This window comes from Cuculus canorus, chromosome 4, assembly GCF_017976375.1.
Source record: "Cuculus canorus isolate bCucCan1 chromosome 4, bCucCan1.pri, whole genome shotgun sequence".
In the NCBI taxonomy this organism is placed as follows: Eukaryota; Metazoa; Chordata; class Aves; order Cuculiformes; family Cuculidae; genus Cuculus; species Cuculus canorus.
Genome location: NC_071404.1, coordinates 4194992 through 4267080, shown reverse-complemented (window position 1 = coordinate 4267080; position 72089 = coordinate 4194992). Strand labels below are relative to the sequence as shown.

Sequence of the window (72089 nt, the reverse complement as noted above, 5' to 3'; positions counted from 1 at the left end):
GGAGACCAGCACACCAGCACAACACTACTGAGGTAAAGATAGTCCATACCCATCAACAGTTCCATGCCATCTCCTTCCTAAATTAATAGTAGAACTCATCATAAGCCAAAAAGTATCTGTAGGCCAAAGTTACCAGGGTTTCCATGCTAAAATACATCTTAGTCATCATTAGACAACCTTCCCATTGTCTCTCTTGAGTCTTCTTTTAGTTAGTAACCAAATCAAAACAGTAATAAGAACTAATAAGAATACCTTAAATCCTGAAAAAATCTTAGAAGAGGAAAAAAATTATTACTTTCTACTAGATTTACAGCAATATTTATTCTATGCACTTTAAAAATGTTATGACATATTATAGTAGTTTAAGCGAGAAAAGAAGTTGCTATGAATTCGACTGATTTTTCACCTACTTACAACCTGGTGCATTCCCATCTCTGCAGGGCAGTTTCCTTTTCCACAGCAGTATAAATGCCTAACAAATGTTCCCTTTACGCCTGCCGTGGCCCCAGTTCTCCTCTGCTGGCTGCTGCCATTCATCCACTCTTGTAGCCCACAGCTGTTTACTCCTTCTTAGGGCTAGAATTTTAGATTTGGCCTTATTGAATTGGAATTTATTTCTCCTAAACCATTTTTCCAATCTGTCAAGACAATTTGGGATTCCGGTCTTGTTCCTCTGCTTGTTGCTATGGATTGAAAATGCCATCAGTCTGTAGAATCTCAAAGTCATTAATAAAAAATGTTGACTATACCTGTCCTACAATAGACTTAGGCTTTTATTTCTTAACACATCATTCTGGTCTGATACTTCTCTGTGAATAGTTATCAATGCTTTGCCATTTACCGGTACAATTTCAGTACAATAAATAGTAGCATTATCTAGTCATTGTTTCCTAAAATTGCTAGGAGACTATCTGGCGAAATAATGTCCAGACCTTAAACCACAATATTTGACATCTATGATTTCTTTCCCATTCTCCAAGCCTATTGCTATGTCAAAGAAAAAAAAAAAGAAATTAAATCTCTTCGACAGAGGTTGTTATTTGAAAAAAAAAAAATGTTTTGGCTGTTATTCATCCCTCTGTTGTCTTCTTTACGCTTACAGACAGTATTTCTTTCAACATTACTGTGAAATGATGTTCACTTATCATCCCATCCTTCTTTCCAGAGACTGGCACTGTGTTAGTCCTTCCCCACATCAGCCCCCACTCTGTGTTCTCAAAGGTCATCACCACGTCTCTATGCTTTTTTCAAGCTATGTTTTAGAACACACATATGTGAATGTTATCAAGTCCAAATTACTTGAAACACCTACCTGAGATATATTTTTTTCTCCAATTATAGCCTGACTTCTCCTTTCTTTTCAGCAATGTTAGTTGTGCCAAATACCTAATCACTTTTGATTTTGAGACAGTGTTATTTTTTATGTCTTTTGCTGACACTTTCCTCTCCCTTGAGATGAGGAACAGCTATGTCATAGATATTCATCTCATCTTTTTACACCCATCAGACACAATTTGGTTGGTCTTTATCTATCTGATTTTTGTCCCTGTATATTTGTGCATGTCTAATAAACTCGTCCATAGTGTTTTGATGAAGTCTCTGCGTTCTGTATGTTTTTCTGCCTGTCTCTGAGATCTCTAAATGTGTGTTTGGCCAATTAAGATTCTTACAGTATTCATGCTGAGATAGCCTGCATGCCTTCCTTTAGCAGAAATTACTTAAGGCATTGCCAGTTCTCCACAATTTTTCTCTTTAAAATAGTTCCCTCCTGGATCATAATTACTTCCATCTGAGGAAATGCATTTTTCTGAAGAATATTATCAATATCGTGCCTTCTTTTCACAAGACGCACTCATACTGTTTCAGTCTCATCCAAGCTGTTCTCTGTCTTCATGTTCTCAGTCCGTTTCTATCTACTCTGTTAGAAATCAGAACTTCTCCTTTTCTTTTTGGCTGTAATTTTTTTTGTTGCCCATCTAAAGTTAATGTTTATTAACGCCATTGCTGTGACTAATTCTGTTAATTTTCCATAAATGGATTCAAAGCTGTAAAGTGCATCTTTCACACTGAGATTTGGAAGATGGTTGTGGCACGTGACAAAGATATAATTAGTGTTTCACAAAGGAGTGAATTGTTGCTACACAAGAGACCTTTCTACAAGTGTATTAGTTCTGGTATCTCTCATAAACACTAAAATCAAATCAAACATCAAATAAAGCCAGCTGGTGCACACAGCAGGAAAAACTGCTTTCCACAGCACTAAGTCATTGCTGGAGTGTCTGTTGGAGTCATCCTCATCCTAGCTTTATAGGGAACCCAAGGACAGTTCCAACTCCAGACATGAACACTGATTGTGGTTCTTGGGTGCACAGTTTTACGTGGACTGTGGCCAAGGTCCAAAGCCTTTTCCAAGTTTATTGGCTGGTTTGTTTATATTCCTTGTGGTTTATTTGTCTGCTTAATTAGTGCTTGAATGTCTTTGCACTGTATTTCCTCTAGAAGCTGATACTGGGGTATTTTAATATCCTCTAGGAAATTCCTAATGCTTCAATTAGAAGCTTTCTCACACATAGCTTATTTTAATTTAGGGCTCTGTGTTCAACTGACAGACGAACAATAAAAGGAAAATTGGTTGGGTCCTGCTATTTTGGTAGGTTTAAAAGGTAAACATTTCTGGTTACATGAGTTATCTCTCTGGTTTCTTTTCCTATTCTGCATGCTCATCTATATTAAGCTCATCACCATTGTGTCTAGGCACTTCTGGGTAATGCGTCAAGTTGCATGACTTAAAGCATAATATTTATCTGGTTATTACTGTTCTTGTCTTTCCCTTTCCACTGTGTGAATGGAGTCTTTTCCTGTTGTTGGTCTTTACTTATTTACTAAATACACTATTTGTATTAGACATGTTGCTATGTACTGATGCTCAGGATCAAGGAAAAGAAAGATGGTGGTCCTTAGCTCAAGGGCCTCACTGACAGGTTTTTGCTATGAACCACAGGAGCTTTATCTAATTAGAAGAAGTGGAATCATTAGAATCAGAAGAGCGAAAACATTAGCTGGAATTTTCCTTTGAAACATTTTGTTGTTCTTCTACATGTTTCAGCTCCAACCTTCCTTCATCTCAGAATCCAATTGGTAGGTACCTTTTGTATGGTGTAACTAACCATAAATGTAAACCTTCTTTTGAAGCTTCCAGTTTGCATCTTGTTAGGCAAACTGTTACTGCCTGTGAATTTTGTTAAAATTTTGCCACTTTGGGAGTTTTCTGGGTCAGCCACGTTCATCTCTTCTCCTTGATTGGAATGCATTCATCTGAAAAAAAGTCCTTTGAGTGGGGTACCTCTGATGATTTGTGCCTGTGATTGCCAAGAGTTAGAAGCAAGCACACAATGCAAATGTACAAAAGAAAACAGTGAGTACTGGGCTGGTCACCTTGTTTAACATCATTTCAATAAATGTCCCAGAAACCTGAATATGTATCACGCCCTGCACAAGCCTTGCCCGACATGCCCTGATTTGGCTCCGCATCTCAATTAAATGACCATCACTGTGATTTGCTGCTGCGGAGTTGACCTAGTTTCTGGAGAGAAGCTCCAATTAAGCAAATATCTCAGCTGTGCAGTTTTTCTTAATAAGAACATGTTGCTTTGAGTACATTGTTTTGGAGGACATAGCATTGCTTTGGGAAAGTCAGCACTGCAAAGAATCCACTCAAGCTGTCCAACAGATACTTAGGAATTAAGTATATCATATGAGAAGGAAACAACACATTTTCTGGTCTTTGCCAACCACATGGAGATTTATCTCCCTTGTGTTTCATGTCCTTAGATGATGACCACAATAAGAATTGACTTAAATCCCACAGACCTTGTTTTTGCTTGAAAATTGGCTTAAGCTCATCTCCTGATCAGGTAGTTGAACCACTTATGTTTCTTGGCTAGATTCCAATTTGAGTTCATCTCTTATGAAATCATTCCCGTTCATTAACCAGTCTGGTGATCCTGAACCAATCGTTGTAGGAAAATACAACACTTACAGTCAGAAAAAGGAAGTTGGCTGAGGCAGATTCCAGATAAAAGGTTTAGACCCTTTGTCTTAATCTTCTGACAGATCTTGAAGACCACTTCCCAACAGTGTCTCAGATCCTCCCCACTTCCTTCAGCTGAGCACCCACTGAGATATCATGAGCAGTACCAGCATGATGGTAGATCCATCTCCCTTCCTGCCTGTGCTGCCCCCCACAGCCTTGGTGCAGTGAGCCCCTCACTCTTGCCCTAGACTCTTCTTTGGGGTAGATCAGGGGATGTGTGGGGCAGCACAGGTTAGTGAAGCACATCAGCCCTAACAGGGCACTGATGAGGGTAAAAATGTGGTTCTCCAGTGTGGCAGAGAGGCATCAAAGGTTTGGTTTTGTTGCTGATATTCCTGGAACTGGCTTTAAAGTTGTCAGTCTTGTAAAGAGTCAGGGAGAGTCAGAATACCGCACGAAAACATGACACCTTCCTTGTGCGTCCCCCCTGTCCACCATTGCTTTCAGCCCAGAAGATTTCCTGAATCCGATGCAATTTTCTCATTTACTGATCTATTTTCTCAAATACTTGTGCAAACTCTCCCACGATTCCTATAAACTTCCTATGTTACAACATCCTTCGGCAAGGAAGCCTGTTGCATAAATGGCCACCTCCTCTCGTCTTTTTTAATCTGACATGTACCATGACATATAATGGCTCCTGGTTCTTACTTTGGGAGAGACCAGGAATAATTTGTTCTTCACCACCACTTCCATTCTCCCAGATTTTTTAACCTCACCTTTAAGCATCTCTCTCTCAGACTGAGGAATCCTAACCTACTTAATTACACCGCGTAGAAAAACTGTTGCTAACAGCTGCATGGATTTGTTGCTCCCCTCTACGGTCCTCCTATATCTCCTTTGAGATAAAGGTGCCAATCTTACACATTGTATTCAGAATGTGGGAAAATCCAGATATTAAGGATTTATGCGGTGTCATAACATTGTGTTTTCTTTTCCACTGCTACCTTTTGAGACATCTTTTGTTTTACTCTACTCAGCTTTATGTTGTTTTATCGAAATCCTAGGTATTTGTGGAAGTATCCATCATAATCCCAAGGGTTCACTGCATTTTTAGGTATCTAGTGTGAAATGAGAGAATTCCTGTATCTGACACCTGAATGCACTTCTTCAGCTGAATGCATCACACTATTCTCCAGCTTCAGGTCCTCCAGCATGCTGTAAAACTCCAAAAATTAGTTTTGCCTCCATGAAGCCAAGGTTATTTTCTTACTATGAACCCAGTTAGTTACTTTTAAAGAATTAGACAATGCCCACAGAAATAATCAAAATGCAATTACATGGACTATGAACACAAAGGCATTTTTTACACTAAATTATGCCATTGGCTCCCATCTTTCTCAGTTTCATATGTTCTGAGTTTGTTTGCATCAATACAATAAAAAGAAGATGAAGTCTGTGGGAAACTCAGGAGACCAAAAGTCTGTTCAAAGTGTTACCAGTGTCCTGCTGCCTGGCTTGTGGCAAGCTGTTGTATCTCTGGCTTCTCTCCAATTATTTCTTGGTTGTGTTTTCATGGGAAATCCTTGAGGGAAGAGGTTAGCATATCTCCTTATACAGTGTCTTTACTCCTCTTTTGCCAGTATAAACACGAAGAGCAGTCTTGCTGGGAGAAGAAAAAGGTCTAGAGTTTTCCTCTGGCAGTAGGAAGCTGCCTAGGAAAAAGCAAAACAGCAGAACAGGTAGGGAGTAATAAACCAATACACCTATGTACTGTCTAGACCAGATAGATGTATCACTCATCCTCCAACCAGAGACAGACAGAGGTGGTATCTCTGTGTTTGATAGCCGTAACAGTCCTTTTCCCCTGCTATAGCTGATTTCTTGTCATTTTGCTTTAACAGCTAATCTGCAGCCAAAAAGATATCCACCCTCAGATAATCATAACCCGGCAGGTTTACCAAAGTCATTGCTGTCAAGGCGTAGCCATTGTGCAAGGAAAATCCAGAATTTCTCACTAGTACAGTACTGCACCCAGTACTTCCCCTATCTAACAGTGTTGCAATGTAACTTTTACACCAAAGACATCTTTTGGGATTTTATGGATGTTTCCTTATTCAAATGCTGCAGAGCAAACAGTAAATTCTGCTTCCTTCCTGTAACAAAGCTGGAGAAAGCCTGCATAGGAGTTCCTATTTTTTATTAATGTGACCTTTCTTTCTGCCTCCATTTCCAGTTGATGCCTCTAACCCATACCATTTTCTCCCACTGTCAAGTTGCTCACAACACACGCTTTTCTAGAAGTGTATTTTTCTTCATTTCCTCTTTATATATTTATATTCTAGTCCCTACTAAAAATAATGATGATAGTTTCAATAATGACTGATCTTCCTTGACCTGATTCAGATTTTTAATCTAGCTGATGCAAGAAGATTATTCATTGTCTTCTCCGAAGCAATTTCCATGAGTCTTTGGGAGTCATGTCTTCTGTCTGATTGACTCATTAGATTTCAAGATCCCTAATAACCAAGATCAGGAAGATTGATTTGGATAGTACCTTCTGGGAGTTTGTCCCTGACTTGCATGTCAGGCCTGGATTTCTCTGGAGAGGTCATACAGGCCCTGTGGATTTAACACCAGAAGAAAGCATGAGCCTACCAAGTGCCCCGAGATACTTATTTTGACACTTGGCATGTTGTTGGAACGTTGTATGACAGCCACCCTCTACCAGTGTCCCCACAGTAAGGACTCTCTGACTTAAGGAATCATAGAATGGTTTGGGTTAGAAGGGATGATGAAGCACATCCAGTTCAATCCCCCTGCAGTCAGCAGAAACATCTTCCACCAGATAGGTTACCCCATCCAACCTGACTTTGAATGTTTCCACCTCCCACCTCTCTGGGCAACCTGGGCCAGTGTTTTACCACCCTCAGCATAAAAAATGTCTTCCTAATATCTAGTCTAAATCTCTCCTCTTTTAGTTTAAAACCGTTATCCCCTGTCCTATTGCTACAGGTCCTGCTAAAAAGTTTTTTCCCATCTTTCTTATAAGCCTCCTTTAGATGTTGAAAGGCTGCAATAAGGTCTCCAAGGCAATGTTCAAAAAAGAAAAAGTGGGGAGGCGCATGGGCTAGACCCAAACAGTTTCTGTAAAACCGTGGCTGTCTGCACTTTGAATGTTGCCAGGATATCCTCGGACTGAAGTTCAGCTCTCCCAGCTTTTGCAACCTGCAGCCTCGTGGTGTAACTGAGCCCAGATCACCAGGGATCGTGGTGATCCAGGAAAAACAGGAGTGGAGAGAAAACATTTGGCTCCCTTCCCTGAGGGATGCTGCTTAATACCTTTGTTTCTTTGTTTTTAACTATGGGATAATATGTAAAATATTTTTGAAATTTATCTCTAACCCCTTTCTTCCAACTGCGATGTACAATTTGAGAGATGTACTCAGTAAATAAGTTTAAATTTTCACCACTGAGAACAGAGATCTGATCCCATGTCTGGGCTTTGGATGTCCCACCCTTTTCCCTGAGAAATCAGAAAATAGGGTCTATGCTATGGTTAAAAGATGGTTTCTTGAAAAGTTTCAACATCAGAAATACACCAGTAAAAATTTCACCCAACAGTGAACCTAAAGCACCTTAGAGCAGCGCAGAGGAAGAGGAGATAAGATGACTGCCTCCTCTTCTCTGCAGCAGCCAGGTGTCACAGCCACTAGCAAGGCTGCTGAACAACCGTGGGGTTAGGGAACCACATGGAAGAGTTTCCAAACCACACTGGAAGTTCATTTGCTGAAACAGGATTCATACTAAGACGCAAAGCCACCAGGGAAGAAATATGGGAACAGCAGCTCCATACCACTTCACATCTAAAGAGACATCCTTACAGTGGACACCAGGGAAGTCTGATTCAAGGCATCTCTTTTAAGTCTTGCGAGGGTAACGAGTTACATCCTTGGATGGACGTTCACCTGGTAAACACATCTGCATACGGTCATTGGCTCCCAAAGCATCTGCTATTTCAAGCCGTGGTGTTCCAGGCGTGTGTTTATCTATTGCTGCCCGCTCTCTACCCTGGCTCTGCTTGCTAACAGAAAGTCCTGCTCTGAAAGCCCAAGTTCACGGACTGCAGTGACAAAGCAGCACAGAATCACTTGGGAACAACTAATAAGAAACCACTGCTGCCATCCAAATAGCTTAACCATTGCCGAAAGGTCGCTCCTTTAGCAAAAACTATCTTAACGAGGCTACTCCGACTTAGTTCACCTCTGAACCAGAGAGCTCAGCAAAGTTTTCTCCCTTTTACTAGCCCAGATGAAGCCAATGTTCCCTCCTGGCCTCTAAATCAGGTTGCAATCACATTAGAGCCAGGGGGGCAGAGAACAAGCCTATTCCACGAGTGTCATGCTAAAAGCAAACATCTGGCGAATGCTCTTACATTCCCATTCCCACGTCTGTTGCTAAATTCATTACCACTTTTAACTCCGTAGGTCGCATCAGGTTGCAATATTTGAACCGGCAGCTAGAGATACAATTTTCCTTCTCTTTCGATAACTTTGGATATCTATATATATGCAACCTCTTTACTGGAAATAATATTCCCAGACTAGGAAACTATTGGGTTAGCATCACTCATTGGGGCACTCTTTGTTGGTTCAGTGTTGGGATTGGCAGGAGCAGAGCTGGACCATATGAGGGATCAAGCAAAAAGCCCCAGAAATGCATTTCTTACCTTTCATGGGGAGGTCAGGGTAGGCTGAGCTGATCCATAACAAGTTGAGGCTCTGGAGCGTGTCCAGAGAAGAGCAACAAAGCTGGTGAGGGGCTGGAGAACAAGTCTGACGAGGAGCGGCTGAGAGAGCTGGGGTTGTTTAGCCTGGAGAAGAGAAGGCTGAGGGGAGACCTTATTGCTCTCTACAACTACCTGAAAGGAGGTTGTGGAGAGGAGGGAGCTGGGCTCTTCTCCCAAGTGACTGAGGACAGGACAAGCAGGAATGGCCTCAAGCTCTGCCAGGGGAGGTTCAGGCTTGACATCAGGAAAAAATTTTTCACGGAAAGGGTCATTGGGCACTGGCAGAGGCTGCCCAGGAAAGTGGTTGAGTCACCTTCCCTGGAGGTTTTTAAAGGACAGGTGGATGAGGTGCTGAGAGGCATCATTTAAGGATTGATAGGAATGGTTGGACTCGATGATCCAGTGGGTCCTTTCCAACCTGGTGATTCTATGATTCTACAATTCTATGAAACTCTAGTAAGGAGATCTCCTCCTCCTGCTCTCAGTACTGCCATAGGCTTCCATTTTGTGATGGATTACTTTTTGGCAGAAGGAAAAAAAGAGGCATACAGAAGAGATTTAACTCGCTCAGACCCTAATTAACCATCATATGGACCCAAAAAGGCCTTTAAGCTTTTCAAGCACAGAGGGGGCTGAGGTCAGTCCAGCCTTTGCACACTCCCCTGTAACACACAAATTCCTGTAACAGCCACATTTGGAGCACAAGCATCATGAGTAAGTAAGCAAAGCCTGGGATGGCTGGTATTGCATGTCATCAGAACTGGCAAGATAAACCTCTGCCAAGAGGTAATTTCAGTTGGGATGGATGAAGGAGAAAGTCAGCTGGAGAGCATCTTGGTATATTGGGCCAGTTTGCTCAGAAAACATAAAACAGGATGGCACCATTGTTCCTGTGGGGGAAAAGGTATCAAAATTTGTTCCTGGAGGGGTGGTAAATGCTCCTGTTTGTACTGAGAGAGACTACATGAACAAACCTTCATTAGACATTGCCAGTCACTGTTGGCCTTAAAAGCAAGAAAAAGAATGATGCATTGGGTTCTTTTTTTTTCCCCCGCATTCTCTTTGCTTTGCCAACATTTCACAGAGACAAGACACTCATGTGCCTTTATCATAGAATCACAGAATGGTTTGAGTTGGAAGGGACCTCAAAGCCCATCCAGTTCCAACCCCCTGCCATAAGCAGGGACACCTCCCACTGGATCAGACTGCTCCAAGCCCCATCCAACCTGGCCTTGAACACCTCCAGGGATGGGGCAGCCACACCTTCTCTGAGCAACTTGTGCCAGTGCCTCACCACCCTCACAGTACAAAATTTCTTCCTGATATGTAACCCAAATCTTCCCTCTTCCAACTTAACCTAAGCACAAGCTCAATTTCTACTGTTTAATATTTGGTCTCTGTAATACACACAGCATTAAACTGAAAAGGAAACAGAAGAAACACCATTAGCAAGCAGGAGACAACCAAAGCTGGTGACTGAAGTTATTAATGCAAGAGAGATTTTCTTCTAGGTGAGATTTTCACAGCGAGCCACCCTCAGGCCGTGGCTGTACCTATGCCATGTGGTTTTGCCCACCAGATAGCCGGCTTCAAGCATATATTTTATTGAATCCTACGTCAAGGTGGGCATGAGGTGAGGAAGCCAGTCGGGGGTAAACTTGCTCAACGCCACAGAAATAAATGAGCCTAACATTTATTCCTCATCCTCTAATACATTAGTTGGTTTATCAGAAAACCAAACCCCATACTCATTGAACCCATTTTTTTCTTCCCTGTCATGAGGTAGCTGCCAAAGTGCCTCCGGTTATTTCTAAGTGAAGGCAAAGTTAAGGAACAGTACTCAGTCTGCAGTGTTTAATTTTAGTCTGAGCCTATGCCACTCATTTTCATGCCATGTATTTATGTTTGTATTTACTTGGGCTAAATTAGAGGGTGGAAGCTTGGCAAGTTCCTGTGCTTACTTAAGAAAGCAAACAAGATACTGGGAGAAATTATAATGTAATTCAATGTAACTTGAATTTATAGAAATAGTGTATGTTTATGTTTGTGTCAGTGCATCGTGCAAACTGTGTTGCCAAAAGGTTTTAGCCTGTTGGGCTTTATTGAATTCAAGACCATTGATTTTCTCCCAAAGCACTCTCCTGGACTGGACTAACACACATAGGTCAACTTACCCTCTCACTTCAGCTCTGACAAGACAGAAACCTCAAGGTCATCCAGTGCCACCCTCCACCCTGTGTTCTTCTCTCCATGTGGCCACTCAACTTTCCCCTTCCTCCTTACCTGCTGTTCCCTTTGCCCATATTCTTCCATGTCCTCGTGTCCAGGATGACACGCGGGCAGTTCTGCAGCAGGACAAAGCTTGGAGGTGCCTTCACACGCATGCACCACACCAGACACCATTTGGTCTCCAAGTCCAAAGGCCCTCATGCCCTTAAAGTGTCCTCTGCTCCTAATTGCTACAGGGAAATCCTGAAGCCAAGGATCCTCTTTGCTAACTCTCCACTCCTCCGAGTGCTCCTGGCATCTCCATTTCTCTGCCCAGCTCTTATACCCCCTGTTCATTTAAACAGCAGCTGTTGGGACAGGGACTTTCTCAGGTTTTATGGTCATTTTATGATTGCTGGGATGGAACAACATTGACAACTTCTTTATGTGGACCAATTCCTAGTTTGGCCTCCTTTTCCAGAAGATATTTTTCAGGATTTTTATTTATAATCAAAAAAGTCATCCATGAGAGGCAAACCTTCACAAATCAGAGGGGCTTTGGTTCAGGGCTCTATCCGTACTTGTCATCTGAGGCAGCTGGTGGGCTGAATTTCTAACTGGTAGGGAAAAAAATACAGTAACAGCAAATAAATGTCAATGCTTGGGGGAGGTGAAATTTCAAAAAGAAACAAATCTGCCAAGAAAAACATTTTTCTGTGATAATGGAGAAACCCTTCATTGCAATTTTGACCTTTTGTAGCTTTTTATTTAAATATTTAGTTACGCTGTGATTTATGCTTTTTGCTATCATTTATTTTATTCTATATATCTGTGGCTGTTTTTTACATCATTAGCGGTTGTTCTGCTAATTGTTAGTTCTGTTAGTAATTTCTGAAGCAATTGCCCATATGTTTTTCTCACTCTCCCTCAAAAAAATAGCATTTTGAAATGCGGATCTAAAATGTTTAGTTTGGTATTCAAGTATTTCATTATATGGCTCTGAACAGAGCAAAAGACAAAAAAAGAACATCCCTGAGGAATGCTTCATTTCGAACACATCAACATTCCCACTGAAATAACAAACATGCCCAACCAGCCCTATAAACCACTCTTATCTGTTTGTTCTATCTACCCATCCCACCTGTCTCGGCTGCCCAGATATCAGCATGACACACAGAGTTGTTCTCCTTGCTCACAAAATATCTGGCCTCTTTCTCTGGCTCCTGTCCGCTGCATTAGGCTCTGTCTGAGATTTGGGAAGAGGTTTGCTCCTCCTGAACTGCCCCTACCCCCTGCACGTCAACAGGCACTGATTGCCAACAGCCTGACAGAAGCTTTACCACCTCATTTCACGCCACCCTTCATTTGTAGACTTTGGGGCAGCTTCTCTAAGCTTCTGCTTCTCTTCACCACTTGCTGTATCAGCTCTTGAACCTAGAAAGCCAAAATAATTTCTACTCCTGTGAGTTTTCACTGTTAATCACAGCCAGGCTCTTTAAAAGCGCCTCTAATTTACTAAGTGTGATCAGAAATAAGGAGTTATCATGCTTGGTGACCCTTTTCTTTTCCTTCTTTTTTTGAAATTTTCCTCTTTATTTTGCTTTTTCCTATTCAGTTGCCCCCAAATTAAATTAAAACCCGTAAGAGGGAAGGTAATAAATGACTTTCCACATAAGCAGCAGCAAAACCATGAAATAAGAGCAAAGTTTTGGCTTGATCAGGGAAGACTTTCAAATCAACAGCATAGGGAGGAATTAGAGTCCACTGCCAGAGCAGAAAGTCCCCATGAACGATGGGTTTGGAAGAAGCAACTCCATTTTCGATAAAAGGGCTTGGGCCAGATCACCACTACCCCACCCATGTGTAGTGTGGGGACCACTGATGGCCACCAGAACTGCTGTAGGGTAGTAAAGAGTTAAAAATCAAACCAAAACTAAAGCAGACACAAGGCAGAAAACTGGGAAACGTAGTTAATGCAGAACAGTGTTGATACGATAGCAGCCGGGGTGGCTTAGGGGACTAGGAAGGCAAGAGGAAAAGGAAGGTACAACACGTGTCTGGGAAGTTTTAGGTAGATGTTATGAAAGGACTGTCTGATTTTCTTTTTCCCCTCTTTATCAGTCAACATGAGCTATTTTCCCCCCTTATCCTTCTTGCCTCATTAATTAAGACATAAACATTCAAAGCATAGTCTGATTTTTCCTAAACTTAAAAAAAAAAAAAAATTGCAACGATACAACTGTATCATTAAAATACGCACTCATGGGACAGTCTTCACAAACCTCACTCGCATCAACAAAAAGAATTCCTGACACTAAAGTCAAAATAAGATCATCGCAACATTGGCAAAGGTGGACAACTAACCACGCTCCACCCCTCTTCCCTTAACTACAAGAAAAATTCCGCACAATATACTGCTCTCTGGCAATGCCCTGTCCCTATTTTGCCCTTTACCTCTTCCAGTTACTGTCTGCATCTCAAATGTCTTGAGAGCTCCATACTGGGTGCCTCAAGCGACAGCACTACAGGTTTGAATCGCCCCTTACAATCACTTCTAGATCACTTTTTAATATGCTTGAAGACCTGGGGTCAGCTGGACACAGGAGCCAGCAGAGCTAAATAACCTCCAGCAGGAGGGGCATGCAGCAAAGACTGACCCCAGCTTCCCAGGGGATTGTTGAATTGCCTGCCCATCCTGGGGGCAAGGTAAGCCCATCTTTACAATCACTTAAACATTATCATTTCAGCACTATTCTGCATTGAATATGACCAGGGTCCATCTCACCCAGTCCTGGGCCTGGGAGATGCTGTAGGCATCTTCACCACAGTTTTCCAGAGCAAGGGTGCCCTCAAGGCATGACTCTTCTTGCTGTGCCTTGCATGAACTTGGAGTACTTGCAAATGTTGATCAAAATCCTTTAAGCTGTGGTCTTTTGCACTGCAAAAAAGTGCCTTCCCTTTCCAAGACTCAAGCACAACATGTAACAACAGTGTGACAAACCCTGTTCATCAGGTGTATCTGTCTTTATTTTTATTGAAAACTCTGTTCATATCACTATATGGCACTACCCACGTCCTGAAGTCATAAACTCTGCCCAAAATGGTAAAAAAAAAAAAAAAAGGTAAAAAAGAGGGAGGAAAGAGATGTAACACATCAAGCAGGGAAGGACCTTTACTTCCTTCCAGCTCAAACTCAACAGATTGTCAAGGTCCCGGGCAGTCCATGTGTGCTTACTTCAAACCCTTCAGTTCCTCCATGCAGACCTACCTAAACTCTATTATTCGGGTTTAAATGCATTACTATAAACTTGTTCATTAGTTTAAATTAACCACGATCGTGCTGGTTTAGACTGAAACAAGGAGACAAACGGAAAGCAATGATGTAATTGGATCTTAATAAGTTAGCATTCACTAGCTGAGGTGTGGTGATGGTATGGGATGTGCTATCTCCCTGCCCTGGTTGGGAAAGGCATCAGTGGCAACCTCAAAGGTCTATGCATGGTTGGGACAGATCCATCAGTCCTTAGCAGTACATGAGGTGGCAGTCCCAGCTAAAACCCCACCAAAATGTGCAGCAGCATCTCGGCTATCCCATCCCTGCATCCCACTCGAACACTGCGGTCATCTCCAGCCTCTCAGCAACAGGAGTAAGTAGTCTTTGGAGTAGTCAAGAGAGGAGGAAAGATCGGGGGATGCAATCTCAACCTTAATGGATTTCCTATCATGTCATTTGGGAGTACCCTTTCTTTTCTGGTCAAAAAGATGGTTAAAATCCCACTGAGCATGAGAGGCTCAGACCAGCCTTAATTTTGGAGAAAGGCACATGTTTTCTTTATCTCTGTATGTCACTGGGCAGATTAGATGAGATATATTTATCTAGACCGCAATCTGTGTAGCTGCAAAGATACAGCTACAAAATTCCATGGGTCGAGATCATCCCATGCTGAGTTTAGCATCCCAGTAAGAAACGATACTTCATTTTGCGGGTTGACATGTTTTCATCAAAACATAAGGCAAATGAGAACGTGACCTCAAGTCCTGGGTGTTTAGGCATTTGGGTTTTTTTTAATTCCCATTAAAAGAAACTTAAAGGGTATGTTGAGTGGGTTTTTTTTTTTTAAGCAAAACCAACCTTTTAATCATTTTTCTTGTACAGAATTTGTTGCTGTTTGCTTGTGCTTTCCAGTTGTTCTACTTTGCTTGTTCCCAGCATGGTCAAAAACCCAGTTCTAGAAAGGAGAGTAAAATCTTAAGGAAAAGAAGAGTGCGTGGAATAAATAAGGATGATCACAAATGTGTCATTTCCTGATATGGCTGTCAAGGGAAATAAGGGAATAAATATACACTTATATTTTTTTGTCCACTCTCATATCCAATGAACCAACAACAGATCTCGCATGCTCTGACAGAGCAGCAGTTAAATCACCTCCCTGTCCGCTTGGATGGCCCTTTAAAGTAATTTTTTAAGAAAGAAAAATTGAAAAATTGTGGATAAACACAGTCCAAGGAAATATTTCCTGTGTACAGTAGAAAGGAGCCAAGGGAGAGCCCCTGCTCAACACTGGGGTCAGTCCCCATCGCAATGTATGGAGGCAGCACAGTAGAGTCCCTGGGAGGAAACCTATGTAAAACTGGATCTACATTTATCAGTGGGAAAAAAACAAACAATCCTGTTTAAATTACACAGAAATATATGCTCATATATTTTCATCACAAACTGCCATTTCCAAGTCATTCAGGATTCAGTCACAGACACGGAGCTGCGGATCATACGCTCTCCCTGAATACAAGACATTGATGGTCCCTTTTGCTTTCCAAAGCAGCTAGTGAGGAGCAGCCCATATTCACTGTTCATGCAGGATACTTGGGCTGGGGTGACAGGATGGGAGGACAGAAAGGAGACCTTCCAGCTTTGCAGAGAATCCCTCCTGGTGGGATACTGGGAGTATAGGGGACCTGCTAGCTTTGCAAGGCACCCCTCCTGTTGGGATGCAGGGGTTAGGGGGGGCCTGCCAGCCTTGCAGGGCATCCGTTCTAGTAGGATGCTGTGGTTGGGAGGGGAAGATCTTTCAGCCTTGTAGGGCATCCCTTCTGGTGGGAAGCTGGAGCTGGAAGGGGAAGACCTTCCAGTGTTGCAGAGCACCCTTTTTTTGTGGGATGCTGGGACTGGGGGGTGCCTGCCAGCCTTGCAAGTTATACCTCCTGGTGGGATGTTAGGGCTCAGGGGGACCTGGCAGCTTTTCAAGGCATCCCTGCTGGTGGGATGCTGGGGCTGGAAGGGGAAGGGAAGACCTTCCAGGGTTGCAGAGCATCCTTTCTGGTGGGATGCCGGGACTGAGGAGTGCCTGACAGCCTTGCAGGGCATCCTTTCTGCTGGGATGCCGGGACTGAGGGACATGCCAGCTTTGCAGGGCATCCCTCCTGGTGGGACGCTGTGTCTCGTAGAGGTGGGGTGGGGACCATGGGTTGCAGTGGGGGGTGCAGCTCAGGACCCCGTGATTGGGGGGGGGAGCACCCAACGGGCACTGCCTGCGCTCTGCTGCCCCCTGGCGGCACCGGGCGGCGCTGCGCCGGGACGGCTGCATCCCGGGGTACCTGCCCCCTGCCCGGGGTGCCTGCATCCCATCCTGCATCCCATCCTGCGTGCCCCCCACCTCCATTAAGGGCTGCCTGTCCGTTTCTGGGGATGTCTGCTCCCCTCAAGCGACTGCCAGCCCCCCAAGAGCGGGTGCTTGCCCCCCGGTGCCTGCCTACCCCCTCCGCTGGTCCTTGGAGCCCCCGAGTTGTGCCTGCCCTCCCTCCCCTGCCCTTCTGCCCCTCAAGCGAGTGTTTACCCCCCTCTTTGCTTCCTGAACCCCACAGTTGTGCCTGCCCTCCCCGAGGAGTTCATGCCTGCCCCCCAAGAACGTGTCCACCCCACCCGCTGGTCCTCGGACCCCCCATTTGCGGCAGCTCTCCCTCCCCGAGGGGGTTTCTGCCCCCCACCCCCCAAGTGCGTTCCCACCCCTCCCGTTGGTTCTTGGACCCCCGCAGTTGTGCTGCCCTCCCTTCGGAGTGGGTTTTTTGCCCCTCAGGCGCATCTTCACCCCCTCCTTTTCTTCCTGGACCCCCCAGTTCTGCCTGCCCTCCCTCCTCCAGTGAGTTTCTGCCCCCCAAGCGTGTTCCTGCCCCTTCTTGTGGGTTCTTGGACCCCCCAAGCTGTGCCCGCGCTCCCTCCGGCGCTCCTTCCTCGCCCCTATGAGCCCACCCACCGCCTCCTCTGGTTCCCGCACCCCCGCAGCTGTTCCTCCCTCCCCTCGGAGCGGGTATCCGCCCCACAAGTGCGTTCCTGTCCCCCCTCCTCACCCTCTCGCCTCCCCCCCCCCCCCTCCTCCAAGCACCCCGCGCCTCTGCCGGCTTCACCCCGTCCCGCAAAGCAGCGCTGCTGCCCCCTCCTCCTCCTCCTCTTTCTCTCCCTCCTCCTCCTCGCTCTCCTCCCCCTCTTCCAGCAGCACCTGACGTGTGGGGCTCCCTTTCCCCCCTCCCTCCCGAGCTCTCCCGAGCGGAGCCGCTGCCCAGCGCATCCCCCGGAGCATGCGAGGGCAGCGGGGGGGCACCGACCCTTCTGCCCCCCCGGGCGGGCCGGCAGAGGGGCTGAGCGGCTCCCGGAGCCGCTGGAGCGGAGGGGGACAGCACTGGGGACAGCTGGAAGCGAGCCGGGGGTTTGGGGGTGGAGAGGAGCGGAGCATCCTGCTCGCCCTCCATCCCTGCATCCCGGCTGGAGGGAGCGAGTTCTGCCCCGGGGAGGGGGGACCGAGGTGCTGAGCGAGTGTTGGGAGAGGGTTTGTGGGGATCATGCCGAAGGGACTGCGCCTCGGCATCGCTTTCTCCTCGCTCTCCGTCGCTTTCTCCTCGCTCTACATGGAGCCCGGACCTTTTCTACAATGACTTTCCCTGAGCTGAGCAATGGCAGCTTGAGTGGGAACCAGACGGGACAGGGCAGCCAGAGCGGTGCCAACTGGTCCTGGGGGCTGCAAGGTGAGGACATCCCTGAGGGCAACAGCACCGCCTTGACTTTCACCTTGGATGTGCAAGCGGTGGGCGTCGGGGTCTTCCTGGCCATCTTCATCCTCTCGGCCATCGTGGGGAACATCCTCGTCATCCTCTCGGTGGCTTGCAACCGGCACCTGCAGACGGTCACCAACTACTTCATCGTCAACCTGGCCATCGCCGACTTGCTGCTCAGCACCACCGTGCTGCCCTTCTCGGCCACTTTGGAGGTGCTGGGCTTCTGGGTTTTTGGGCGCATCTTCTGCAACATCTGGGCAGCGGTGGATGTGCTGTGCTGCTCCGCCTCCATCATGAGCCTGTGCATCATCTCCGTGGACAGGTACATCGGGGTCAAATACTCCCTCAAGTACCCCACGATCATGACTGAGAGGAAGGCAGGGGTCATCCTCGTGGTGGTCTGGCTCTCCTCCATGGTGATCTCCATTGGGCCGCTGCTGGGATGGAAGGAGCCACCACCACCAGATGAGAGCATCTGTAGCATCACGGAGGAGCCAGGCTATGCCCTGTTCTCCTCCCTCTTCTCCTTCTACCTGCCCCTCATGGTTATCCTGGTAATGTACTTCAGGATCTACGTGGTGGCCAGGCGGACAACCCGGAGCCTGGAAGCAGGGGTCAAGAAGGAGAGTAATAAATCCATGGAGGTGGTGCTGCGTATCCACTGCCGCAGCGTGCTGGAGGAACCTCTCTCCAGCACCCGGAGCAAGGGGCACAACTTCAGGAGCTCCCTCTCTGTGCGACTTCTCAAGTTCTCCCGTGAGAAAAAGGCAGCCAAGACTCTCGCCATCGTTGTGGGTGTTTTCATCCTCTGCTGGTTCCCCTTCTTCTTCGTCCTGCCTTTTGGTAAGTGACCCTATCCCTCATTCCAACCTTGCTGCCTGTGGCTGAGCCCCCAGAAGCCTACTCCTTGGGAAAAACTTCCAGGTTACAACTAATGCATGGATATAAGGGTTAGGTGACTAAACCAGCAATGAATTAATTCAATTAATTAACACTTATTCAATATTTATTAATCAGAGTCATATAATCAATCAAAGTAAATAGCAAGTGAATCAAGTAGCAGCATAATAATTGGTTTAATTAATTCATTCTGCATTCAGCTGTTTAATTAGTAAAGTTCAGGCAAAGGAGGAAGCAGCTCTGTTTCAAACAGGCTGTAATTATGGCACAGTGGTCTCCAAATACGTTTGCCATCCCTGCCCCCAACCTCCCTTCCTCTCCGTTTGGTGGAGGGCACCTGGATCTGCCTCTGGGGACCCAGAACTCCCACCTCTGTTGTGACCTGGTGAAGATGTTGGAGATGTTGGAGGTTTGTTCCTCCAAGGGCAGCATCAGAGTCTGGAACATAAGTCCCACTGACTTCCCAGGTTGCCAATGTTCACCAGGGGTCTGAAGTAGGAGGGGGTCTTATCTACAAGGGTGATGGTCCAGGGTGATTTCCCAGGACCAACCCACCTCCTGCAGGAGTTGTGCCCTCAGCTCCTGGCCTTGCCACGGTGTCTGTGCCTCTGGATGCCCGTTTGGGGCATCTGACAGGTTGTGCTCTAAAGTTCAGGCAAGTTGGAGCCCAGTGGACCAGTTTCTCCTGGTGTAAAGGATGCAGCCCTCTGCATGCGGAGGATCCTGAGCCGGCACAGAGCCCGCTGGGCAGGGCGCACATGATGTCCAAAGCAATGTCTGCTTCCAGTACCCACGCTGCCCAGAAAGTGCAGGGAAGCCACTCATCTAACAGCAGGCATTCAGTTCAGAGCATCAGATTAACCCTCTGGAGTGGTGCAGCTAAACCAAGCGATTTAAATAACTTACGAATATAGAGGACGGACTTTACACAGAGCTCAGCAAAGCGGAGAGGTCCGTCACTCTGTTTGCCGCATGGGATCCGTGTGTCCCACAGGGACTTGTGTCCCACTAACCCTGCAGCCAGGGAAACATTAGAGCTAGTTCTGCACTTTTAGGGTTTTTCTCATCTGCTTGCTCGCGGCTGCCCCTGAAGTCAATGGAAACAGAGCATCGTGACCACAACACTCATTTTGACCTGCTGAGATTTCGATCTGCCTCCAGCACTGTGGCTGTCCCCCTGGGGACAACTGGAGCCTAAGGCTGTTAGACACCTGATGGGGGCCACTCAATGCCAACCCGCCTTCCAGTGGGATAATTCAGCAGGATCGATGGTGTCTTGCGAGCTGAGGTGTCCCTAGGGTCATGGATCAAGAGTGTGGGTGTCTGGTCTCACTAAGCTCCTGTCTTGTACGTCTTTATTTTGGTTTCTCTCCACGGTGAGGGTGGTATTTGATGAGTTTATCTGAGCTCTCCATAGAGGTGAAGAGTTTTCACCCTCTGAGAGCATGAGGGTTTGTGATATATTTTAGGCAGGCAGCATTAAGGCTGCAGTGAACTTCTCTCACTGCAGGAACCGAGATGAATTATCCTGTCTGACTCTGCCTCAGTTTCCCTTTTATTCATCAGCTGTATTGGGGGATTTCTGTAGCCTCCAAATAAATTGTTTGGGAATTGTGAGGCTCAGAGAGATGCCAGTACCTGAAGGCTGAGCTCTCTGAACAGCCCCAGTCTGATATTCACCTCCTTAGCTGATCAGAAGGGCAGGAACTCACTCTGACCCCCGTGCACACCTTTACGACTTACAGCTAATAAAGCTGGGAGTCGGGAAACTGTTCCACTGAGTTATTCTTTGTACTTGGAAACAGAGAACAAACATCTAGAAAATGCTTTTCGTTAGAAAACTATCTTTTACCGTATCTATACTCCCTTGAAACCCTCGAACCAGCTTCTCACTGGTGTAAATCCTTACTGTTGCACTGAAGTCAAAGGAGACACTGATTTACACCACATGAAAACCCAAACTCCATTCTTTACGTACCTCCTGTGAACCCATTTGCTTCCTCCAAGTACACAACCTGCCAAGTTCTTTATAAACATGGCTTTGATCTTTATTTCCTGCTGTATAATACATGTAATATAAACAAGGAGAAAGATCATTTATTTTAGAACTACAAAATATGCTGCCTTTGATTTCACCCCCTTTATTAATTGCAATTTCCTATTCAAATCTGAGAATCATTCAATGCTATCTAGGAGGAAAACAGAAACTTCTGCAAGGTTTAATCTCGGATTTCACAGCTGAGGAGGCAGGTCTGAAACTCAGAGAAATCAGCAAAGTTCACTGTAAATCCATAAACTGAAACATGCTGGGGTCAATTCTCCTTGGAAAGAAGATTGGGGATGGTTCAGTAGAATGGCTTTTTTATTTGTTTGTTAGACAAACTTACATGAAATAATTGTGCAACCAGCAAGATGAGGGAGGGGATTCTGCCCCTCTACTCTGCTCTCATGAGACCCCAACTGGAGTCCCACGTTCAGTTCTGGAGTCCTCAGCACAGGAAGGACATGGATCTGTTGGAGCGAGTCCAGAGGAGGACACAAAGATAATCCAAGGGCTGGAGCACCTTCTATATGAGTACAGGTTGAGACATTTGGGCTCGTTTAGCTTGGAGAAGAGAAGGCTCCAGGGAGACTTTATGTGTCTTCTTCCAGTCCTTAAAGAAGGCCTACAGGAAAGCTGGGAATGACTTCCTTTTCGGCGAGTGCAGGAATAGTGTGAGAGGGAACCGTTTTAAGCTGAAAGAGAGGAGATTTAGGCTAGATATTAGGAAAAAAAAATACTATGAGGATGGTGAGGTACTGGCCCAGGTTGCCCAGAGAAGTCATCGCTGTCTCAGCCCTGGAGATGTTCAAGTCCAGGCTGGATGAGGCTTTGAGCAACCTGATCCAGTGGAAGGTGTCCCTGCCCACGGCAGAGGGTTGGAACTGGATGATCTTTAAGGTCCCTTCCAACCCAAACCATTCTGTGATTCTATGAATTTGGGGCCAGCTGGAAATTGTATAGATATGTATTTTAAATGAAAATGAAACATTGATGAGAAACAGAAATCACTGTCAATTGAAGTAAAACACAGTGTTTCAATTTAAGCAAGGAGTGAATGGAAGATTATTTAAAAAATGAGTATTCAGATACATTTCAAAACCAACTGTCACTTTAAAAGGAAATGAGTAAGTGATCTGTTTTCGTCTGAAAATATTGAAATGTTTTGATTTCTTTTTTTCTGTTTGACATGAATTGGCAAGAAGTTGCCATTGAATGACACACACACTCTTTTGATTGACTTTTATCACGTCATACTTTTAAGGAATAGGTAATTTTGTCAGCTGGAAAAAGACTCTTGGCTTTACTTAGCATGGACTTAGGAATCAGAAACTTCTGTATTGGCTCTGTCACCAGTGTCTGTGTGAGTCTCCACAAATTGTTGCATCTTTCTGACAAATAGTTTCCATGTTAGTTAAAAAGAAGTAATAATTATCCCATCAGTGCTGAGAAACTGAAATAATCAATAATTAAATAACGAGACCTACATTTGTGCCAAATGCTCTCAGCCATTTCTCCATGCTTGAGTAGTCTACAAAGATTCTTCTTTAAATCAGCTCAAACTCCTCAAAACCTCCACAGTCTACTTATCAGCTGAGTCATTTAGCTCACTCTTGGGTTTATAAAACATGTCCCCAAGCACAGGATGCCATCACCAGGAGTTTTAACACAATTAACAGTTTCTGTAGCTAATGAGACTCTTTAAGCAGCTGGTTGTTCAACAAGAGATGAAATCCTAATTCCCAACACAACACATGTGGATTCTATCTATTGCCAGGTGTGCAGTAGAGCTCTACCAAGCTCCTTTGTCTTGTGATCCTGGGTGGTTGTTGTGTGGTTTGTGCCAGGATGCCTCTTCCCTTACCAAAGACCCGGTATGAGAACATAACCGGAGGCTCCTCAGAGATGTGGGCCGGGAGTTTTATGATGTGTTGCAGTATCGGATTCATCTCCCCATGGTTGTCTGAGACATCTATGCCTTCATCTCATCTAGTCATAGCACGATGGAGATGCAGACTGGAAGGGACCTCTGAAGGTCCAGGACCCTCTCTGAGCAAGTTTACATCAATACCAGATCAGTCATATTCACCCAAAGTTGCCTTTATCTTTCCAAGAGCAATGCCTGAAGGTATGACTCACCTGACCCATTTTGGACAACCTCCTTAAGGTGAGATGAATTGTGGTGTCAATCTACATCTTCCTCTCCTTTGACTACAAAAGCAGCCAGAGGCAACTAACCATCTGATGGTGACTGCACTGCAGGTATTTGCAGAGAGGTTGGGATGTATCCTTATCTGGATTTGTTTAAGTCTAATGGAAACAAGAGGTCCAGGTGAAAGAAAGCTCCATCCTGTGTCAACCCAAGCCTTCAGCAGAGGGAGAGAATAGATAGAAAAACTTTGTCTTAAATCACACAGCCACAGAGGTTTCACTGCTCTTCTGCTAATGGAAAACCCTACTAAAAGTTAGGGGCTGGATTTGTCCTTGCGGTAGGGCATCAATGCAATGGGTCAAGAAACTAACCCCCTGTACAACACCTATAGATAGACAGTCACCTGCTTTCTCAAACCTGATCCAGGAGGAAGTAAATCAGAGCAGGAGGAGGGATGAAGTCCAGTTCCCCGTCCACACTTCAGTAGCCAGGGAGCATGTAAATACACTATGGGACATCTCAGGAGTGGAGGCGAAGACCTTCACCATGACCACCCCAGATGCATCCAAGAGGAAACAACTAATTCTTGGGATTAAGGATGCACTACCCAGTGCCCAGGATACTAATTTGTACTCCTCAGTGGCCCTTGTGTTTTATGAAGTATAGTCTAGTCTGGGTGGTGGGCTCCCATGTTTGTTATTTGGATTTGGTTAGAAATTAAGACCAATGTGAGAAAGGCACAGCAACAACTGTAGCTAGTGCCTCACAAGGGTGAGAACCACAACTCAAGGTTCGCTTCGATCTGTCCCTCCACAAGCAGCAGGTTATCCAGACAAGGAATTACCCATGGCAGAAGGGCTGGAACTGGATGATCTTTAAGGTCCCTTCCAACCCAAACCATTCTATGATTCTATGAATGACTTAAGAGATCCCTCAGTATAAGCAAAATTCTCCATATCCATGCGTTGGGGTGACGACTTGCCTGTGTTTGCTGTGGAAGCTGGTACTCATTTCCAGCTATGATTCAGAAAAATAGTCTACTTTCTCTTTTACCTGCATCCTGAAGGAAAGGCACCTGCGGCACAAACCAGGCTTAAAAAGATCTCCTTCAACCACAACAAAAATATTTGTGTGGATGCTGTTTTGCACAGAGCATAAGTCCTTTCACAAAAGGTTTTGCAGAAGGTGGGCTTGCAGAGGCACAGCAGTGCTCAGGCTTGATGGAGAAGACAACATAGGTAGAACAACATTTCAGATGAAGCCAAGTCTGTTCAGGTAGAAGAGAAGAATCCAATTCTATTCTGGCAGAAGAAAATTTAGTACGGTTTCCTAAGGAAGAAAGGGTTTATGTCATTTCTCTGTGCCTATATGCATGTAAGCCTTTCCCTACCACCTGTTGAACTCTCATCAGTCTCAGTCACATTTGACAAAGTGCTAAAAGTCCTCGATATATCAAGTTCCTATAAAAAATGGGCAGATGGGTAAAGCAGTGTGAACGTTTATACTCTCCCACACTGCAGAGTGAGCTCAGCCCCTGTTTAGACATCAGAAAATACTCACTAAAAATCAAGACACAATTCCACCGAAAACCCAACTTCTTCAGTTCTGTTATGCACAGGAGGACCTGATCAAAAGCAAAATTTAATAGGAGAGGATGACAGATTGACCATTCAATTACTTTGATTGTCAAGGCAGTCTCTTATAACTCCTGAAATTTCCTGAGTCATGGTGGAAGTGGCAGAATTGGCATGGAAAAAGGAATGGGCAACAACTTTGGAATAATTAGCTATGGCCCAGAGCATCAAATCAAACTGGAACGAGATCAGTTGTGATGAACCATTCTATCTGCCACATGTCCCTCATTGATCCTTGTCCACAGGAAGTCTTTACATCCATTAAAAATGCCAGCAAAGACACAGACTCAAAGTCTCCAAAGCTGCTAGATACAAGGCTCCAGTTTGATTTATTGGACATCTTCCAGTCAAAAGGCAAAATCTGCTTTGCACCACTGGATGTTTCCATCAAATTGGCTCATGCCAAATTAGCATAATTTCATTAAATTAGAGGATGGATGGGTCTTCCAGCCCATCTCCCTTTCTCAGGGAAAGATCACTTGTCTCCACACCATTCTTGATCTGTTTTTCAAGACCATTCTTAAAGCATTACAGGGTGGGTAAATCCATTTCTTTCCCAAGCAAAATATACTGTTGCTTAAGTAGCCTTCAAACATGACTTCTACTTCTTTTTATTTATTTCCCAGTTCTGAGTGACTGATATTACATTAGGACTGTGTTGTAGCCTACCAGAATGTCACTCCTAGGGCATGACAGCAGGGACGTATGTGGTGGCCATGGCACGGGAGGTGTACATGGGCTAAAGAGCCCAGTGGAATAGCACTGGATGAATAGTCCAGGCATGGGGCACCTGGCTGGGAGTCATCAGCATTGATTGCATCTGGCTAGAGATAATACAGTGGAAAAGCAGCCTGTGAGCTGGGCTTGTCTCCAGGGAAAAAATGTTGACATCCTGCAGAAGGGCACAGGTGAGGATAACAAGCAGGGACATGGATAACAACCCTGTGAGTAAACTGTGTAGCTAAAGCATTTGTCAGTGTGGATTGACTCATTTTGCCCTAGTGCAGAAACCTCCAGAGTGCAGAACAATAGGGAAACGGTCTACGTGTGTTTGAATATACCCAGCAAAAATGATTATTTGGTGTCCCAATGAGCATGTTTTTCCCTCCTTATCCATTACCCTACACAGAGGGCTTAGAGAAAGGCATAAAGGGGTGGGACAGTTTTGCTGTCTGCCTTGTTATGAGAGATGCGGCATTTTGGACCTCAAATGATGATTTGGACACCCAAACAAAACCCAAACTTGAACATAGGTTTTGCTTTTGCCTGGCCAAAGCAATGCAGTGATTCAGTGATGTGCCTGGGAATAAGACCTAGATCTCCCATGACCCATGTCTGGGATTACTCTGCTTCCAGTCCACACATCACACCACCAAATACAACTACTTAAAGCCAAATGTCTGGTTTTATATGGCATTGTCCTGACGCATCTGGAGGCAGTTGCTGTAATGGTGCACCACAAACATGGAAAAAATAGATCCTCAAAAATTTAAAACTACTGTGTTTCAATAGCGAAAATGTTATAAAATATCTCAGCGGGAGTTTTGGAATCAGTAGCAAAATGCTTCATGTAACAGTAAATACATCTATGTTAAGCTGAGTCTGATAGGTTTCTTATATTGGCTCACACAAAACTTTGTCCTGGATATTCTGGGAAGGAGCTTTTAATGATGCTGATCTATCTTCATTAATTTATGTTTGGATAAATACTTGCACATTAATTCTGATAATCTCAGTAATGAGATGTATTGAAGATTGAATGGAAAGGTGGAGAAGCTCTTTGGTACGATCATGCAAAGTTGTTGTTTAATCCCTTGCTACCAGCTTGTTTTCAATTGGCTTTGCCATAACAAACAGCATGAACGGGGTGTTAGCAACCATGCCGTGTTGACAAGTAACAGCTTTGTTCTACCTGTAGGGGTTTAATTAGAGGTGTGCTCACTTTAGTGAGTATATACAGCACTTTTTCCCAAGGCTTTAAAGAAAATGACTATATTTCCTTGGGAAAACAACTCAAATTGTCATCTGATTGATCCATCAGGACTCTGACTTGCTGTGTTTACTGTACCGTATTCTAGGTAAGGCTGATAGCACCTACTAACATTACAGAACCCTGCTGGGATAAAGTCCTGATTTCTAGTGGTAAACGTTATCTATTAGATAAACTTTTCCATTCCATGTCTTTGTAACAGGCTTAATTTGTTCTGCCAAATGAGAGACAGAATGAGATAGCTGTATCTGAGAGAGATGACGGGAAAAAGCGCACCATTCAGTCCCTATAAGACGTGTTACAGGGATAGCTTTGAGTTTAAAAAGCTCTGACAGTCGTATGTGTCAAAGCAAGGACTTGACATTTTAAACCATCAGGGCTGGGGGTCGCTTTGTATAAGGACAGGGTGGGAATTAGACAAAACTGACCCAATATGGACAACCTCTGTGAAGAAAACACGTTTACGAGGCATTATCAAGGATGGGAAGTTTAGCAAGAGTGGAGCTTGCTGAGAAAAGACTTTTAAGACCAATGAACTGATGGTGTCTGGTGGGCGTTTCTGCTCTTCTGCAGTCGCTTGTACTGACCATTTTCACACTGTTCCCATCTTCTACAATGTCAAGACAGTCCCTGGTATTGGATGCCAACAGTACACGGTTTTCAGCTAATTACTTTTGCGCTTTCTACATAACCAACAATGAAAATTAGGTATTTTCAGACTGTAGTTCTTCTCCTCCTAATATTGCTGCCTAACCCAGAGTCACACCCCGAAAGCGTGTGTCTCCTCAGTGCTTCTGAGGGAGGCCAAAGATCACTAGCTCCAAGGTGTGCAGTACACATCGAAACTTGCTGAGATGAATCTCACAGAGAAGTCAAATAAGGAACTAGTTTTGCCAAAGTCTGACACACTTCCAGCTGGAGCTGACAAGAGTTAAGCTTTAAGGATATGAAGTGCTCCATAAGATAAAGGGCCCACTCAAAATATAGCCATATTTTGGCATTGGTTTGTACGTGGGATGGTAAAATGACTCTAAAGCACATTTTTTCTCTTTGGAGAGCTGTGAAAAGAAAAATATATTTGCTTGCAAAATTTTTCGCCATAGCTGAGCTCAGTACATTCAGATATGGAATCATATCATTCATCTGGAATACTGTGTCCAGTTCTGGAATCCTCAATGTAGGAAGGATACGGAGCTGTTGGAACGGATCCAGAGGAGGGCTACAAAGATGATCAGAGGGCTGGAGCACCTTCCGTACAGGGAAAGGCTGAGAGAGTTGGGCTTGTTCAGCCTGGAGAAGAGAAGGCTCCAAGGAGATCTTGTAGCGACCTTCCAGTATCTGAAAGGGGCTACAGGAAAGCTGGAGAGGGGCTATTCATAAAGGCTTGTGGGGACAGAACCAGGGGGAACGGGTATAAGGTGGAGAGGGGCAGATTTAGAAAGAATTTCTTCACTATGAGAGTGGTGAGACACTGGCATAGGTTGCCCAGGGAAGCTGTGGCTGCCCCATCCCTGGAGGTGTTCAAGGCCAGGTTGGATGGGGCCTTGGGCAGCCTGATCCAGTGGGATTTTGGAACAAGATGATCTTTAGGATCCCTTCCGGCTCTAACTATTCTATGATTCTATATGCATGGGGAAACAAATAGTTTGTCATCTGAACAGAGTTTATGTGAGTTTATAGTGTGGAGCCACATACTGACCAGTTAGGAGATACTGAACAACTCAACTGAGTTATTACTTAATTGAGCACCCACCTTTCCTTGCAGCTGGTGTGGCAGACACTGCAGAGACAGTAGAGCATGATCCTGAAATTAAACTCTTTAAATGTAGGAAACCAACATTTTGCAAATGGGATTGTCAGTTTGAACTTGTTGATCTTTTGAGTGCTTAACTTTGTAACTTCCTTAGTATTGATTTAGATTAGATACTATGAAGAAATATTTTCCTATGAGGGTGATGAGGCACTGGCAGAGGTTGCCCAGAGAAGTCATGGATGCCCCATCACTGGAGGTGTTCAAGGCCAGGCTGGACGAGGCTTTCAGCAACCTGATCCAGTGGGAGGTGTCCCTGCCCATGGCAGGGAATGGGAAGCAGGTGGGCTTTAATGTCCCTTTCAACCCAAACCATTCTATGATTCTATGCTTCTATTACTCTGGGGGTTTCATTATATAGGACATAGTATAACTTGGCTATAAGCTACTGTTTTGTGTCTTCAGTAGAAACTAATGTTCACCATAGTGGTAGAGTAAGACAAGACAACTTTTAATACATAACCAAATTGCAAAGCGAAGAATGCAAAAACCTCTTAAAATATTTGTTCTCTGTATGAGAAAATACTTCCTTGCCACAGCTGAATCCTGGAATCAGAGTTTGCGAAGGCTGTTGTTCATGCACCTTTTCAGCAATCACCTTTCCATGGACACAGGCGGGATTTTGAGTGATGCCTGCAGCAACATCTACTTTTTAATACAAGCTCCTAAATTCAAGTGGCTGATGAGGACAGGAGCTACCTGAGGAAACGGGGTTCTTTGGAATTTCCCTTTCCACATTAATTCAATTTAGAAAAATACGGTTCTAGCCCTGTGTATTTCTATATGGTGCACAGCACCACTGGGATTATATTTTCCCTGTTTCTTTCTCTGGTCATCCTTCATGTGGTGATCCTCCCACCTGGTCTGCGTTTCCTGGTATACTCCACTGTCTTCCAGTTAGCCAAGATACAAGTGCTGGCCTGTAAGGCATCGCTGGTTGTATTATACTATCCTCCAGAAAAGTAGTAACGGGAAAACAATTCTCAGGACTGTCATTGATGAGAGAAAATATTTCAGGGTTTTCTTAGTTGTGTTTTTTGGCATGAAATATATGTAGTGAAAAAAAATCAGTTTTCCATTTGATAGATGTTTAGATTTTTTGACCAGCCCAAGTTGTCGCATCTTCTTATTCTCTTTATTTGCAAGATTTCAAAGTCCTCCTCGGGCATCTAGCATTGAGGCTATTTAGCAGGGTTTTTTCATCCATCATTCCTTACAGGATAACTTGACTCTTCTTGTGTTGACTATTTTCTGGAGGTTGTGAATCAGCTTTGTTTTCTGAGCAGATCTTTTCCCAGAAAAGCCTGGTACTGCCAGCTCTTTGTTTCTGCTCTACATTGTGATCTATAATAATTACCTCCTTTCCTTGTGGTGTTACAATGAGACAATAACTCTGAGACTGTCATTCACTTTCTCTTGGGTTGTCATCAAGGAAGATCTATTGAGTGCATCAACTCCAAAGAGGTCTTCTGAGGATAGTCAGTGGTTTATTCTTCTGCACATTATCTATGAAATGCTGGTGAAGGCATCGATGACTTTTGCATGGGCCAGACCCTAGAGAAGGACGGCTGCCGTAACGTTCAGGTTGTTCTTTTTCATTCTTCACAGCAGGTGCTACATCATGATCATCACTATGGCTGTACAGGGCAACCAAACTGGTGAAGGGTCTGGAGAATAAGTCTTATGAGGAGGGGCTATGGGAACTGGGATTGTTTAGCCAGGAGAAGAGGAGGCTGAGAGGAAACCTTATCACTCTACAACTACCTGAAAGGAGATTGTAGTGACGTGAATGCTGGTCTCTTCTGCCAAGTAACAAGTGATAGGGTGGGAGGAAATGGCCTCAAGTTGCACCAGTGGAGGTTTAGATTGGATATTAGGAAAACTTTCTTTATCAAAAGAGTGGTCAGGCATTGAAACAGGCTGCCCAGGAAAGTGGTGGAGTCACCACCCCTGGAGGTGTTCAAAAAGCATGTAGGCATGACACTTTGTGACATGGTTTATTAGGCGTAGTGGTGGGCTGACAACTGAACTTGACAATCTTAGAGGCCTTTTCCAGCCTTAATGAGTCTATGATTCTGTGATTCCATTCTATGATCATTTTTGGCTAGGGAAATTGAGGCATCACTTACAGAACTGTGATTATTTGGTAGCTCTCTAGTATTGCCAACACAACAGCTACTTCTGCCTGTCCTGCTTTCTCTGTTCTGGTGCTCTATAAAGCTTTCATATGGACTGTATTTCTCCCTGCACAGTACTTTATGGCTGCGATTAGCCCAAGGATGGATTTACTGGAGTGGCTGGAGCAGGATATGGCTCTTTAGCTACTCCTAATGAATAGCCTTTCTCTAAGAGTGCTCCTTAGATAATGCACTTGGAGCCAAGCCAGAGAACCACCAGGTCTAGTGGCAGAAAACCAACTGCAAGCTCGCTAAGCTAAAGAGAGGGCATTTCCTCCTCCCAGGAGGTTTCCAACCTGAGGCAATTCACAACTCAGTCATTAAGGCCCCTGAAATGCAACTTTTATTTTTTCCCCCCTCCAGTAGCGGAAAAAAAATATGAACCAAACATTTGCAAGGGATTCCTGTCCTAGACAAATCAAAGCTGCCTTTCCTGATGCTCACAGTGGATACATTGATGGCACTGAGTAAAGGAACTGGCAGAAGATAGCGAGTACTGGACATGCCCCATCAGTTCTCTCCAACACAAATCTGTCCAAAAGCATGCCTAGAGCGCTATGAACTTGAGATGGTTGGTGCCACTTGGGTTGAGGACCTGGAATCAGACCTGCCCCTCTTTTGTTCAGCAGTTTGTTTATTTATAACAGCTAATGGGATCTGCATTTCCTCCAGGGAGATAAAGGCTAGGAGAAACCACAAGGGTTGTCTCTCTTGAATTAAAGAACTCCTGGCTGCATTCCTCTGCAAGACTGCTGCAATGCAAGGCTGCAAGTGCTGACAAAGCACAAGACAAGAACCAGGATGCAAACCTTCCAAAAGGTGTCTGTGATGGAAGAAAAAAAACACGGGGAAGCCCTGCAGTAGATTTTCTGTGCAAGGATCAGTTGTGCAAGCACTGAGCAGGGGAAGATCCCACTATGAAAGAAGACTTCCCCAGCCTTTGCGGGGTCTATACCAGAGCTGGGTCCAGGTCTTTTGCCATGGACAAGACCTTTGTGATTTAGATGGGGAAAAGCTAACAAAGTAAGAAACTTTAGAGGGAAATTCATAACCTAACCTAAGCAGATTATTTCTAGTATAGAGACAGTGAGGATAACTTTATGACATGGTGTTCTTTTCTTGTGGCAATGAGACAAGAGTAGGTTAGGTCAACCTGACCGGGAAATGGATGGGAACCTTCCCTGCAGCAGGAGGATGGTTCTGAGGCAGGCATTGCCACCCCAGGATGTGTCGAGGGGATAAAGTACTCAGCACAGAGACCTCATGCCGCATCTCATCCCTGACTCTTTTCCAGCTGCAGTTTTCCTCAGACCAGCCTCACAGATCTCTGAGAACAGCCCATGGGTAATGATAGGGATCGTGGAGGGCACTGGCCCCAGAATCCAGGAATTCAGAGCCACATGCAAGCCTCTAGGTCACCAGGTGAAGCTGGCAATGGTGCTATTTCTTGCCTTAGGTGAGTGTCCTCTCGCCTCTGCTCAGGTGGGGGACATGACATGTATTTTCACCCCATAAGTGATCTGAGAAATGCAACTTGGAAGGTCACAGGGCACACACATGCATAACACAGCATTGAAGACACCATCAGCCGCTCATCAACCTAGTTGGAGCAAAGATAGCAGAGGCCTTGGGTTCAGCGCAGCTGCCAGCCCTTGAACCTCTGCCTTTAAAGCCAAGTTCTCTAGGAGAGACAGACTGCACTAGAAAAGTTTTTCAGCCATGGGCTATTTCTGTTCCCTGAGCCCCTTCCATAGGAATTATCTGGAAAGCTGTGAGGATGTGTTGTGAACTGGAGCTGGCGGCCAGCCACAGGCTTGTCTGCTTCCCTCAATGTTGTGCTCAGGCCGGGATTTGGGGAAACAAAACAGAATGACTTCACATCACAGGGCTTGCTATCCATCTACTCCTCTCTTGGAGACAGAGGAAGAAGGAGCAAAGCAGAGAGTTTTCCAAGTATTGCATCTCTCCTTTTCTTTTATACAAAGGCCTGTACTGATAGGACTAGGGGGAATGGCTTTAAATTGGAGAGGGGAAGATTTAGACTAGACATTAGGAGGAAATTCTTCCCAGTAAATGTGGTGAGGCCCTGGCCCAGGTTGCCCAGAGAAGTTGTGGCTGCTCCATCCCTGGAGGTGTTCAAGGCCAGGTTGGATGGTGCCCATGGCATGGGAGGTGGAATTGAATGATCTTTAAGGTCCCTTCCAACTCAAACCATTCTATAATTCTATGATTCTGCCTTGCAAAATCAGGGTTATTTGGGATTAATTATTTTGTGCTTCACTTCTAGTGACACCACATAGTTATAGCATTTCAGGGCTGTCTGTGTTTTGAACTGTCTGAGATCCATAACCATGCACAAGCCCGTTAGTCAAAAGCTTCAGCCCCTCTTGTGTCAGGTGCTGTGCAAACAATAACATTATTTTTCACTCGGAGAAGCTCAAAGTAGTGGATCCAGATGGATGTGGGTGGTAGGACAGTACCCAGTGGTATCTGCATGCGTTCAGACTGCATTTTTCACAGCATCGAGGCAAAGGAGTAGGAAATAGTGGTGCAGGTATTGGCAGATAGCTTCTGCAGTGCTCGGAAGGCAACTGGGGAGAAAGGTGCAATTCCCATTGCAATTCCCATCTCAACAGCTCCTTGGCCGTCACCTTCTCTCCCTGAGTCGCCAGGCATGAGTGAGAAGGGAAGCAATAGTGAGGAGTTATTTCAGGGGAGGGGACGTGCAAGTCCTTATTTCTGGTTTGCAAGTAGGCAAAGAGACTCGGGGCAGAACATGAGTCATAGGTGAAAACTTCCATATATATTTGTCTATGGGTAGGTGTCTGCATGTCAGCTGGATGTCTTAGCTCCCATTTTTGTCTGTGTCTTAAAATCGGGATTGCAAACAGATTTGGATTGCAGTTTACTTCCCCAAGAATTGTCCAGTGCTGTCCAAGGCCCCCTAAGGTAGACGAGACAAGCGTGTGGGGCTTTGGGTTGCAAGACAGAACCTAGAGAATCCCTACACTCTTCTAGATGGACACCCAGATACCAGGAGGGACTCCCCACATCATTTCTATCTCATGGTACTAGACAGATAGGCAATCTCGGTGTCTACTTTAGGATGACCAGGATTGCACCCTGGGTTGATTTCAAAAGAAATTCAAAAGAAAATCAGACACTTACATGGAAAATACTTCTGGCAACCTGCCCACAGAAACATTTCTTTCTTTATCGCATAAACTGGAGTGTAGGTTGTGCCCTAGAGTTTGGTATCTCAGATGCATACTTCCATGGGCGAACTCTGAAACTGTGTCCTGAAAATGAAAATAATAATGAAAGAGTCACTGTTGTTTTCTCAAGTGGCCTGTGAGGAGTCAGTCTGGCTTCCTTTACATCACTATCAAGCCTTAAAAACCACACCTAATGCTTTGATGTAGTAATAGCAGGGAAGATATAGGAAATCCCTGGAAGGAAAGGCTGACTGACAGAGAAAAATAACATCTAAATGACTGGTCTGCCCTGTAGGTTTCTACTGTCGGCTCCATTACTTGGCATGTGTATCTGGGCAAGTAGAACCCAGCTGTCCAACTAGATGGAAAGCATGGAGTTACCCGTCAGTGGTGGGCTTGGCCTCTCCATTCGGTACATGTAGTGATAGTAAGGCTGTTGGGTAGAGCAGTTGTGTGGATGAAGCTCGTCTCATCACAACTAAGACCTAAGGTCTTCGCCCACCTGCTAATGCTGAGATGTGAAAACAAGCTCAGAAACACACAGCATGACACGCGTGATGCACAGGCTCCTCCTGGGCTTCATTAAAATTCCTTGATGACCCCAGCAGGCAACGTGGCTGCTGCTCTCCTGCAGGATGGATCCATAAAGTTCCCTCAAAGGTCAGGGGAAGCAGGACGTGGGTGGTTTCATTTTCCTGCTACTATGACAGGGCAAGGGAAAGTATTTACATACAAAACAGAACTTTCCCAGTGTCTGAGTCTTTTTAAGTCAAAGGCAGTGAGAGTAGGGGGCTGAGTGGAGATTGTTTACATTGAATGTGGCCATCAGCCTGTCAGGATTTATTCCACACGTTCAGCTGGGAAAAGTCTGTTCCTTCACTTGCTGTACACTCTCTGCACACCCACCAACGTGCACTTAGAGCAACCACAGGTGATTGAATTAGCAGCCTAATGTATGGAACAAAAATAATTTGCTCCAAAAACAGGCGTTTACCACTGAAAGCAGAACTGGGTGACTCAGAGCAGAATTCAGGCAAGCTACTGGAGAGCAAAGCAGACAGAAATGTGATCCCATCTGCCATCCTACCAAATGCATTGGCAATCCCTCAAATGCTTTCTTCCTTTACAGCTCTTCTTCTTCTCCACTTTTCTCCTCCTGTGTGTATTCCTCTGGGGCTCTTATACCACAGGCAGCTGTCACCATTTCAAGAAAGGCGTAATTGCCACTGCAGATCACTGTGTTGCATGATCCCACTCAGAGTCACCTGAGCACCATTTATGTCCCAGTCCCTAACCCTAACCCTCTGCTGTCTGTGCCTTCAGAGAGGCCATTCTGGATCATATTGCTCCCAACTCTTAAAAACTTCATTGTTTGTAGCAGGAACATATCCATGCCTTATTTGAAATTGTTTTGTATCTATATCATCATCTTCCTCTAGTAGTTATATTCCCTTTCTGGCTTCCACTCTTCTGGCAGACAGGTGAATTTGATGTCTTCCATGTAGCCTCTTTTTATTGCATTGAGCAAGCGACAAAATATCCCACCTAATGAATTACTTTTCCTTGATGATCCATATTTCTCCATTAGTCTGTCTGGATTTTCTCCTCTTTAGGAGAAGATCACTTATGGTTTTGTTGCTTTGGGAGACCAACCTTGTACTTCACACTCAAGGTCTTGAAGGTGCACCAGACAAATGGGTGTCTTGACAATGGAAGGGTCTTCAAGTTATGCCACGGGAAGATTAAATTGGCTATTAGAAAAGAATTATTTACTGAAATAGTGGTGAAGCATTGGCAGAGGCTGCCCAGGGAAGTGGTGGTGTTGCCTTCCGTGGAGGTGTTCAAAAAACATGTAGACATGGCACTTTGTGACATAGTTTTGTAGGCGCGGTGGTGGACTTGATGATCTTAGAGATATTTTCCAACCTTAATGATTCTATGATTCTGTGACAAGCAGTCCTTTGTGGTAATCCAAATTAACAATAGTCGTTGCAGATCACAGCTTCCACCTAGAGAAAAGATGGAGAAGGCAACCACCTGCACTGTATTGGTGGATGTCCTCTGTGATTCCTACCATGCAACCTGTGCAGCTTGGTGCTCTGGCTGTTAAGTCAGCATGGCTTGGACTCTCCTGAGTCATTTGGGGTCTGGCCTAAATGACCTTTAAAGGTCCCTTCCAACCCAACCTATTCTGCAATTCTGTGCCGCAGAGGTCTTCAATGATGAGTGTCGTGGACCTGCCATGTCCAACTGCACACTCAGGATTGTACCAGAGGGTTTATTTTGCAACCTATTGAGAATTGTTGGGTTCACTGCTGCCATTTTGCTCCATAAGTGACTCTTCAAAGGACACGACTTCCAAACTCAGCTGGAAACGGCTCCCAAGGCCACAGGGGGGGAAACACCTCAAAGCCATGAAGTCCGTGTCAGCCACTGCTGAAATGCAGATTTGGAAATGCTTCTCTACAGTCAGATGTGAGTCATTGTGCCTCTCGAACACTCGGTTATGGTCACCATGGTGACTGGGTCAAGCACCTCAGAAAAATGGTCTGGGAAAGTCCATTTTTCTTTCTCCCTATTTACTTCTTTCACTTTCAAATGCTTGTGTCCCACCCTTCTCTTCCTCCAGCCCAAGACTGACCTGCATTTCAAGGATAAAGCAGCTCACAGGGGACCAAGTTTTATTTTATCCTGAACTGCAGTTAACAAGGAAACAATTCTACCACTTGCATTTGAAAAATGCAGTCCAGGGGAAATCATTTTGGTTATGAATAGGTAGACAAAGGGACTGGGCCAGCCACAGGAAATATCAGAGTCTGGTTTCCCCAGGATTCTTTTCCCATCAAATACTCCACCAGTAAGGTTCTCAGGTGGACACGCATTGGAAGTTATCCTGGGCTACAATAAAGCATGGTGTCTTCAATACAGATGATCACGCATCATAGATCCACCACCGCTCAGCACCCAAGAAAAGAAAACACCTTTGCACCACTCACAGGAGCAAAGGATATCAAGACTAGAAGCCCATCTTGCATGAAAAATTTAGGAACCTCCTTCCTTGGCTTGTTCTTTGTGCTTAGCTATGCTGTCCCATTCTCTCCCAGCTACGCTGCCCAAACATTGACGTCTCTTTGCAAGCACCTCTCAGCCCCTCACGCAGGGAGCTTTGCTTCTCCCTTCTCATTTCAGTGGAGACCGCTATCGTTTTACGTCATTAAAAAAGTCCTGTTCAGAGGTCTGGCAGGCACCCAGCCAATTGTGTGAGCATTTTTAATGGCTCTGCGAAGTAAGACACTGAATTTAGGTGTCTGCATTGGAGTCGCCACTGGAGTTACCACTGTTGTCATCCTGCACAGATCCTTGCACCCAGAAATAGTTTCGTTCCTTCACAAATTTAAATCCTTCCTCATTTAGTGGCTCTTGGTCTCCGTCCCATTCTGAATGCCTCTCTTAACCAGCTCTGAGTGCCTCTTTCAACCAACTCTGCTGGTGCTAGGCTGGTCACTCCAAAAAGTTTCATCACTAGCAAGTTTTCCCTTTGTTTCATCCTCTCCTATATTATCATTACTTCATGTTGCTCTGTTTCATTCCCTACATGAAATGGAAACGCTATGGATGGTTTGGGTTCCTGCAGATTTTGGCAGAAACCACAAAGGCTGACATCAGCGCTAAGCGGTAGCTGTGCCTCTATTACCCCTGATATTGGTAAGAAGCAAAAAGTATCAGACAGATGTTTCCATTAAATATGGAAATGCCTGCAAAACCAATTAGAAAAAGGCTTACAAATGAAAAGCAAACCAAGCTGTTTATTGCCATTAGCAAACAGCAAAACAACAAAACAACAGAGAATGCAAGAATGTGACCATTTAGGAACAATTCATTATTTGTTATTCTTCCTAATAAAATCTATTTGTACTGCAGTTACATCCAGGAGCATGTGTGTATGAGCCAGATCTCCCATAGGGAAATGGTAATTCCACACTCTAAGGGCTTTACCGCCTTGGTTTTGTGAGCTTAACTGTGCAAAGTGTTGACCTCTGGGCACCATTAGGTTGTGGGACTGTCACAAGTGATCCATAGCAGATGCGCAGAGGAATATCGGGCATTAAAATGTGTATGTTTTCAGTGAAAAGTTAGATAATGAGGTTGTTGAATCACCCAAGGGAGATCCTGAAGGCTGATGATGGTCTTTTATCAGGAGGTTTAAGTTCTTGTGAAAGAGGAGAGAAAATTTTTGGGTCAACAGAAGAAAATTAAGCTCTGTTTTTCAAAATGACCCGTCGTGTCCCAATTTCCCTCTGTGTTTTCGTTAGGTTTGGTTTGGTTTGTAAACTTAAATGTAGGAAATTTCAATACAAAGTACTTGTATTGTTCCTCCCTACCTCAACAGAAAAGTTTTGTTTAGAAAAGTTTCCTTTAGAAAAGTTTCCAGATTGAAACTTTGCATTTGTTTTTCAAATACTCTTTCTCTCTTGTCTGCTTTGGCAAAAAAAACCAATTTGACAAGCTTGTCCTAGATGAATATTTGTGTTTTCCTCCTGCAATTTGCATGCTTTGCAGTGAATGAAATAGCTATCCAATGTATTTTTGACCTGATACCATCAGATGTCTTTTTGCTGGCAGGCTGCATGAGAATAGTGTCAAGAGAGATATCCTGGTACAGCCTGCAAAGCTCTTGGGAATCTGTGCATAAAATGATTGAGAAGGTTGGACAATAAAGCAGACACTTGTTACTGCTATGAATACCCATGACATTTCTTGGTTGTGCCCATTTTTCTGTTTCCCTTTGCAGAACAAGTCCCAGACAGAAATGCACCTTTGTCGCAATTCCAAAAGCCATTTTCAGGGGACCAAGTGTCCTCTTTCAAAGGAGTGTCATGAACTGTCAGTTGTGGCAGAGAGTGAGAAAAGGTGTCACTCAGCTCTTAAAAAATGATCACCCTTGAGCAGGAGGGCTCAGTTTGACATTGTTAGCTTTCAAGTTGTCGGTGCACTTGGCCGTAGGAGCAGCACGAAGGGCCGGGCACCAGGTCAGGCTCAGCCATGGAGCCAGATTCTTCCCAGTGTCGCCTTGAAATCCCTCTTTGGGGCTCTGGGCATAGATGACGCTGCACAAATCTCATTATGTGAGCCACAGCTGGGACACTTGTGTCACAGGAGATGAGGAACGAGGGCAGATGCTTGGCCGTAGTTTCCCAGGCTAAGTACCAAGGCAGCCCTGACAGTCTACAAAGCAAAGCCATAAACTGGACAGTTTCTTTTCTCTGAAAGGGAGTATCTAGGGATTTCTGCATGCCAGGACATCAGAGGAGATTATAACCAGCTGTATCATGCGGCTAATTGATACCAGGCCTCTTTATTCCTCAGGGAGGTCTCTGAAGCAACCATGCCAAGGAAGGTTGAAAGGCATGAAGAATGCACAGGTGTCCCAGAATGTGAGGAAGGCAGAGACCACCTTTAATCTGGGGTCTCCTCTAAAGAGCAGTCTCCCAGCTGGTCCAACACCTCCCCTCTTCTCTGAGAACAGAGTCCATCAGTGGACTGATTTGTCAGCCAGTACCCAGGGGAATATCTCATGTCACCCAACTTCTTCCTTTTCTTGTTCAAATGGCCTAATGCAAAGACAGGACAGGACATTAGTACAGATTGGGGGGGTGAAGGGATTGAGAGGAGCCCTGCGGAGAAGGAATTGGGGGTTCTGGTGGATGAAAAGCTGGATATGAGCTGGCAGTGTGCTTGCAGCCCAGAAAGCGAATCATATCCTGGGCTGCATCAAAAGAAGCGTGGTCAGCAGAGTGAGGGAGATGATTCTGTCCCTCTGCTCAGCTCTTCTGAGTCGCATCTGGAGTGTTTCATCCAGTTCTGAATTCTTCAGCACAAGAAACACATGGACCTGTTGGAGCAGGTCCAGAGGAGGGCCACGAAGGTGTTCACAGGGCTGGAACACTTCTTCTATGGAGCGGGGGCTCAGAGGGTCAGGATTATTGAGCCTGAAGAAGTAAAACTCCAGAAGAACTTATTGTGACCTTTCAATATATAAAGAGGGCTTTTAAGAATGATGAAGAGAGACTTTTTACCAGGGTCTGTAGTGACAGGACAAATGGCAGTGGTTTTAAATTAACAGAGGGTAGGTAGAGAACAGACATAAGGACAAAATTGTTTCCAATGAGGACAGCGGAACACTGGAACAGGTTTCCCAGGGAAGTCATGGACTCTTCCTCCATGGCAGTGTTCCGTTTGGACGTGGTTTTGAGCCATCTGATCTAGTGCAAGATGTTCCTGTTCATGGCAGGATGGTTGGATTAGATGATCTTTAAAGGTCCCTTCTAACCCAAACCATTCTGTGATTCTGTGGTGTGATGTCACCCCAGTGACTGGGAGTCATCTGGAAACTGTGGCTTAGAGGGGCAGCCATGCTCCCTTCCCTGTCTTCTCCACAGGGTCAGTGTAGGATGCCCTACAACTCAGCAGAATGCTGTGCTTTGATTTGCAGAGAAGCATAAGTTACTTTACTAGAGAATTCAAAACGGAAATCCCTCCCTAGGACAATTTGAAAGTCAATGTCCATTTGTGAAGGCATGTTTTAGTCTTCCCCAGTAACTACAAGGACTTCTTCAGATAGAAAGAGAAATTGAGCAGAAACATTTTGTCCTCCATTCTCAACAGTGATCAAATGAATAAGAAACCTCTGTTTCCCATTGCTTGCATCACTTCTGCACATCCAAATCAGCAGCTTAATTTTTTGCCCAATCCAGCGTGGCTGAGGATGGAAGTGTTGGCTTTTACAGCAGTCAGGGGTGCAGGACTGAAATGTCTGTTGGCACCCCTTGCTGATGCAAAGCACAAACATTGTGTGCAGACCTGTATGTATTTGCATTTGCAAACCTGAAAATGGCTATTCCACAATTGGCAGTTTAACCGCCTGCAGGTGACTGATTGGCACTTTTTGCGTTAATTTCCTGGGAAATGGTGTGTTGAGTAGGTGAAAGAGAAGGAGTGAGAAACAAGAAGAGAAAACCACTAGGTAGAGGTTAACATGGGGATGGAGAAAAAAAATCCATCTGTGTCACATGTCCCACATCTCCCCATGCTAGAAGGCCTTGTGCTCCCCAAGGTCAATCCAGAGTCAACAGCAAATGCAAATCAGACTCGTTTGACCTTCTCATTGCAATGTTTTGGGCATGGATTCAGACTCCTCCACATCTGTAAATGACTTGTCACTCTGGGTGCAATGGCCCAAAGTAAGTGAAGCTGAACTCACAAGATTCCCAAGTAGTAGGTCTGGACACTGCCCAATGAAGGATGATGTCAGCTGGAACACCAAGTGGAAATGTTCCAGGTTTAACAACCTCTACTTCAATCACTACTCACAGCTCCAATTCAGGGCAAGTTTCCATGGCTTTCTTACCATACAACCATCAAAGTGAAAACCTTGGCAGCTCTATGCTAAGCTGGGGTTGAATCCTGGATCCAACACAAGTAACCCGGAAGCCCAGAGAACCCTGGCTCCAGAAAGGGTTTTTTCATGCTTCGAGACTTCCTGCTACAAGTATGTTAAGTTGGAGGACTTTAAGACACTCCAGATTCACTGAATCATAGAATGATTTGAGTTGAAAGGGACCTTAAAGATCATCATTCATTGACATGGAGTTCCATACCCCCTACCATGGGCAGAGACACCTCCCACTAGATCACGTTGCTCAAAGCTCCATCCAGCCTGGCCTTGAATATCCCAAGGGATGGGGCTTCCCACATTCACAAATTCCAAGGACTGCAGGACTTCCATCGCCTGATCTCCTGTGTTGCTCAGCCAAAGGAAATCCCCGCGAATGAAGCTGGCCAAGGACTTTACATCTTCTGTACGTTGTGCCTGGGGAGGCCCAAGAAGGAAGCAAAAGGGAAGCCTGCCCCATGGTGCAGATCCATCTAGTGATGGCTGGCTGTTAGCACGGCTGTCTCCATGGATCGACAAGTGTTTCCATTTCAGCTGATAGTTGTCAGGTTTCCAGGGATACATCCCTTTTAGAAAACAATTTTCATTAAGTATTTGTTGCTTTCTGGTTTTGAAAGAAAACTGATATCAAGCACTGAATTTTCCCACAAACCAGGATTTCCAGGCTACTCTGTTCCCAAGCATGTATTGATTCACTGAAAAAGGTAAGTCTTAACAATTCCATCTTGTCATATTAAAGTTCTGGCTGGCCGTGCTTTTAGTGGTGATTGGACTATCTTGACCGGAAGGTCGATTGCTTTCAAAGTCACTTATTCTGTGTCTCTAAAATCAGATGCAACTTGAGACCCATATAGGTCAGTAAAGTTAGAATTGGCCCAATGTGTAGACATTGTGTCAATCAAACCCAATGAGTAAGGTGTACACATCCAGACATTTACAGTACCTAAATTCTAATCACTGTGTAGGGAGGTAAGGGGCATCGTGCTGTTTCCATTAAAGGTGTAGTAGGAGGTCCTTGCTAGCCTGCAGTTTCTACTGCAGGAAGCAGAAGATCTCCTGTGGGTCCTGTTGCCAGTCCTTTGTGAAAGTTTTGGATGTCCTGTGTCGTTCCAAACAACACGAGGCATTTCTGCATGGACGTAGAAATTGAGCCTTTCACTTACATGAAGATAACAGAATTTAAGAGTTCGGTGTTGGTTATCTATCCCTTCATCAATATGGCATCTGTCGGGATATGTTGTGTGCAGAGACTTGACAAACTTTATAACAGGGCCTGTAACAATGGGACAAACTTTAATGGTTTTAAACTACAAGAGAATAGATTCAGTCTAGATATAAGGAAGAAATTTTCTACAATAAGGATGGTGAAACACTAGGACAGGTTGTCCAGAGAGGTGGTAGATGCCCTGTCCCTGGACACATTCAAGGCCAGGTTAGACAGGGGTTCTGAGCAACCTGTTGTAGTTGAAGATATCCCTGCTCTTGCAAGACAGGGTTGCAATAGATGACCTTTAAAGATTCCTTTGAACCCAAACTGTTCTATGACTCTATGAAATAGGTTTGTTTGGATCCAGGATCAGACCAAGCTCAACTCCATGCCTGGCAGGGAGCTCCTTCTTTTCTGCTCAGACATGGACTTAATCGTATTGGTAACGGCAGCATATTGATGCTTCATAGCTACTTCTAAGAGATATTAAAGAGGTTATCAGATGAGGACAAGCACAGCTGAGCTAATCTGAGCTTTCAAGCTAGGAGGACAGTAAAACAAAACAAACAAAATAACAAAAAATAGCTGTAAAGACTTAACTCTAGAAATTAGACATTAGACAGCCACATGTTTGTGTGCAGATTTGGAAGCAAATAACCCCTACATTCATATAAAATGATCAGCGGAGCAGAGGGATTTGATCTTCCCAAGTGTAATGGGAGGATCCAAAAATGCTCAGAAGTGCTAGGGAAAGCCTCACTTCTAGATATTCGAAGTGTCAAGTCTCACATACTGTCTGTGTTTTGGGTCACATATACAGGGACAGCAGCCCAACCACCTTTTTTCTTCATGCACAAACCCCAACACACACAAGCCCACACATCAAGATTTTAAGTAAGACCTTGGTTCAGTTAGAAATGCAATTTTTTTTAAGGAGAAAAGGAGCTGTCTGGCTGCAAACAGTAGTTACTGCCCCCTTCCCTGCGGTCTTGGGTCACTCTGGAAGGCCCCTCAGCACAAGAAGGGTGTTGAGGCTCTGGAGTGTGTCCAGAGAAGAGCAACGAAGATGGTGAGGGGGCTGGAGAACAAGTCTGACGAGGAGCGGCTGAGAGAGCTGGGGTTGTTCATCCTGGAGAAGAGGAGGCTGAGGGGAGACCTTATTGCTCTCTACAACTACCTGAAAGGAGGTTGTGGAGAGGAGGGAGCTGGGCTCTTCTCCCAAGTGACAGGGGACAGGACAAGAGGGAATGGCCTGAAGCTCCGCCAGGGGAGGTTCAGGTTGGATATCAGAAAAAAATTCTTCATGGAAAGAGTCATTGGGCACTGGAACAGCTGCCCAGGGAGGTGGTCGAGTCGCCTTCCCTGGAGGTGCTTAAGGAACGGGTGGATGAAGTGCTTGGGGACATGATTTAAGGGAGTGTTAGGAATGGTTGGACTCGATGATCCAGTGGGTCCTTTCCAACCTGGTGATTCTATGATTCTATTGAAAAGACTAGAGTATCCAAGTGGTGCTACATGGCCCGATGTGTAGTTGGGAGATAGCATCCATCAGCATATAGAGTGTTGAAAGAGCTGAGATCAGGGGATTTGTCTGCTTTCCTCTAGAAATAAATGCTAGAAGGGCATTCTATGTGTCATCAGGCTTAGCCCAACAGAGAAATCAGTACCCAAGGTACACTCGGAATAAACTGTATTTATTAAGGCATTCATCAGCAGTGATTTCTTGGCAGGCAGTAGAGACACAAGGCCAGGCCAGGCTCTGCAGTTGCTCTCAGAGCTGCAGCTGGCTTCTCAGCATAACAGTCTGCTCCTGCCAATAAAAGGGCACAGCAGTGAGAGAGACACAAAAAGCACCGGGTGGACCTGCAGATCTGACTTCTAGAAAGTCAGAGTGTTGAGACATGGGTGTGAGTTTTTTCGTAGCTTCATGCACCCCACTTTCCATCCATCTGGGACGAGTCCAGCACTGCAGCTCCAGCTGGAGATCTAGCACTGACAAAAATGTGTTTGCTGGACTGCAGTGTTCTTCAAGATATTTGCTGAAAAAGAGCTATACCCTTCTCTGATAATCTTATGCTGACATGCTTCCCAGGGACTTTGGAGTCTCAGATCCCAGCCACTGCTCTTACGCATTCACATTCAGGCTTTAAGTCTGCCTCTTCTAGACTCCAAAAAATATCCTGGACAATTCATCAGAGATATTTTTATTATTTTTGTAATCATTTTATTTTTATAATCATTTTATTTTGCAAAACGGACCAGCTCTAGCTGTCCAGTCCAACCCAGAAGAACGGTGAGGTTTTGAAAGTGCCATCTCTCAAAATCTTTCTCTCAGCATCTCACAGGGAGAGGTCCAGGCGACATTCACGCCAACTGAGCCGCTGAGGAGAGCAGCCCCATCTCCTCTGTGCCGGCAGGAGGTGAGGGGACCTCTCAAACACAGAAACAAAGTGTCATTTAGTGAAGACTCAGACCTCACATCTGCAGGGAGAAGAAAATGATATCCCAGACACATTTATGCTACAGTCATGGGACTGAGGAACTTTTCATGAGAAAACCCATATCTCCTACAAAGTATCTGACACCTGGAGTCAAAGGACTTGGATAAGGTGAAAAAAGCCACATGGATCTACAGGGGCAGGTGTGCAAGGGACAGATGCACTCACCCTGAAAGACATTTGAGGACCACTTCCTTGCTTTCTCCCTGACCTATTTTCTTGGGGATAAGACATCATCCTTAAAGAAAACTAGCATGTTTCTCAAAAACTATGAGAGCAGCAGTGATGTTATCCCATCACCTGCTTTTGTCCCTGGAGATTTATCTTGAAGACTTAGGCTGGTTTCTGGCATGGCAAAGTCCGTTTCTGAGGCTCTCAGCAGATATTTATGTCACTCCTGATGGGTGGCAGGGCACGGCCAAGGAAAATACCCCAGACAGACAGCATTGAATAGGATAGCCAAGGAAATAAAATGGAAACTTTAGCAAAAATCCAAGGAAATAAGGCGGAAACACCTTAGGGAGATGAATCAGGTAGAAGGAAGGGAGAAACAAGGCAGTCACCTGCTCACAACCAAGAGGAGAAGCAGTGCAGGGTGATGGGAGTGCCGGGACTCAAAGCCTCCCAACTCCTAGAGCTTACGCTGTGTAGGACTCCGGTGCCACTGAGCAACCGGCAGAGTTTGCCAAGTGCTTGCAAGCAGGGCTGCCCTGGGTTTGATTTTCCTCATTTGGGCATGGCCAGGAACAAGCGTGTGTCCTTTGGCACCTGTCCCTGCAAGAGTGAGGTGCAACTGCAGAGAGGAAACACAGGAGAGAATCACTGGCACAGGCTGTTTGCTTTCCTGCACCAACAGGGAATGGGGGATGTTTTGGTGAGGATCTTGGCACAATCATCACAGAGATAACGCTCTGTGTGGGAAGGGGAAGGGAGATATTGCTTTTTTAAGACATTTTGATTACTTGAGGACTTTTTCTTTACTTAGAATCACAGAATCATTAAGGTTGGAAAAGACCTCTAAGATCATCCAGTACAACTGTCAGCCCAATACCACCGTGCCTACTAAACCATGTCACAAAGTGCCACACCTACATGTTTTTTGACACCTCCAGGGATGCTGACACCACCACTTCCCTGGGCAGCCTCTTCCAATGCTTCACCACTCTTTCAGTGAAGATATTTTTCCTGATATCCAGTGTAAACCGCGCAACTTGAGGTCATTTCCTCTTACCCTGTCACTTGTTGCTTGGGACAAGATATCCGCACCCACCTCACTACGAGGTCCTTTCCTCTTACCCTGTCACTTGTTGCTTGGGACAAGATATCCGCACCCACCTCACTACGAGGTCCTTTCAAGGAGCTGTGGAGAGTGATGACATCACCCCTCGGTCTCCTCCAGATTAAACAGCTCCAGGTCCCTCAGCCACTCCCCATAACCCCTGTTCTCCAGGCCCTTCCCCAGCTCTGCTCCCCTTCTCTGGATGTGCTCCAGCCTCTCAATGTCCTTTTTGTAGAAAGGGACCCAAAACTGAACTCAGGATTTGAGGTGCAGCCTCCCCAGTGTCAGGTCCAGCAGGATGATCCCTTTCCTACTCCTGCTGGCCACACCATTTTTTATCTAAGGCAGGATACCGTTGGCCTTCTTGGCCACCTGGGCCACTGTTGGCTCATGTTCAGCCCCTGTCAACCAACACCCCCAGGTCCTACTCTGCCAGGCAGCTCTCCAGCCACTCTTCCCCAAGCCTGGAGCGCTGCCCGGGGTTGTTGTGACCCAAGTGCAGGACCCAGTACTTGGCCTTGTTGAACTTCGTACAGTTTACCTCAGCCCATCGATCCAATCTGTCCAAGCTTGATCTTGTTTATACATTTTCTGCTGGACTGAGAGGCGAAAGTTCACAGGTCAGGAGAAAGAGATATTATTAGGAAGCCTCTTTTTCATGGAGTTTTACATCAATACATCTCCTCTTCCCACTTTTTTGAGGGTCCATAGAACCACTTCTGGGTTCTGTGGGCAGGACAGGTGATCAGGCACCAAACAGCACAGGACAAGGACATCTTAGGCTGCTCCCACCAGCTGCCTTGTGTCCCCAGCACTACAAAGCCATATTGCCATGCCATTCATTGATTTCTTCGGTAGCACAAAAAATGCAGCTTTAATGCTGCTACGACCTGAAAAACTGTTTAAAGCTGACTCGCATCTCTGCTCATGGCATCCACAGGTCCATGCAGACATAGCCATCAATGCCAGCCGATGAGAGGAAGGATCCAGAAAACTCCCTGTGGTGTTTATACCTTCTCAGCTTTGTTTGTTCTAAGTAATTACCAGGACACCAAAGAATATTAGGTCTAGATGTGAGAGTGCAGAGAGACTAACTCATCTCAAATACCAACACTGTAGCTCATTGTAATTAATTAAACGTTGACATGATCCCCAACAAGAAAAACCTTAATTAGTTTCAATTAAATCCCTTGACACAGATGCTTCACTCATTGTCAGTCCCTCTAATTAAGAGCAGATGCATAGAAATGTAGACATCAGGGAATACACGTGTCAAACTTGGGGAAAGATCTTGCAGTAGGGAAGAAGGGTCCACTCCTGTTCTCAATTAAAGCACTTCTTGGAGCAGGTCAGCTGTTCCCCCAATAGTTCTTTCACTTGTGTCTGTACCCTCTTTGGCATAAAGATTTTCACAACTCTTCTATCCTCGGGACCTACCACATTTTGGAACAGAGTTTGTTAATCATAATTGCAAGGCTAGAAGGGACTGTTCTGGCTACAGGCTGTGATTTACGGATGACTGCACACCTCAGCACCTCGTTCAATAATTTCTTCATCTCCTCCATTTCTCAAAAACAGTTTTCCTCTTAGTAAGACACTCAGCATCATCTCAGGACTGCCATAATGGAGAACGCACATCTCTAGTTATGCTTTTTCCAGTTACTTTATATCCTTGCTATTAAACATGACTGTTTTCTTCACCGGGTAAATTTATCCAGCTGTAACTTCAAGCCATTAATTTTTTCTATCATTCTGGGCTAGATTAAAGATATGTTTATCAGAAACAGCTTCCCTTGTACTTCACTGCAATGCATGAGCAAGTTGCTTCAATTTCTCTTGGATAATTCCAATAGATCAAGATCCTTTAATCTCGTGCTCTAAGTCAGGTTTTCCAAATCTTTACGTTGTCTCATAGAGCTCCTCAGAGCATTTTCTGTCTCCTCAGCTTCTTTTCTGCACTGTCGAAATGGGACGTGATTATCCATATCAACAACCTCCATTTTTCATTCATCCTTGGTCTGGTTCATCTGTTCCTGTTCTTGGCTCTTTTATGATCTGAGCTTCTGTTATTATTAGTAAAGCTCTGTGAAACACCACTCATAGGTGGATCACAGATGCATTTATGCCAACAGCCTTGACAGCCTATGAAGGAGATATCTGTAAGAGCAAGTCATCAGCTGTTAGTGGAAGGAAAGATATACCTGGAGGTTATCAGAAGATGTATAGATGTGGCTCTCAGGGACACAGTTTAGTGATGGATTTGGCAGTGTTAAGTTAACAGTTGGATTTGATGACCTTAAAGGTCTTTTCCAACCTAAATGATTCAATGATTCTATGATATCCCTCTAAAGAACCATTTCATCAAAATGTTCCCATGTGCTACTTTTCAGGACAGGCACGAATACTGATCCAGAACTGACAGTATTGCTAATGTATGCAGTGCTGGGATTGATGCTGGGAACCCTCATGTTCAGAAGGTAATTTCATGCTTAATGCCCATGAGTTTAAGAGACTTCAATGTGTAGCTACTTTCAAAATCTGTGCCATAACATTTACACTAGCAATCATCAAACTTCTTAGCTTCACCCAGTATTATCCAGGTGGTTGAGTCACCATCCCTGGAGGTATTCAAAGACAGGTGGATGAGATGCTCAGGGGCATGGTTTAGTGGTTGGTAGGAATGGTAGGACTCGATGATCCTAGAGGTCTTTTCCAACCTAGTGATTCTGTGATTTTGTGATTCTGTGATTACAAGATGTTTGTCTCTAGGTACTAACAAGTTGATAGCTGTGAAGAAGCCTATTGGTGGTGTTGTCTGAGACACTTGGTTTCATCTGCCAGAGAAATTGCTCTTTCCAGGATTTTTAATAGCTGGAGGCAGTTTATGGGAGATCTTCACTGTAGGGAAGTTGGATTTGGTCTCACAGCAAATGTAGAGTCTCTTTACCCAGCAATAGATTCATTGCACAAGAAAAGACTGAACATCTCTGTTCACAGATCTACTGACTGAGACATGGTGGGACCCACTGGGAGACCCTCGTTGGACTCCTAGACTCCCTGCCTTTAGACAATACCGCTGGTGGAAAAGCAAAAGCAAGCAAGTTATGCATGGCACAGTTTTTTGTTCGTTGGCTTGAGGACCCATCAAAGTCTCCTAAGAAGGAGGTGGCAAGGCAGAAACCACTTGTTGATGATGGAAGAAGAGGAGATAATAATTACCTAGAAACAGAGCAATCTTGACAGCAGCTGTCCACAAAAGCAGTGCTTTCCTAAGAAGAGGGAGAAAGTTCACTTAGGGTCACTTCCCTGGAACAAGAAGTCAATATGCAAAATTAGCATATCCAAAAGATAATTAGGAGTCAAGGCCACATCAAGACATAGAGTGTACCTGAGATCTCATGGCTATTACTTCTAAACAACGAGTGAAGATCACAAGAGGCAAAAGGGCTTGTTTGCCTAACAAAATGGCAAGAGAGAAGCAGGCAGACATCTCATGGGATGTACTCATATTGCCATGAAAATTGAATGCAAATTTCCATCATTTCCATTTAGGATCAGAGATTTAAAAAGAAATAGAGACAGGGCATGGATGAGGCTCTGCTACCATTGTACCATGTCCACACCAAAGTCGTGCCAGAGTCCACGTTAACAGCCTGGGTGCTCCTCAGTCAAAATCTGGTCCCTTATCTTGTCCCTGTTCACTGTACCCACAGAGATATGGCTTAAGTGCATCACTGCTGCACAACCAGATAAGAGATATACAGCTGGTCACATCAGACAGCCGACATGACCCTCCCCGTGGCAGAGGAAAAGACTGAATAGGAGTGATCCTTCGCAGGCAACCAATGCGGCATTAAATAGGAGAGTTTATCCTTCAACTTAAGGGCTTCAGGAACTGTTGGGAGCAATGAGGATATTGTTATCTCACCATTTCTGTTGTATTTTTGGAGTCTTATTACTCTGACCCATTGTTTTAGGAGAGGGGAAAACATCTCTTTTTTAAGTGCGCTGTTTGTAGAGCTCAGTATCAGCTGAAAGCTGGCTTTCAGGGCTGTGGAGAGAGAGATAAACTCTTTGCTCTTTCCCCTGAGTAATTCTAGGTTGGGGGAGAAGAAGGAAATATCTTTTTTTTTTTTTTTTTTTAAGTTTTCCTTCTTAGAAAAAAAAAGAAACCTAAAGAAAAGGAAAGGCAAGCAATGAGAAACTCTGCAGACTTTTCCATGCAAGCTAGAGCCAGAAGGGCTGTACCTCGGAGCTGGGTGCGGAAACAGGGCAGGCGTTGGAGGATTTTCCCCTCCAAGTTTGAAAAGAAACAAGAAGTTAGCTGGCTGGTCTTGAATAACACCTCCTGAGCCTGTAAAGCACTTCACAATTTTACATCAGAGCTGAAAATATCAACCTTCCCCATCTTTTCTTTCCCACCCTTTCCGCCACGACATCACAGCGCCCAGGTCCAGCCATGTGGCTCTCTGAAGGATGCTGTTCAGCATCCTTCACAGCCAGCAAATACCAGGAAGGGGGGCATAGGCTGTGAGTGTTGCGGTGCCAGGCTCCATGGCCGGTGACGTGCTGTCTGCCCAATTCTGATATAAACAGAATGTCCTTGGGACTAGCATGGTGGAAATGCACTGAGGAAGCTCCCACACCTCCCCTTGATAGTGTGTTTTCCAAACACTGGCGTCCAGCCACTAGCAAGTTCTCCAGACTTAGGGCCACCAGCATTGCCAACAATCAGCTTAAGTAAACCTTCCACCATAGTATCCTTCTACATCAACGGTCTTATCTCTATTTATGTCCCAGCGATGCTCACCCACCCAAGATGAGTGCTGCTCAGCCCACACTGTAAATTGAAGTCAAGACTCACGCATTTTCTTCTGGGGGAGAGTATTTTCCTGGGTTGGGCCCAATGAAAAATTGCCTTTTTCCTTTGTGCAGCTTGGATCTGGCCTCGCTGTACATAAAATGCCATGTGTTCCCAGCAGGATTCAGCCCTTCCAAGGCCTAACCTACAGCCAAATCTGATCTACGTATTTACGAGCTGTAAACAGGACGGGGTGGGTGAGTTCACATTCTTAGAAAACCAAGTGCAGAGAAAAGAACTTCTGAGTTGGAAAAACAAAGAGTAGTCTTGGGTCCGACCCAGCAAACACAGTGGTTTTTCCAAGACTTGGATGACTTGCTTGAGAATCATTCCCCTTCGCTACTTTTCTACAAGATTTCCCGTGCTTGCTCTTTAGCTGGAAAAAATACACGTTCTCAATGTTTCTCACCAAAGTGGAGTTGACAGCTCAATATAAAGGGACGTTGTATCTTGGAGGTGAGTTGGAGCCAGGCGTCTGTTTGCAGTAGCTACAGAGGAACAGCAGTTACTTGGAAAGGGAGGTTTGAGGAAGCTGTTGAAAGGAGTTGCACAGAAGAAGCCAGTTGGAGTGCTCATCACACAGTGCCACTGTGTCTGCCAAAAAATGCAAGAACCAGTAGTCTAGAACAGTGGTTCCCAGTCTGAGGTCTCCAGATCTTGATAGTTAATGAAGGCTTGCTAAATGGTTCATGGAAAACCGGAATACAAGGGAACCAGGAAGTCTGGAAAAAGTTATGCAGATCAACAGGTTCTGTTCAGAAAAGTTGGGGAACCACTAGTCTAAGACCCTGTGCTATGTCCATTCACTTTTTATAGATGCAGAAGCAGAGAGCTCTTTGCAGCAAGGACTGAAAAAACATTTTTGCTATCTTCTTGCAAAAAAACCCAAAACTGTGATAACATGTCATCAAATATATAAGTCAATTGAGTTATCACAGGGCTAAGTTACAGCAGTGCTTCTACTAATTTATTTGCCCTGCTGGAAAGTTTGTCACTGCTTCTGTCATCATAATACCAAGGGTTTTGGCAAGTAGATTGTTGTGGTGAATCTTCAACTCTTCTCCCAAGTAAAAAAGGGCTAGGATAAGAAGAAATGGCCTCAAGTTGCACTAGGGAAGGTTTAGATTAGATATTAGGAAAATTTTCTTTACGAAAAGAGTGCTGAAGCCCTGGAAGAGGCTGCCCAGGGAAGTGGTGGAGTCTCCTTCCCTGGAGGTGTTCAAAAAGTGTGTGGCCATGGCACTTTGTGACATGGCTTCATGGGCACGGTGGTGTTGGGCTGGCGCTTGGACTTGATGATCTTAGACGTCTTTTCCAACCTTAATGATTCTATTAATATTTTCAGCTCAAAATTATAATGCTCATGATTGTGAAGTTCTTGTTGGTTTTTTTGCAGTAGTCTGTGAAAGGAACCTTTAACAAAGAAGGCGGTGCAATATTTCCTAATATTGATTAAATGCTACATTAGTGTGAGGTCTATTGGGAATCTCCCCCAAGATTTGTCACTTCCACAGTCTGCAACCTCCCCCAGCTGAGAGCATCAATTCTAGTCTCTGTTTTTCCCAGGTTTTGTAAGCCAAACCCTGTAAGATGGTTTCAGGGTATACCAGGATAGTGTCCTCAGTTGGATGGTCAGTCTGAAGCAGACTGTCTGGATTGATGGTGGAAGCATGCTGGGACCACAAAGAAGTAGAAAATCCCCATAACACTGCCTCTTACAAGGGGTTTAGGACAGACAGGAATGTGAAGGCTGTATTCCTAACCAACCTTGTGTTAAATTTTGCCTCCACACCTGAGAAATCCAATGTGAGAATTTACTTTCCTGACTAATCCTGTAGCTCACCATGGTGGGAACAGAAATCCACAGCAGGCACTGATGCTATTGATGTCTTGTGTTGCTGGGTAGCTTCTGCTGTGTCTCCTGAAAGGACATCACTTGAGGTAATTTTTTATGTCACAGAGCGAGGAGAGGAAGACTTTTGGTTGAGGGAAGGGGATGAGGGCGGACATACCTACTGCACTCTTAAACCAACTGCCACAAGGCTCCAAAGCAAGGAGTTAAGAGTAGCCACCCTTCCTTGCTTCTCTGTGCATAAAGGCACCAGTTTAAAGGTCTTTGTGGCCTTGACATTAACTTGGCAGAGCACAGGACTGCTTGGGAGATGGATAGGTCAAAATCCAATATACTTTGTCAGCAGTCATACAAGATTCATTTTTCTGAGCTGGATTTATTCTAGATTAAAAGCCAGACGTCAGAGATCAATTCAGTAGACCAAACACCAGTCTCTAATGCCATCTGAACCACCTTAGGGGCTGAGGCATGTGCATAGATCTGGGTGTTAGGAGACAATTTACAGAGGACCCACACCCCGTTGAAACACTAAGAGTAGACCAAGATACACTGGGGTATCTAAAACGACTCTGGCCTCCTATGTTTATTCAAACAAGTCACACCAGTGAGGGAGCAATGCATCATCACGAAGCTAAGGACATCGTCTCCTTCTGTGAAGAGTCACAGTCCACCAAAAGAGAGCATTATATAAGCCATCAGTTAAGGACAAACTTCATAGAATCATTAATGTTGGAAAAGACCTCTAAAATTGAGTCTAAACATCAGCCCAACATCACTGTGCCTACAAAACCATGTCACAAAGTGCCATATGTACATGTTTTTTTAACACCTCCAGGGAAAGAAACTCCACCACTTCCCTGAGAAACCTCTTCCAGTGCTTCACCACTTCTTTGGTAAAGAATTTTTTTCTAATATCCAATCTAAACCTCCCCTGCTGCAACTTGAGGCCATTTCTTCTCGTTACCCATGGTGAAGAACCTATGCAGTTTGCCATCATACTGTTTGAGTCACAAGGCTTAAATAAGCAGCAACTTTGGTTATGTGCAGCCTATGCCCATGGATGGATTTTTGCCTATGGCTTACTCTTGCTGCAGATGGCAGCTAGTCATCTTGTCCATAACTGCTTCCCTTCCCCCAGGGCTGATCGTACTGACTGCATTATCCACAAGAAGAGACTCCCAGGTGTAGATGCAGCAAGACCTTCAAGCTCAGGATGCTCCCACGTTTGCAGAATGGAGAGCCACGGGAGTACTCCTCTGAATGAGGCACAGATTTTTGCATTGCCCTAGAGGGAACCTAGCAACCCCACATGTCTGTTGTGTTCTTTCAGGTCCTGAGCCAGATGGAAATTTTCTTTTCAAAGACCATTCCAAGCGTGCTTCCTCTATTTAACCATCCAGGCAAGAATCTCACTGTAGTCTGTGCTGTGCTCAGTCTAACATCAGCATGCAAATTCCCATCTTCTTCCTGCTCGGGCAGCAAGACAAGAGCTCTTGACATGCAACTCAGTTACTCTGACTTCTTCCATCTCTCAGGAGACATTTTTTTTTCCTTCATTTGTATCTGGCAAATGAGAACCTCTCTGATGACTCCCTTTGGATTTGCCAGATTGGCCAATATTCCAGACTTTTTTTTTACCCTAGTTTTATTTATGTCCTATTGCTGAGTCTCGTGATTTTACGATTTGTTTGGAAGTCCCCTTTAGGGCTGGACTCAGGGTATTATCTTTGAATCATTAAGAAATAGACAGTTGGATGCACATACATCTTCCTCAAGGATAAGAAACACTGCAGAAATATTACCTGTAAGAAATTCTTTACTAGAAACCAGCTGAAAAAAAATCTTACATTTCTGTCTTCTTTTTAATCTTCTGCCTCATTTTCAAAGCTTGCCTTCCTGCTGACCCTGCCACGCTCACCATTCTCTGTGGCCCTGAATCTACAGTCCAGCCCTTCTTATCAGAGGACAAAATGAGGAGCTAAAAAGGGTACTCGTGGGCAGGGTAATGTTGAGGTGAGTTAACGCACAGCTTGGTTTGAGAGTACGGAGAGGACAATGTCTACTAGCAAGCTTGGGGCTACCCTCTGCACAGCCCCTTTCAACACTGAACCGGCCATGCTGTTCACCACAGAGCAAGCAAAGCACTCATGATGAGAAGTACGACCTTAGAGCACCTTCCAGTACCTGGAGAGGCTCCAGGAAAGCTGTGGAGGGACTTTTTACAAGGGCATGGAGGGATAGGATGAGGGGGAATGGCTTTAAATTGGAAGGGAGAAGATTTTGATTATACATTTCGAAGAAATACTTCACGATAAGGGTGGTGAGGCCCTGGCCCAGGTTGCCCAGGGAAGTTGTTGATGCCTCCTCCTTGGAGGTGTTCAAGGCCAGGCTGGATGGGGCTTTCAGCAACATGGTCCAGCGGGAGGTGTCTCTGCTCATGGCAGGGGGTTGGAACTGGATGATTTTTATGGTCCCTTCCAACCCAAACCATTCTATGATTCCATGATCCAGCAAATCACAGGTTTAACGACTACTCGCTTAGGAACCAACCTAACTACTAGGGATCAGCTACACTGTTATTAAAAAAAGGAGAAAGACGATACAAAAGAAAAGCCAGTTTATGGTCACAAGCCCTCAGAGTAAGGGCTGAAGAGCAGCCTAAGTACTAAGCATCTGGCTCAAAGCCCGTCTTGGGCTGTAGGCAGTGTTCCAGTGGTCCTACGACATACTTACTCTCCTGTGGGAGCTGTGAATCTCTGGAAGAGCAGGGAATGTTTTGTGGCAGCCCACCCAAATGGGTCATCAGTCTGAAATAGATGTGGCATGAGGGCATATGGAGGTAATTAAGGGTGCAGAACCTGCTGGGGCAATGTTAGAGGACTACGATTTCTAGAGTGAGCTGTTCTCTGACAAAATTTATCTGGAGAGATCTAACCGGATCATGGTAAGCAAATTAGCACTGTGCACAATCCAAGACTTCAAATTACTTGTAAGTTTTCTGTTAGGTAACAGTGTAGATGTACTTGTGTGGCTCTTCACTACGTGGCTCTTCACTTGTGTGACTCTTCTCCTCTATGGGAAGCTCACTGATGAAATTCTTCCAATGATGGAAGTTCTATCCTGCACAAGAGAGAAACTGATGCATGGGAAGTTTTGGCAACTCCTCCAAAGAGAGGAGAAGACTACCAGATGCCAATGACATTAAGGGCAAAATCCATCAGGAATAAACTTAGACACCTCTAATGTGGATGCCTGTGAGCCAGGAGTCTGGATCCATATCTGAGAACTGGTGTGATCCACCTGCCCAGGACAAGCTCATGCTTTAGGACAGGATGGATCATTCCCTTCACTCCACAGAGTCTGCCAACTAAACCACTGACGGTAAGAGGAGCATAGGGACCTGTGCAGCTACTTGGATTCAGTTAGATGACTCACAGCAGATAAGAACAATTCCGAGGAAATTTCATGCCTCAGAAACATTCTCATGGCAATGACTCCCATCAGCAGTCCAGATTCATGTGATTGCTTTGAGAAAATCTCCAACATGAGTTTTGAGGCGAATGAAGGGCAATTTCAGCCTAAGTCATACTGGTGTGCTGCAACTCAGAGGAATGCTGTGGAGACATCACTACCATACCACCTCGGGGTTAGGAGATAGGTTTCGTAACACAGATTAGACCGGTAAATCATCAGAACAAGGTTCTGTTTCCTTATTCTTCTCTTGCTGACAGGCAGACTGCACTCAGTCCTCAAGTTTGCAATCCTGCTTGGAAGTGTTGGTGTTCTTCAGAGCCCTTGAACCCCCCAGACTGGTCACTCCTGTCTTTGAAACCTCTCTGCCATCCCCAGCAATGCTTCCCTGAGCTCTACCACACCATGGGCTGCCCTCCATTCCCATGGGGAACCCACATGTAAGTTATGCAGACCTCACTGTGGGCTTTGGCATGGCTAGAGGCTCTCCAGGAGGGCATCTTCAGCCATCACCTTGGGACATCACCAAGGAGGTCAGTAATGGACAGGAGAGGCGTGGCCTCTCCCTGCTTTTCTTCTCAGATGGATCAGGGTGCAAAAAGTTGGAGCAAACAGGAATGCCTATGTGCAGAGAGGCAGGCAGGCAGCTCGTCAGGGCTTTCATTGGTGTGACGGAAGCTGTCGCTTATCTATGACATTGTTTATGGGGTCAGCTGGAAGGCTCATGGGCCTGAGGAATTCCACTTGATATCCCAACGCCGTTGTCCTCCAGGGAAAATGCTGGAGTCACTGTGAACATGCTGTCCTTCTGCCTATGCCAAGCAGCTCTTGGATCCGTCCAAGGAAGGCAGTGAACTACTCCATCACTCGCAGACACACTACCAGCTGCAAGGAGGAGTTAACCCTCTAAGGACTCTGATGCACCAACAGATGCCCAGTGAAAGTGGTCAGTACCAGATGGAGGAGAAGACTGGGAAAGACTGGTCAGAAGCTGAGACTCCCAGTCCACAGATAAGCAGAATTCCTTGCTAACATCCAGCCTGTTCTTCCATAGCTTGGCAGCTACATCAAGGAGGTTGTCCATTGGGGTGGGGGCCAAAAAGGAGCTGGCAAAGAGGAATGCAGGCTGAGTAATGGCCAGAAAGTGGCAGTTCATGATTGCTTTGGACTAGATTTAATTAATCTAGTTTGTGAGGGCCAGAAAGAAAAAGAAGAAACTGACTCTTTCTTTGGCAGAAGAGCCCACAGTGAGCTTTGGCAGCTACAGTAGTTCCTATATCAGAGTTTTTCCCATACCAACTGCAATTCCTTTGACTTGCTGCTCTGAGGCATCCTGAGGGAGTCCTCAAACCCCTCCTGACCTTTGAGGTCACATTCAGGAGAAGATTAGGTGATGGAACACTTGTCCCCACCATAGACCTAGTCCTATATATGGATTTCTGGATCTTCCTAACTCAATAACAGACTAATTTGCACATTGGTAGATTTTTTCTTTTCTATGATTTTGGGCCATCATTTTTTAGCATCCACGGCCTCCTGCTGCAGGTACATCCGTAGCTGAGCAATATGCTGTGAGATGAACCATCTCATTTTCTTTGCTTTTAGCCTACCACCTGCTAGTCTCCATCTCCTGTGATGCCACTTGTAGTGGGAAAAGGCAGTGAATAATCACTCCTTATTTACCTTCTCCATGGCATTCCACTGACGCAACGACCAACTCTCCATCAGCTATTTTTGTCCAGGACCGTTCCCCACTAAAATGAGTTTAAATTGGAACAAGGAAGATTTAGAGTAGACATTAGGAAGAAATTCTTCACAGTTAGGGTGGGGAGGCACTGACACAGGTTGTCCGGGGAAGTTGTGGATGCCTCATCCCAGGAAGTGTTCAAGGTCAGCTTGGATGGGGCTTTGAGCAGCCTGATCTAGTGGGAGGTGTCTCTGCCCCTGGCAGATGGGTTGGAACTCGATGGACATTAAGATCCCTTCCAACCCAAACCATTCTATGATTCTATGACGAAAAACCCACACCAAGAAAGAGTGAGGCCCCTTCTCAGTGTGAACAATCCTGCCAGTCCTCGCATTTCCTATTTCTGATGGGACAGCATTGGGGCATGACTTTGGCCCTTTGTTTTAGCCACCTGCTACCACGTCTGCAGCACTTTTTTGTGCCATGGACTATTCAGGACATGCTGTAAAACAGGGACCTTTTAAAACAACGATGCCTCTGCCAAATGCAGCAGAAAGCAAGACTGTTCATGGATTCTGGCTGCATACTGGGTGCTGGGGCCAGAATTTAGGTTGGCCTGGGTCCATTTTCGATTTTGCATTTGTCTTTTTTCTTGTTTTGCTTTGTTTTTTTGAGCGCTGAACACTGGGACCAGCAACTCTCCAAACAACCCAGTGATATCACCTTCAAGTGAGTCATGGGGAGGGCAGGGTGGAGAAGTGGAGACAAGGAAAGATCGTGAGATCACTCAAACAAGCTAAAAAAAAATGAGATATGTGTTTGGATATGTGAAAGGGAGACTGCATCCAGTAGAAACGCAACGTAGGGTGTCACAACATTGGGGAGCATACCCATAGCTTCAGAGAATTGTATCTGGGTGTTTTTTCCCCAGATATGACATAGGAAAAAGAATACATAGCTACATACAGAGCATACAAACACATACCGAATGTCCTGCGCACATTCATTTGCTGTAAGAACACATAAATCACATAAATTACTGTTTTGCTTTCACTTCAGAGCACATGCCTTACTGGCTCAACTTTTGCACTACCAAAAACATGAAATTCAATCTTCAGATCATGTTTAGACTGAATTCAGTCCCTTTGCATGGTGGGGGCAGCTTTCACCTGCAGCTTTCTAAATTTCTTCATGATCCTAAAGATAATTTTCTAAGGTCACAGTGGGACTTGCAGTTCTTGCTCAGACCCAGTTCTATCACTGAGATTCTGGCTCTGCAAGATGTGGAATGGCCTTTCACAAAATACTGAAAGGAATAAAGCTCCACAAGGATTTTCAAGCCCTCTAGTAGTTAATATTATTATTATTATTATTATTAATAATAATAATAATAATTAATATTATTATTATTTTTATTTATTAGGAGAGAACAAAGTCCTCAGCAGAATCTCCATAAGCCAACTAGAGTCTTCTCAACAAGACAGTGGGAAATATCATAGAATCATAGAATCATAGAATAGTTTGAGTTGGAAGGGACCTTAAAGATCATCCAGTTCCAACCCCCAATTTTATCTTAAATATGAAGGATGAGGCTCTGCATCACACCCTACATGGGACCATCCTAAACACAACCAGGTTCCTCCATCCACCAGGAGTGCAAGCATCACTGGAAAGGCAGTCAAGGTGGAGAAGGGGCACCTCAGAGGTCTGTTCCTATTCCCCAGGCTGTCTCTGTTTCACGTGTGGATTTGGTTGAGTTGGATAGAGACTTCTCTGCTGGGAACACTGTCCCCAAAAGCAGCAGTCCCATTCAAGCAGAGTCAGGACAAGCCAAGCCTCCGTCATATTCTCTCTGAGAGGTCTCTGGGGTCTCAGATGCTCCAGCATGACACACATACTGCATACAACCTCACTGCTGACCACACCAAGACCGCCTTGTGGGTGGATGTCCTCAGGATGGGTGTCGACACCTCCTCCTTTTGAAATTACACCAAACTTTGCTGTGAAGGGTAGAGCTGGATGCTCAAGAAAGGTGTCCAGAGGCTGATTTTGAGTGAGTAGGAATGGCTCCTCCTAGAACACAGCCAAGTTTCACAAACCTATACTGTGACACAAGTCCTACAGCATTTGGTGTCCCTGTTCTTTCTTTGATATTGCCCCGTTCTGGCTTTGATGCTTTTGCAGCCAGATCGTCAAAAAGTACTCTTACACTGAGATTTCAGCTAAAGTACTAGTGCATGACTCTGTGTTGCCACAATTGATATTTTAGTCCCAGTCTCTATTTCTGGACCTTGGATGCAGAACCTCTTTGAGTGTCCGTTAGTCCATACCATCCATGCATCCTAACAACATCTATGCTCCTGTACAGTAAATATTACAAAGCCCAGTCCTAAACCCCTCCCTCTCTTAAAAATGTTGTATATTTGTGTGTATAAAAGCAAGAGCTAATTTCTTACATTCTTTAATCATTCCCTGCACAAGACTCCACAGCTCTTCCTTATGTGCTGCCTCCCAGTGCCTATCAAGAGAGTCTAATGCTCCAGCATGTACAAATTTACCAGCCAAGGACTTGTTCTGGGAACTCCCTGCCTAGTTCTGTTCATCTCAGTGTGATCAAATGAGGAAACTATGGGTGCACTCAGTTCACGGCTCTTCCAAGGGGCACGCTCATTTGCATGGTAATGAGGATGGCAATGGGTCCCTTGTCTTCAGATGAACACAATGCTCTAGTGAATGAAAAACAGCTAAACTTGAAATTCAGAGAATTCATAACTTATTTTCCTTTCCCATTCGTATTTTTTATCTGGATGCAAGAGACAAAGCATGTAGTACAGAAAATACATTGTGCAATGAACTGCTAAGCACCAGATACAAGTTATTATTTTAACAGCCAGCAGGCTTTTTAAGCAACCACCAATCTCTTAAGTAGCCTGGCTCAAGCAGTAATTACGAGTCCCGGTTCTAAAGAGACCCTTCTTTTATTTGCTTTGTTACCGTAGCTTTTTGTTTTCTTTTCCTCTTTCTGAAAGTTAAAAAATGCTACAGAAAGCTGCAGCTCCACTGAGAACCCAGTGCACACTGTGTGGAAGAGTTTGTGGTAATTAGTCCGTTTCTCCAGTGAGGAAATTGAGGAATAAAACCTCTCCTCAACAACAGAATGAGGAAGATTGCAGGATTACATGCTTAATGAAGTCCTTCACCTGTCTTGGCCCCAAATGTGCTATGGCAGGATCAAGCTGGAACAACGTCTTAGGTTTGAAACCCATTGATCTGCTTGCAGAGAGCACAGGGTTCTGCTTAGAGGCTGCTCCGCACACAGGATAGAGAGAGGGGGAGTCTGGGCAGGAAAACAGACATCCGCTGTTGTCAAGACCTGAGGTTGAGGAGAGGAATTACAGAATCACAGAATCACAGAATCACAAGGTTGGAAAGGACCCATTGGATCATCGAGTCCAACCGTTCCTAACACTCCCTAAACCATGTCCCTAAGTACTTCATCCACCCGTTCCTTAAACACCTCCAGGGAAGGCGACTCGACCACCTCCCTGGGCAGCTGTTCCAGTACCCAATGACTCTTACTGTGAAGAATTTTTTTCTGATATCCAACCTGAACCTCCCCTGACGGAGCTTGAGGCCATTCCCTCTTGTCCTGTCCCCTGTCACCTGGGAGAAGAGCCCAGCTCCCTCCTCTCCACAACCTCCTTTCAGGTAGTTGTAGAGAGTAATAAGGTCTCCCCTCAGCCTTCTCTTCTCCAGGCTAAACAACCCCAGCTCTCTCAGCCGCTCCTCATAAGACTTGTTCTCCAGCCCCTCACCAGCTTCGTTGCTCTTCTCTGGACACACTCCAGAGCCTCAACATCCTTCTTGTGGTGAGGGGTCCAGAACTGAACACAGTACTCAAGGTGCGGTCTCACCAGTGCTGAGTACAGAGGGAGAATCACCTCCCTGGAAAATTGCTACCCAGGCTTGGAAAGCCGTCACTGGTCCACATTGCCCAAAACATTGGATGATGCCTGTAGGTCCAGTGTGGTGGACTGGGGCGAAGCAAGAAAGAGGGAAGGCTCAAAGCCATGGTCAGATGGAGAATAGAGGAGATGCTACATGCAGTGCAAAGGGAGATTGCCCCCAGCACCACTGGTGCATTAAAAGCTCCTGGCTATAAACACTCAAGGTAGTGTTTCTGCTGTAGTTAGAATTGGATGTAGTGATTCAAGGAGCTTAGCACCTGGCTCACCATTTTCCCAGGAAGAATAAACCCCTTTAATCAAAACCAACCAAGATGGGATCATTGCTTCTACAAAACCTAACCCCGGTGTTATTGCTCTGTTCAAAACCACAGGCTACAACACTAACAGCTGCTCATTAAATTCCAAATGCCATTCATTTCCTTGAAGGTCCCAAGTCTTTCCAGCATAAAGATGTCAGCCCTGCTTACTGTCCTTATTCAATGCCTTCTTCAGTCAGTATATACTCCAACCCCACACCTAGCTTGGGTCGGCCATCAGCAGATATTTAAGCTGCACGGCTGCATCTGTTCTTTCCCTGCCTAATCAACAGAAAATGCTGAGATCTGTCTTTCTTCTCCCGCATCACCATGATGGAGTAGCTCACATACCTAACGCTGAGTCTGGCTTCAATTTCTACACTTATTAGGGACAGATGTAAGAAAGCTTTGCTGGAACTACTGCTCTGGGTTTCCCGGATGATGATTTTTCTCCAGCAAACAGCCTGGGGAGGCTTTATGTAGTGTCAGTCCTGAATTTTTGGCTCCTGGCACCTGTTTAGCTGTTTTGACACGAGGCTTTTGAGCAAAAGGAAAATAATAATGATATCCAGAGCTAATGTTATTTACTAAAATACAAATTAACGCTCAGTCACATGGCAGTATGATTTGTCATCCAGAGCTAAAATTAAAAGAAATTAAGGCTGAGTCAGAAAGTTATTTCAGAGCTGAGTGGGGAATGTTAAGTGATGGAGCCATGTGGGAGCAACACTGACATCTTCTGGCAGCAAAAAGAATCCCAAGCTTTATCATCAAGAAAACTGCTGTGGACCTCCAGCATGAAAGCACAAATAGGTGTTGGGGTGGATAAAAATGTTTTTTTCAAGTAGCTGGTACTGTGAGGGTGATGAGGCACTGGCACAGGTTGCCCAGAGAAGTCTTGGATGCCCCATCCTGAGAGATGTTCAAGGCCAGGTTGGATGAGGCTTTGAGCAACCTCATCCAGTGGGAGGTGTCCCTGCCCATGGCAGGGAAGTTGGAACTAGATGATCTTTAAGGTCTCTTCCAACCCAAAGGATTCTATGAGTCTATGATATGATTCTATATTATCTGTCCCCTCTTTAAGTGTCTACTTTAGCATCACTGAACAGAGGGTGTGACATTGGTGACCCCACATATGTGAGTGTAGGAGGTGGGAGGGTGTTGCTTTTCCATCAGTGCAGGTGACAAGGTTATATCCATCCCTTTACATCCTTGTGTTACTGCACAGTGGTGAACTGTGCAGTGGAACATGTAGGAAGAGGCAGGCCCCAAGAACTGATCCATGCAAACCAGTCAAGCAACCATTTTCTCTGTCTGATTGGGATTGGGATGCAGCCTGTCTGCCTTGAGCAGGGAGGCATGGGGACCAGTGAGCCTATTGCCCAAAATGATGTCCTCAGCCCCTGCTACAGAATCTCATAAAGCAGCCAGGATGTGGAAGATACCTCTTGAGTGTAAACCTTTTACATCAATTCAGAGCAGGATGGCTGAAACCACAGTGAGGGAAACAAGCTGTTGGGTCCTGCAGCAGAACTTTCAATCTACCCTCTGGAGTGGATCCCCTTAAAAACACAGTGTGTGCTGGACTAGGAGGGGTTAGCTGGGCGGTGATCTGGAGAGAGTTGTGAGAAAAATCCTCCACCCTTTCCTCCTCTCATGCTCACGTAGCTGCTGCAGTAATTAACAGACTCCCTCCAAGCTATATGGGCTCGCCTTGATGGCTCCCAGCTCTGTTTGAGGCTGCTTGGTCCATTGCTAGGAGACTTTTTGCAGTGAGGGCTAGGAACCTCCTGCCAAACACATGGAATTATCCATCATTATCACTTTAGAGTCGATGCCTTGCAATCCTGCAGAGGCTGGATTTTCACTCTGGTGGAAACAGTATTGCTAGACAAGGACCCAGTAGCAGAATCACACATTCAGCCTTTTCTGCAGGTCTTACCTCTTCCAGACGGGACTGACCACTACCCTGTGTTGCCATACCCTTCCCTTTCCTCTAACCATATTTCTTTTAATCTCTTCCAAGGTTCTTTCTTCCCATCTCTGAAGCCCTCTGAAATGGTCTTTAAGGTCATCTTTTGGCTGGGATACTTCAACAGCTGCGTGAACCCAATCATCTACCCTTGCTCCAGCAAAGAGTTCAAGCGAGCTTTCATAAGGCTGCTGAAGTGCCAATGCCACCGGAGAAGACGGCCCATCTGGCGTGTCTATGACCACCACTGGCGAGGGGCCTCTGTGAACAGCTCGGTGCAAGACTCTGAGACAGACCTGAGGCCCCGGATTAACACCCTGAACAGCTCATTCATATTTAACTCCTCCATGCAGGAGAGAGCCAGTAAGAGGCGAACACTCAGCTTCAAGGGCTGGAAAATGCTCACTCCTTTCCAGAAACCAGCATCCACCCAGCTGAAGGAGAAGATGAACAGCCTTTCTAACAAAATCCGAGGTGGCTCCAGCAAAGGGGGGTTGACGGCCACCTACAAAACAGAGGTGGAATCTGTCTCTATCGGAATCCCTCATGACTTCACGGAAACCATTGACTATCAAACCTATGACTTAAAAGACTGCTGTGGACTGCGAGAAACAGATATTTGAAGCCACAGGGACAGCTGTTGATGGTTTCTCTAGAGGTATCTATCAGAAACGTAAAGGGATACCATCTGTGGGTCTGTCAGGCAGACTGGAAGTAGCAATCAGGTAAAAAATGCGGTTGCCCAAAGGTTACACAAGCATCCTCCACGTGGAGGTGAGCCCCTTCTCTGGGATTATGGGTTCCTCACATTAGAGCCAATGACGTATCCCATTTTAATGAGCCGCAACAGGAGCGGAACATGGGGGGTGGATATGGCCTTAAGACAAGAGCTGTTTCCTCCAGTGGGTGGTTATCTTTGTACTCTGGAAAAAGATGTGCAATTAAGGGAAACCAGGTTGTCTCCTTTGCCTTAAAAACAGCACCACAAAATCTAATGGAAAGATCAAATCCCAAAAGATCCCAACCCTGCCTTAGTACATAGGATCATATTTCCATCCAGAAGCAGCACTCAGAAAGGACAATGCCAAGAAGTAGCTGATCCATTAGATAATGGGTTGGGAGCTTGTAGGTCCACAGAGCTAGACCTTTGCTGAGGCCTTTGCTTTGGAGGATGAGCAGATTGGTGTTCCCAAGCAGGGTGGGTGGATCCTGGCTCTCAGCCTTCACGTTTGCAGTGACCACAGCTTTACCCCTTCCACATAAACTGGTTTTATGCCAGAGAAGCAGTCCAGATGTGTACACTGACACCAATGAGTGTGTGGGTCACTCTTCTCAAAGTCCAGCTTGTGATGCATCCCTTATTTCACTTACCAACAAAACACTTTCAACCCACCTTACTGTAGAGCACATCCCTCTGTGATACGAAGGGAAAGCACCTCCTTTAGGTGTTGGCCACCCCTGGCCTTTTTCTCTCCCCTTCTTGCTCTTGTTTGTTGTGTCTTTCAAAAACCCCAGAATAAAGGCGCATCATAGGGGCTTCACTCAGGTCCATTTTAAACCTGTGCTGTGGCTCAGGAAAGGTGAAATGGTTGAGTTTGGGATCTGTTTCTACTACCCAAGGAATCAAAGCTGAAATGGAGCTGACACACAGTTGGAGCTCCCTCGTGTTGATGTATCTTCTCCCCAATCAGGGTGGTCATGCTCATGACTCTTTTCCCAAGTGGCTTCCCGTATGTCTGATACATCAAAGCCTTTGGTGGCTATCTGCTAGCATGGAAAAGCAATGTCAATAAGGAGGGACGTTGCCCCTCTCACAGCCCCATCGTGTGAGCTCCCTTCAGGAGGACACCATGACCTCCTCTTGGGACCACAAGGAGGGTGGAGCCATGACAGACCCACCTCAGCCAGGCTCACACAAACGGTGCTTTGCAGCTCAGAATGGTCACTCAAACTCTGCTCGGCCATGTATTTCAGGCACTGGTTTTATCAAATTTCAGGCAAGCAGTGAGGCACAAAGAGATATCATTAGATCAAGTGGTGGGCAGAGGCAGGAGACACATAAGCAATGGACACATAAGTCTGGACCTGAGGTGCAGCACCAGGTGAGTAAAGAACAGCAACGTGAAGTCAAGGGGTGGAGATATGATACCTAATATGTCCTGGATGGAAACTCATCCACATCAGCACGATCCCCAGGGCCTATTAGGAGACTTTCAGCACGTCTAGCTAATTCTCTTAAGGGTGGCTATCTAAAGAGATTAAAGGCTTCTAGATGTAGCAAAGAGACTGTCACCTTTCCTTCAAGGAAATTGAAACAGGGGAAAAGTTTGCCTTCCTTTATTTCTTACTTTTTTGTACAGTGCATACTGAGACACGATATCTGGAGCTGGCCCTGTCTCACCACCTTTAACACCCTTCTGCCTTTTACTCAATGCAAGAGACTGAACCGAGCCAATTACTGCACAAAGACCTGCAGATTTTGGCTGAATATTTTCAAACACTACAAAGGCACATGGGCCGCATTGCATTTACATTGAACCCAGACTCGCTACTGCCTGTATGTTCACAAGTGGCATTTGCAGACAAAATCTGCAATATGAGCCAGAGGCTGCCAGCTTGAGATGCTCAACATGACCAAAGCAAAGGTCCAATTCCCTATGGGAACCTCTATGGAGAAATGCATCTGAGGTTTTTTTCCCCCGTTTCTTTGACCCTGAAGAGTAGCAAGACCCTACAGTGCTGATGAAGTGACACAGAAAGTTATTTTGCAGTGGACTGCAGCTGCCGCTGTTTTCCTGGGTGGTTTGAGGTTCCACACTGCTGGCACTGAGGACATAGCAGAAAAGGCATCAGGGAGAGGGTAGTCACTGAAGAGCAGTAATGCCCAGAAAGTCAAGGTCAGAACATTACTCCTCCCACGTTCCACTCACCTCTCAGGATGCGTGTGCTCACATGCAGCTGTCAGTGGGAGTAAATACACCAAGTTCTGTGTTTTTCGCCCCTCACCCAGTGACAGTGCTTTGCAGGTCGTGCACATCCAAGTGCATAATGTCAGCAATTCGGGGGCACGGTGTAGGATGAGCTATGATACATCTGTCATCAGAAGTGAAAGCCCACTCAAGACATCATATGCCATTTAATGCTCTCTAAAGCTCAGGAGAGGATTTACCTGGTGTGTCTCCGCAGCCAGAGAGCCATAGCACGTAGTAACAGGAGCTTCATGACCATACAGAAACATATACACTCTTTGCTGCATTTACACATATAAATGTCATCTCCAAAGTGGCAGACATTCTCCTATAAATGGAGACTTTGCAGGGGCTTTCAGCAGTTGCTGGCAAGTAGTTCATTCCCACGAATGAGTAGACATTGTTGCTTACACTTCTTCCTGATCTTTTAAACACACTTATTTCTTTTTTTTTTCCAGTTTTGAAATTTTACAGCCTCCAGTCCCTTAAAAGTGCCCAGAAGGGAAAGAAAGATTAGTCTGTGGGTTTTACTGCCAGTCCCTCCCAATTCTTTACAGACCTATGGAAGAGAAAATGAGGATAAAGTCTCCTGAAGCACACATATTGATACACACAGAGAAATGTCCTCGCTCTGGCTCATTTACTTTCCTCCATTGCAGCTCTGCCTGCATTTGATCACGCCTTGAGAGATACCCTAGAAGGTGCTGTAGGAAAGTCTTGGGATTTGCTGTGCTGCATTCAGGCAAAATACTGGTTTCTCACCTAAGCCGGGGTCCCCCTTTCATTGAGCAGCTTCCACCAGAAGAGAGGCAATGCCCTGGACTCTGAGGCTTTATATGTCGAGTTTCATTTAGAATAGACCAGGCTGCTTTTGTTGGAAGAAGAGGAAGGACAATGTTGTATGAAATACGAGCTGAGTGTCTAAGACTGTGCATTTCTCTCTGATTCCTTTGATCTCCAAGCTCTACCAAGTTTGGAAAAATGGGCTCAGACTTTCAGGAGGTAAATTTGGTCTGATCTCATTGACATCTCTGGACACATAAAGGTGTGACTAGTTGAGGGTATGGTCCCATTTCTCCAAAGTTGCCAAGCAGGCCATTTTCCAAAGCACCCATATCTTGGTTATCCAGCAGCTCTCACCTCATCATGTTGGCTTTGTGTCACTATTGCATCCTTGTCAGACCTTGCTGCTTCGACAAACCGAGTGTGCAGGATGGTGAACAGCAGCTTTTATGTCAGTAGGCTCTCACTAGTCCTATTTAAGGAGAAAAGAAGGTCCCTGTCAGCCTGAGCTGGACTGCAGTTGGGTTGCGTTACTATTGTTTACAGTGTGTATATAAGTGTACATTTTCTTTAGCAGACATTGGAATTTTTTATGTATAGATTTTTATTTTTCATCCCCAGATGTATTTATTAGCCGGAGTATTTCTGTTTTGTGGTTCAAGTTCTGTCAGACTGATGTAAGCTCTATGAAACAGAATACACATATTTTTGTTTGTTTGTACCAAATACATGCACCAACCTGTCTAAAACGTTGCTGTAAATTGTTGCAGTGTCTGATTTTTAAAACAGGGGTTGTAAGGGATGAGGGAGGGAGCAAGAAAAAAATTGTGAACTATCCACCTTTGTTTTTTCCTCAGACTTTGTTGTGATTTTGTAAGGATAATTGTTTCCACATGCAAAAATTTATGATAAAACAAGTCAGAAGAGGACTTCCAGCTTTGTGCCATGCAGGAATGAAGAGGTCTTATCAGCCATTTCTTCTGATGGTTGGACTCATTGATCTTAGAGATCTTTTCCAACCTTAATGATTCTATGATTCTGTTCTCCAAGATGCTCCCTGAAGCAGGAGGAATCTGCATGCAGCCATGACCCATGGTGTTGGAGAAGGGCAGGAGAAGGAAAGGCTACTGCATAGTTGATGGTCAGGAACAAGATCTGGTGAAAGAAGTTCCATCAGAATAGGGGTTTTTAATGAAAACTGAAATTTCAGCTTACTGGGAATTTCTCTGGAAATGTTCATTTTCGTTCTGAAGTTAAAATTCCAGCATCACTGACAAAACCACTACCTGTAGTAAAATGTAAATTTTATTTCTTATGCTCCCATCCCACTCCAGGCACTCCGTTTAGCAAAACACAACCTAGTGGCACCTCTAGATACTGGGCAGCCATGGCCAAGAGCTAGGTAACGTGAGAAGGGCTCGGAGCTGGAAAGCTCAAAGAGGACAACAGTAAAAGAAGACAAAACATCTGCCCCACCTCTAGGACGCTAGAGCAACATTGTATAGCAGTCTGAAATGTGCTGAGGGGAGAAACTGAGCTCTATTTCTTTACCATGCAAATGACCAAGAACGGCCCAAGGCTTTGTCCTTCAGGGACAGCTCCAGGCAGAGGCAATGTGAGCAGCCACCAAATGGACTTCACCAATTCCAGGAAAACACAGTCATAGAATCACCAGGTTGGAGAAGACCTCTTGGATCATCGAGTCCAAATGACTTTTCTTCTGTTTTCCTAATGTTCTTCTGTGGCTGACACAGACTGATACTGGGGAAGGTGGGTGGATGGGGTGTCCCCCCGCAAGCCTGCACCAAAGGATGCTCTTGGCTAATGGTGTTCACACTTTGTAAAGTGACTTCTTTCCCTTCTGCATGACTGTCAAGCCAGAGTGCTGCCCTACATGGATGACAGAAGTAAAGCGTTAGGTGTTTTGCTGTTGACTTCCCTAAAGGCATGATAAGAAAGACCCATGTCATTGCTACAAGAACTGAATGAGCCACAAGGCTGGATATGTTGCTTCTCGCAACTTTCCTTACGCCAAGTTTATTCCATTGAGAACATTGTGGGGCCTGAGATACAGTCAGAATGCCTCCTTCTGGCCTTCATCCCACACATACCCAAATTCCTCCAGCCCACCAAAAGTCTTACTCCTTATGCTTTTCATGTGCTGGTTGGGTATTGCCCAGGCAGAGGAGCAGAGTCACTTGGAGAGAGAAGACTGCCAGGGCATCTTGATCATGGGAGGGTTTTGGTTCCCTTGCTTCACTCAAGGCCTTGATAACCTTTCTCCATGGCACAGCCCTTGTAGACAAGCTTCAGCTGCAGAAAAGGTGTCCTCCTGCTCTGCTGGGTGACCAGTGGACAGGTAATTTGGAAAGAACCTTGATACTGCTGGCAAAAATCATCTATGAGCTCGTGCTTTTGATTGCCAGCAAAATAAGGTTCACCCCTAAAATCCAGGTGAGAGCTGTCCAACTAAGTTTAATACTATTTTTATTTCCTTTCTTTCATTTTTATTCAGATTTGAGATAAACCATCATGTGGTATTTCAGTTGCTCTCAGTACCATGATGGACTTGTAAGCATTTGAGACTCAATGTTTGCTGCTGTATTTGGGTCCCATTGTGGTGGAACTAAACCTGGGCAGAGCCAGGACATTGCCTTGGAGGTGAGAGCACCAGTATACTCAGCACAGGAAAGACTTGAAACTGTTGGAGTGGGTCTGGAGGAGCATCACAGAAATTGATCAGAGAGATCGAATGAAAGGCTGAGAGAGGTGGGGTTGTTCAGACAGGAAAAGAGAAGGCTCCAGGGACACCTTATTGTAGCCTTTCCATACTTAAAGGAGGCCTTCAAGAAAGACAGGGACAGACTTTTTAGTAGGGTCTGTAGTGATGGGGCAAGAGGTAGTGATTTTAAACTAAAAGAGGAGAGATTCAGACTCGATTTAAGGAAGGATTTTTTTACAATGAGTGCAGTGAAACACTGGCACCCATTGCCCAGAGAGGCGATAGAAGCTCCATACCTGAGGTGTTCCAGGCCAGGTTGTATGGGGCTCTGAGCAACCCATCCTGTTGAAGGTGTCCAAGGGAGTAGGATTAGATGACTTTTAAAGTTCCCTTCCAACCCAAACTATTCTATGATTCTCTATCTGAGACTGGTAAGGGAAAAGCAAAGGGAAAACCAAAAAGGGTGTAATATGGAAAGACTGGATCAATATTTGATAGCAGGACAGGTGAAAACTACACCTCTGAGTAAAATTATGATGCACCTGAAATTTGGCAGCTGTCTCTTTTTCTGAATAGTCCAGTTCAGAAAGGACAGAATGGGCTTAGAAAGAGTTCAGAAAAGGCTGACAAAGATGACCAAAGATATGGGATAATTTCCATGCAAAGAACAACTAAATTGAAGGGCACTTCCCAGAAAACAGAGAAGCTCAAGGAAAAACTATGGAGGTCTATAAAATAAAGAGTATCAGGGAGAAGGTGAATAGTGGGTGATTGTTCACTGTTTCTCATATTTCAAGAACTAAATGACATAAAATCCAATTATCAAAATCAACAAAGAGAGGTAATTCTTCACATGGCGCATACATAACTGGTGTAACTCATCATCATGAGATATTTCATCTGCCAAAAGTCTATAGGGGTTAGAAGAGCAATTAGGTGCCTTCATGACAGAAAAGTCCATCAAGGGCTTTTGGAAATATTTATATAATCTCTGAGCAGAGAAGTCCCTCAGGCAACAATTGTTGTCAGCTGGGAAAATATTTCAAGGCATATTTCATTGTAGGTTTTTTTCTTT

The 72089-nt window shown here is 45.1% G+C and overlaps 1 protein-coding gene across 1 annotated transcript; it reads left to right on the top strand.

Annotated features, from left to right (window-relative positions):
- The first annotated feature begins 17486 nt into the window (after positions 1-17486).
- Positions 17487-69056, top strand: ADRA1D (adrenoceptor alpha 1D). Its single transcript, XM_009566856.2, has 2 exons — positions 17487-18920; positions 64595-69056. The coding sequence occupies exons 1-2, from the start codon at positions 17954-17956 to the stop codon at positions 65161-65163; spliced, it is 1536 nt and encodes a 511-aa protein (XP_009565151.1). The 5' UTR covers positions 17487-17953; the 3' UTR covers positions 65164-69056.
- Positions 69057-72089: the final 3033 nt, after the last annotated feature.

Coding starts and splice junctions, on each gene's coding strand:
- ADRA1D (XM_009566856.2), top strand. CDS start 17,954: ATGACTTTCCCTGAGCTGAGCAATGGCAGCTTGAGTGGGAACCAGACG. Junction 18,921..64,594: donor CTTCTTCGTCCTGCCTTTTG/GTAAGTGACCCT, acceptor ATCTCTTCCAAG/GTTCTTTCTTCCCATCTCTG.